This window comes from Lactuca serriola, chromosome 9 (assembly GCF_051521515.1).
Source record: "Lactuca serriola cultivar US96UC23 chromosome 9, Lser_US96UC23_V15, whole genome shotgun sequence".
NCBI lineage: Eukaryota > Viridiplantae > Streptophyta > Magnoliopsida > Asterales > Asteraceae > Lactuca > Lactuca serriola.
Window position 1 is genome coordinate 17,730,379 of NC_136416.1, and position 72,089 is coordinate 17,802,467.

General features: G+C 35.3%; 5 protein-coding genes and 1 long non-coding RNA gene across 9 annotated transcripts; 4 read left to right on the forward strand and 2 right to left on the reverse strand.

Annotated features, from left to right (window-relative positions):
* The first annotated feature begins 20,648 nt into the window (after positions 1-20,648).
* Positions 20,649-21,480, forward strand: LOC145075400 (uncharacterized). The gene is made up of 2 exons (XM_079021659.1): positions 20,649-21,067; positions 21,174-21,480. Exons 1-2 carry the CDS (start codon positions 20,649-20,651, stop codon positions 21,478-21,480), a joined length of 726 nt encoding a protein of 241 aa, XP_078877785.1.
* A 3,281-nt stretch (positions 21,481-24,761) lies between these two features.
* On the forward strand, positions 24,762-26,414 carry LOC145074390 (uncharacterized). 2 transcript variants are annotated; one of them, XR_013691825.1, is made up of 4 exons: positions 24,762-25,308; positions 25,597-25,679; positions 25,753-25,835; positions 25,913-26,414. It is a non-coding gene; the product is annotated as an uncharacterized LOC145074390 (long non-coding RNA). The 2 variants fall into 2 exon arrangements; XR_013691824.1 differs by having other exon boundaries at positions 25,916-26,408.
* A 5,404-nt stretch (positions 26,415-31,818) lies between these two features.
* LOC145074681 (mediator of RNA polymerase II transcription subunit 19a-like) lies at positions 31,819-35,055 on the reverse strand. 3 transcript variants are annotated; one of them, XM_079021012.1, is made up of 8 exons: positions 34,875-35,055; positions 33,928-33,994; positions 33,194-33,495; positions 32,936-33,103; positions 32,779-32,838; positions 32,542-32,683; positions 32,374-32,453; positions 31,819-32,038 (listed from the first exon to the last, which is right to left on the reverse strand). In XM_079021012.1, the coding sequence occupies exons 2-6, from the start codon at positions 33,956-33,958 to the stop codon at positions 32,642-32,644; spliced, it is 603 nt and encodes a 200-aa protein (XP_078877138.1). In that variant the 5' UTR covers positions 33,959-33,994; positions 34,875-35,055; the 3' UTR covers positions 31,819-32,038; positions 32,374-32,453; positions 32,542-32,641. The 3 variants fall into 3 exon arrangements, with proteins under 3 accessions (XP_078877138.1, XP_078877139.1, XP_078877137.1); XM_079021013.1 differs by lacking the exon at positions 31,819-32,038 and adding an exon at positions 32,142-32,252; XM_079021011.1 differs by lacking the exon at positions 31,819-32,038 and having other exon boundaries at positions 32,142-32,453.
* Positions 35,056-41,650: 6,595 nt separating this feature from the next.
* RNS2 (ribonuclease 2) lies at positions 41,651-44,279 on the forward strand. The gene is made up of 9 exons (XM_079020636.1): positions 41,651-42,013; positions 42,339-42,367; positions 42,633-42,706; positions 42,788-42,889; positions 43,011-43,014; positions 43,251-43,342; positions 43,426-43,587; positions 43,869-43,935; positions 44,031-44,279. Exons 1-9 carry the CDS (start codon positions 41,787-41,789, stop codon positions 44,087-44,089), a joined length of 816 nt encoding a protein of 271 aa, XP_078876762.1. The 5' UTR covers positions 41,651-41,786; the 3' UTR covers positions 44,090-44,279.
* A 1,915-nt stretch (positions 44,280-46,194) lies between these two features.
* LOC145076868 (P-loop containing nucleoside triphosphate hydrolases superfamily protein) lies at positions 46,195-48,900 on the forward strand. Its single transcript, XM_079022671.1, has 10 exons — positions 46,195-46,335; positions 47,162-47,248; positions 47,326-47,434; positions 47,515-47,596; positions 47,728-47,813; positions 47,909-48,012; positions 48,118-48,248; positions 48,337-48,430; positions 48,519-48,574; positions 48,668-48,900. Exons 2-10 carry the CDS (start codon positions 47,204-47,206, stop codon positions 48,765-48,767), a joined length of 807 nt encoding a protein of 268 aa, XP_078878797.1. The 5' UTR covers positions 46,195-46,335; positions 47,162-47,203; the 3' UTR covers positions 48,768-48,900.
* Positions 48,901-51,198: 2,298 nt separating this feature from the next.
* On the reverse strand, positions 51,199-53,317 carry LOC145072675 (large ribosomal subunit protein uL18-like). Its single transcript, XM_079019140.1, has 9 exons — positions 53,179-53,317; positions 52,823-52,889; positions 52,647-52,738; positions 52,423-52,549; positions 52,272-52,351; positions 52,066-52,182; positions 51,854-51,988; positions 51,621-51,790; positions 51,199-51,539 (listed from the first exon to the last, which is right to left on the reverse strand). The coding sequence occupies exons 1-9, from the start codon at positions 53,179-53,181 to the stop codon at positions 51,419-51,421; spliced, it is 912 nt and encodes a 303-aa protein (XP_078875266.1). The 5' UTR covers positions 53,182-53,317; the 3' UTR covers positions 51,199-51,418.
* Between the last annotated feature and the right edge of the window lie 18,772 nt (positions 53,318-72,089).

Sequence of the window (72,089 nt, forward strand, 5' to 3'; positions counted from 1 at the left end):
TTAGAGCTGCTTCAAGATCCTCCACGCAAAAATGGCTCATGTCTTGCATTAATAATTGCATTTTCTTGATGCGGTCCTTTTTACATGTCTTTCCTTGTGCGAACTTCATATGTTCTTTCAATTTTGTATTTAATTCTTCAAACTACACTATTATTTCTTATATTTCATTCAAAGACATGTCACCCGTTAAACTTGACGATGTGGCTTTTCATTTCTTTTGGAGTAGGTGGTTGAATTTCAAGTAGGGATGAGAATTTTGTCCGAAAACACGAACCGAACCAAACCGAATTAGGCCCGAATATGCAATTTGATTCGGTTTTCAGATATATCTATATTATGCTTATTCGATTATCGGGTTTTTTGGTCCGGATTACCAAAATAAGAGCTTATTCGATTCTAAATACTTGACCCGAAATTAAAAAGTCATTTAATTTTAATCATAATTACTTTCCCTTGTTAGTCGCTAGTAAGTAGTATTTCCGAATAGTTATTTCGTGTTTGACAAATGTTATTTTGGATATGGTTAAAAACTTAAGATTTATATTTTATTTCGGGTGTTGAATGTTTAATGTTTAACTTATATACTTATATATAGATTTTTAGATATTTTGGGTATTTAATGTTTAGTGTTTAGTATATAGTTTCATAACTGTATCCTAATATTTTGGTGTTTGGCTTTTACATTCTTATATCGCAAGAATAGTTCATTCATGTTTACAATCTTACCACAATAATTCTAACTTTTTTTGCACCTTTGAAACAATTATGTATACATTGTATTATTTTTAATTAAAAAATTTGTTTATTTAAAAGATTTGTTATGTAATCATAAGCTACAAAGGTCATAAAAAATACAATGTTTATAACCATATTGTAAATGTTATTCGGGTTATAGAATCCTAGTACGGTTTATTTTGTTCTTTTCAGTTATATTATGTCCTTAACCATCTTGTATATGTTATTCGGGTTATTCGAGTAATAATTGAACCGAACCGATTAATACATGTACCGAATCGAACCCGTATTGGTTAATCTGTCCGGTTTTCGGTTCATTCAATTACCCTTATTCAGTTTTCAGGTTATTCGGGTTCGGGGGATCGGTCCATTCCGGTTCCGACCTGTATAACATCCTAAATTTCAAGTATATCATTATTGTCGTTGAGGTCGAACCTGACATGAACATCTGATGTTGTTGTGTAGTTTGAGTGGGATGTTCAACTTTTTTTTGGTACCACCATATATATATATATATATATATATATATATATATATATATATATATATATATATATATATATTCATTGTTCCAACTAGTCTCTTTTTCAATATTGGTTATCTCACATTCCCCACCTTTCCATTAGTTGACCATGTTGTTATACAAGATTATGTGACAAATTTGTTTACATTGTCCCGCTTCGTGTGAATTTGGTCTTTGCTTCCATATTTGTTTCATTTCATTTCTTTGACGAAACAAGTCGTAACACGCATCAAAAAATGGTCTCCTTTTTTGTCATTGTTTGGGTCAATACAGTTTCTTATTACAACTTCAATGCTTTAGTTGCATCCACTCCTTATCTTGTTAGAGGTATTTCCCTCTCGTCATGTTCATTTGTAGTTATGGTTGGTGTTAGAGTTCGGAGGTTGGGTGAAGGGGTTGATGTTTTGAGATGAAAGTTGTAACATCCATATCATCGAGGTATGAATTTTAAAAGTAAAGTGTGAAGTTTGGTTGGCCAATATGTGGTGGAGGCAACACCACGATGTGGCGGGACTAGTATGAGATGCGCTGCTTAAATGAGCGCCATGACGTGGCGATATAATGCTTACGATGAGGTAACCATTTTATACCAAAACCTAATTCCAGGAATTATGTCCCTATTTAAGGGAAGTGATGGTTATGGTTTTCACACCCTCAGCCTCCATTACCTCCCTTTCACTCTCATAGAAGGCTTAGTCTCTATTGTTGAAGATCTTGAGCTTTTGTTTAGGATTGTTCATGTAACATTCGGATTTCCAGGTACATTATTTATTCATTTATTTTGGAGATTTTGGAGGGACTCGACGAGTTGATGCTTAGACTCGCCGAGTAGAGCCGCGATTTTCCATCCGAGTTAATGACCGGACTCGGCGAGTCGACTAGTGGACTCGGCGAGTCCGTGCTGTTTAATGAAACCCTAATCCTTGGGGTTTGAGGCCTATTTAAAGGGGCTTATATCCACCATTTGCGGCTACTAGACCCCTGAGTGAAACCCTAAGCGATCTAGAGTGTTTGTGAGGAAGGGGAGGCCATTTTTGATCCTTGTGTGGGTGTTTTTGCAAGAAGAAGGTGACCAAGGCAAGAGGGAGCTGAAGAAGGCGCTATTATGTGGATTTCAGAGCCTAAGAGCTTCATATTGAGGTATATATTCGATCCTTCTTCAGTTTTGGGTGTTAATCATTGAGAGTTAGGGTTTCTAGCCCATTTAGAGTGTGATTGTTGGTGCAATTGGTCCCTTCTTGTGTTGAGGTTGCGGATCTGGATCCAAAGAGGTCCCGAGACCTTAACTCCCTGATCTTTATGGGGTGTCATTGAGTAATATGAGCTTAGGGTGACATTTTAAGGCCATTTCTTCCTATAGAGCCATTGGATCTTTGCATGGGCATCAAGATCCAGACTTTACGTGTTTATATTGCTTAGGGAGGCCAGATCTATGGATTAGAGGAACGGGTCTGACCTCATGAGGTTATTTGAGCTTGTGCATGATGTAGACTCGCCGAGTCCCAAGAATAGACTCGGCGAGTAGGGCTAGGGTTTCCCATAGTTCACTCAGTGAGTACTTACCGAGTTGGGGGAATGACTCGGTGAGTCAAAGGGAATTAGAGGACTGGAGTTCAAGGCGGAACTCGCCGATTTCATAATGGGACTCAGCGAGTTGAGTCGGGGTGGCCCCGTGATTCATGCCAGGTGTAACCCGTCGAGCAAGGGAAAGACTCGACGTGTCATGTGAGACTAGAGGGATAGTGGACACGCGTAGACTCGTCGAGTCACCCAAGTTCACTCAGCGAGTCGGGTCAAAGTTTGACCGTTAACTTTGTTGACTTTAAGGGTTTGGTCAACAATGGGGTCTTTGTGTCAAGAGAGGGGTAAAATGGTCTTCTACACTTCTGAGGATGCCAAGATAGGTTTGAGTCTAGTATCGAGAGTTATATTTATGAGAGTATTTACTTTATGTGATTAGGCGGAGGCTAGACCATATTTCTACCCAGTCGGAGATTTACCGAGACATCTGAGGTGAGTCTTTTCACTATACTTTACCTAGAGTGGTAACAGAGTTATGTGTTAGTGTACTGTTGAGTTATGTGTCAGTGTATTTGTATGTTATCTATGTGTTATTGTGATATGTGATATGCATGATTCAGATTTTCCAAAGATAGGACCAGTGGGTCCATAGAGTTAGGGCTAGAGGGCCCACAAAGAGTTGGGACTGGAGGGTCCCACTGAAACACACTGACCAGAGGGTCAATAGAGTTATAGCCTTGAGTGGATAATATGTGTTAGAGTGGTATTTTGGGGAACTCACCAAGCTTCTTGCTTACAGTGTTTTGTGTTATGTGTCTCAGGTACTAGTGAGCAGCACGGGAAGGCGCCGGCATGATTCATACACACACGCATGGAGTTTTACGTAATTCGATTTTGGGAAATGTTTTGTGGAACCAAGTTATGATACAATGAGATTTTATTAATAAATGTGAATAAACAATGTGTTTTGAAAATGTGAAAAATTGCTTTAATTTTTACGGTATTACAGTTCATTATTTGGATAAAACCGAATTCTTCAATTGGACAAATTGGATTGGACTATTTGGTTCGAATATTCAGATTTTTTGATTGGTTTTCAACAAAACCGAATTACTATTTTGGATTTCGGATTTGTTTTGGTTTATAAAATATGAACCGAATAATCCAAAAAAACCGAATAACAATTTACTATTTATTTATTTTTAATATAACTATAACTATTTATTAATTTTATAATTTATTTTTTCAAATAAGTTCGAAAAGGTTCATCTAATAAAAAACATTAATCACCATTTTCTCTTAAAAGTTATTTATCTGTTAAATATTAAACTATAATATACATTCTTAGTAGTTTATAAATTTTAAATCACAATTAAATATTTTTTTGTTCTTCTATAAAAATTGGATAATATTATAATTATATGTCATTTTAAAATGCTTTAGTTTTTAAAAACCGAATTATAAAAACCGATCCAACCGAATTGTAATTGGATCGGATTTGAATTTAGTTTGGATTATTCGGATCCATGTTGTGAAAACCGAAATCAATTTGGATTTACTTGATTGGATCGGATCGAACCAATCCATCCAAACGAACACCCCTACTTTTGTTGGTGTTTTGAATGATAAGGAAACTCACTTGGTGTATAGATATAGCTTGCAAGCCTCATCATCGTCTTTAATCTTATATTTTGGACCTTTGTAAGTGTTCAAGGTCCAAGCTTTATTGTTTTATGTATTTAGATTTAGGTTTTTGTCATTTTTTCTTCAAAGATGAGCTAGTTGGAATCGTGGGACTCCATAAAGTTAACAAATTTATGGATCCTTGAGGTCCCTTTATGAACATAAGGTTATGATCTGAAGTATGTTGGTGTTTTGAGCTCCATGCATGAGACTTTGGTGTTATTCTCCATTTTTGACCAACCTTGAGTTCTAGACTTACATTGGACATGCATTACTGAAAAGCATCAATCTTTAGGTTTAAATGGACGTTAGTAAGCCTTCTGGAAGGAATGAATAGAAGATTTAATGAATTGAGAGTCGAATCCATTAAGTTAAGAAATTCAAGTTCCCACGACGTGGCAGCCTGCTCGGCACGACATGGCGACTAGGGATTTCATGACTGTTTTGGACGGACCTTTCCATGACATGGTTGTTTGATTTCCACGACGTGGAAATGTATTTGTTTGCGAATGAGATTTTGGATCGGGGTTGAGTTCATCAGCTACGGCGTGTTCATGGATTGGGCACAACGTGGAAGCCTGCTGAGGTTGACTTTGATCGTTAACTTTATGACTTGGTCGACTTTTGACCAATTGGCTAGTTTTAGAAGGTGGGCTAAGGGTTTACCTTGTATGGTTTATTTGGAGGTGTATACCATCCAAGTCATTGACTGAGAGAGTTATTAGTTGTTGACTACGTCTGCGAGGTGAGTATTCTCACTATACTATGTAGGTTGCTAGATTGTCTTTGTGACTCTTACATGAAAGATTGTGGTTGGATCCCAACACATGTATGAAAAATTGTGGTTGGATCACAGAAACTGTATGAAAGACTGTGGTTGGATCACAATATCTGTATGAAAGATTATGGTTGGATCACATCACTTGTTTGTCTTTGTGACTTCATGGAAGACCATGGTTGAATCATGGCAGAAAGGTTACAGTTGGGCTGCAATCTGGAAGTGATTGTAAGATTATGGTCGGATCATAGCATTCACATAGGATTGAAATAAACCCCTAGGGTTGGGTCCACTAATATTTATGGTATGTGGTATTTTGGGTAACTCACTAAGCTTTGTGCTTACGGTTTTGCGGTTTAAATATTTTCACATACTTTTAGTTCCAATGGGAAGGACCCATTTTGACTAAACAACATCCCCTGATGGCTTTTCCGCACTGATTTTTACCATTTTACTTTGATGTTTGAGAGATACATTTTGTTATGATTGGTTTTGAAGAAATGTTTGTATAGTTTTAATGATTTGAAAATGAAATTTTTTATTAATATTTTTAGGATGTTACAAGTTGGTATCAGATCCTTGGTTTGAGGGATTTGGGCACACTCTCGTGTATGTTTGGGCTCAAACTAAGGAATTGATATTCGTTTTTTTTTATGAAAAAATAAATTTTCAAAAAAGGTTTTTGTCAAAGAAAGGGGTGTGATGTGTGCAATCAGTCGAGCTCAAGTAAGTGATTCCCAAAACACGCATACATGAGTATTATGCTTATTATGATATTATGTGAGTTGCATGCTAGATTAGGGTTAAGGATATCCTCAGGAATTGCATGATAGAATTGTTTGATTTGTGTGATGCCTTGTAGCTTATAAAGACTTGGATGTTATGTATTACTTGGAGTCTATATTGACAAAGTTAATTGCTAAGTGTATGTTTAAAAATTATATATGATTAGGATCACATAGCCTTAGAATGATTGATTTAGCCTTATTTCTTGTTCCTTGTTTGGTTGTGGACTTAGGTGGAATCATCTATTCGACAGTCTATTTGATCATGTATTGTGTATAATTTGCATGCATAAGGCAACGAACGGTGTTGGCAGAGGTTCCTAGTATTGAAGAAGCAACTGAGATGAGGAATGGAGAGCCTAGCGAGTATTGTAGCAAGATATGTATTATGTTTATCATAGGGCTTATGATAGTTTCCATAGTGAAGTGACTTAAAGGATTTGGGATGATTCTTGCGGAATGTACGAATATGTATGGAGGGTAGTATTGGTCCCATACTACTAAAAGCACAGAATCCGTACTCGAATAAAGGAAAATCACAAAGATCCTAAGGAACTTGTAGTGTGAGAGTTCCCTCAAGTATGATGTGATCATTTATATGTTTACTTTTAAGTATGGTGATAAGTACTCAAGGAAGAGGCTCTGGTGTTGAACCGATTGATGAGAGGATACGTGAGTTCATTACGTCTGAGATCACTCGTGGTATTTTGGATGCGACTCATGTGATGTTTAGTTCCATCATGGAGGGAAATATGGAGCTATTGGATGATCTCTTAGGGTCCTTTCATGCAGAGATTGTAATTGGGCAGTTAGGGGCACGAACTCTCTCCTTTTGGGGGTTCAAGGCTTGCAGAGCCCTAGAGTTCTTCAGGAAAATGACCATATTGCCAGAAGACGATGGATCAATGATATGGAGGATGCTCAACAAATGAGTTTTTACCCCGATGGGTCGAAGGTTGGATTGTTATCTTGCCTTATGAGGGATGGAGCCCACGATTGGTGAGAGGAGGTTGGTCACGCTTTGGGAGTTGAGGCTATGGCCAGGACTTTGGATAATTTTGTGACGAGATTTAGAATTTAGTTCACACCTCTCTACAAGAAAAATACCCTTTTACGGCGTGCAAACCGTGACACTCGTTGATTTATGTTACACAAAAGAGATTGACATTAAAAAAGTGTCATATCTTCAAAAAAAATTACGGATTTAAGTCAAGAATTATTGTGTGCCCTTAAATTAGTGTCATAAGAAAAAAAAACACGGACGACGCTATATCTTAAATGCGCATCCTCTATAAGTGTCGCTATATAATTTTATGAAACGCGCGTTTAGTAGATACAAAGGAACATGAAATCCCCAAAATTTTGAAAACCCGCCTTGTTCTTTTCTACCTTCTTTCTATCTTTCATCTTCGCAATCGAATCTCCTCTCTCCATCCTCTCCAATCCACTTTTTCGTTACTCCTGACCTTACTTGTTAATTGTCTCATCGGATCTCTGCTCTAGGTAACTTTGACTGTATGAATCTGGATGTTGGAAGCGAATAAGGAAATGTCCTACAATAAGAGTGAGCATGTTCCATTGTTTCTTGATGCAATCATATTTTTCTACCCACATCGACTACCGTTGCTTCTTTCCCTCTTACTCCGACCGTCACTGCTTTCTATTTCCGGTTGTCAGCATCCATAAAGGAAACAACATGCGTGTCATCGCCGAATTTTTTCTTTGCTCTACCTGGTTTCCCCTCTCATCACACACTTTCTTTCCCGCTTCCAACCCACTTTCCTTGAGACAAACCCACCTCCTCTAGCTACTTTTATCCTAGAGTCATTGATTTATGGCATTACGACTTCTAATCCCTCACATCGTTTTTTAATCGTGATTTTTTTCATCCTTACAAGCCATAGGTCCGATATATATTTTCCATTCCTTTCATCGAATGAAGAAATCTTCTTGATAGAATTCCTTTCATCAAATCAAAATCTATGATATTAACGATTGTTTTGATGTTTCCTGTAACAGCTCAAATTTTCAAATAAATTTTTCATTTTAAAAATAAAGTATTTCCATTCAAAACAAGGCATAAATAATTTAGGTGTCATGTCAAATACAAATTGTCTAAATCCCAAGATCATAAAAACATCCTTCAGTGTGTATCGATCACGCCGGCACCTTCCCACGGTCCTCGCTAGTACCTGAAACACATACATAACAACTGTAAGCATAAATGCTTAGTGAGTTCCCCAATATACAACTTACGCACATACGCCTTTCCAGGCCTTGACCTTCCGGTCCATGTGTCTCAGGGGACTTCCGTCCCTGCTGGGTAAACCTTCCGGTCCTACCCACGCCGACCTTTCGGTCCATCACACAACATATTGTCTTCCGGCCCATAACATATCGCCTTCCGGCCCATAACATATTGCCTTCCGGCCCATAATATAATCGCCTTCCGGCCCATGACATACATAGCACAAATAACAAATAACTTACCACATATAGCATACATATCACATATCATATCTGACCTTCCGGTCACACAGTCAAACCCTTCCGGGTACAGTATAGTGAGAAGACTCACCTCGTGAATGCTGAAAGCTAGCAACTCCTGAAATCACTCGTGCACAATCCGACGAGCTACAACCTCCCTATAACATCACATATCTCTCATTAACACTTATATCTTCTAAGTGTGACTATCCCTAAGAAGTCAGACTTAGGTCAACTCTGGTCAACGGTCAACGGTCAACGGTCAACTCGACCGGACTCGGCGAGTGCCATGGCGACTCGGCGAGTCTAGACATCCTCCTACTCTCTGAGATTCCCTTTCTACTCGTCGAGTATCCTCCTTGACCCGACGAGTTACTCCTGGAAGAATCGCGGGGCCACCCCGACTCAACTCGCCGAGTCTGAAGAACAACTCGACGAGTCCCAGTTAATCTTCAAGCTACTCGCCGAGTCTGTTCATCGAACTCGGCGAGTCCATGCCATGCAACCGCTCAAACTGCATCCTAAGGTCAGAACTGCTTCGACCATTCCTAGGTCTGGCCTTCCTAGGCTGATCCATCACGTAAAGTCCTCATTTCAGTGCTCATGATACACCACATGATTCATAATTTGCATTTTGGCCTAAGGCATAAGGATTCCAATCCAAAACCTTCATCAATTCCCGAAATGCACAGACATGGGACATTCTGGACCTCCATAGGTCCCAATACAGGGTTACAATCGTTTAGGGGACTAGGGTAACATTCAATCTATTCACAAAAAGGGTTCCATAAACCCTAATTCCATAATCACATCAAAATAGCAGAGTATACTCGAATTCTTACCTGGATGATGTATTCTTTGTGTCCCCAATCCTCAGAATGTGACTCCCTTGCTGTTCCTTTAGCCAATCCCTTCTCTTCTTTGCACAACAATTCTTCTATAATCAACATTGGCCTATAATCCTTGCTCCAGATGCACACAATCGATCTAGGGTTCTTCTCAGAAGGCTAAAAATGAACAATGACGGCCAATGAGTCCTTTTTATACGTCCCAAACCTGAACGGTTAGGGTTTTCGCTAAACAGCGTAGACTCGCCGAGTCCATATCTGGACTCGTCGAGTCCAGTCGCGAACCCGCGACCAAGTCTGCGATCCTACTCGGCGAGTCTAGGCTCCAACTCGCCGAGTCCCCTCTTAAATCACCTCAAAAACATAATTTAATAATACCTGAGATTACGGGCTGTTACATTTCCACTCTTTATATCAGTGCCCCTCTTAAATCACCTCAAAAACATAATTTAATAATACCTGAGATTACGGGCTGTTACATTTCCACTCTTTATATCAGTGTTGTAACCCACTATAGGGATTAGTGTTATGATTCCCAAGTTCGATTATGTTGTTGCGTTTGTGATTTTAGGGAAAATTGGTGAAGGGTTTCGGGAGTTGTGAGTGGTAAAATGGCATGGAGTTCAAGTGAGGAGTCTGGGGTTAGCAGATCATTACAGTGATTATCAAATGGGCAGTAGCGTTCTGGTGAAGCATTGGTTGAATGGCGCTCTTCTGAGCAAGTTGAGACTGGAATCACTTCAACTTCACCTCCCTACTGGGATACAGATGATGATGATGATTGTGGTATGCTTCTTTGTTCTATCTTTTTTATCTCTAATTTCCAGTCTAGACTTTGCATATATAGAAAGTTTAATCAGCAGAAATCAATATCTTTTTGGTAACTCTTTCTTTGAAGCATGCCAATTGTTAGAACTCATACTTAAGTTATGAGAATACATTCTGAAAGATATGTGGATTCATGTCATTGGTTTGCAGTAAGGTGAACTTATGATAAATCATAAATCCACTTATGTTCATGTTCATTATAGGTAAACTATTAAATTACTTCTATTCCTTTTAATGTAACTCACTTGAAACATGATGCCTATTGCAAGATCAACATGTAACACAAAATTGTCTGTAACAAAGCTTCACAAATTTTCCATTAATAGGTTCTTGTGAAAGTACATGTTAATGTAACTTGTTTGGACAAAGATGCACCACATTATAAAATGTACTTTTTTATAATTTTTTACCTTTATTTATATCACTTGTGAAAGTATGTTGTTTTAATATTAGCTTAAAATTCATGTTTTAACTAAAAAGATCTATCTTTCCTTACTGTAGGGATGGATACAACGATTTCAATACTTTCTACATGCAAGTGAGCTTACTTTACTTATTAAGCTTAAATTTTGTGATTTTCTTCCAATCTTTCTTATTTTTATTTTTGTATTTGTATTTTTCCGCACACACACACCAGGCTACTTCAGGTACTAAAGGTGGTTCAAGTGGTTCCCTAGTGATTGATTGGCAAGGAATGGCAATTGCATTGAATGTTGGTAGCAAGACTTCTAGTGCTTCAACATTTTTCTTCCCTCTAGAACGCGTTAGTAAACAATTATAAAATTGTATTATTATTATTTTTATTTATAAAGAAAAAACAAAAAAAGTTACAACTTATATCAATAATATTGTTGCAGGTGGTGAGGGCTTTAAATTTCTTACAAAAAGAAAGAGATTGTGGTCAAGATAAGTGGGAGGTTGTCTCAATACCTCGTGGTACCCTCCAGGTTTGTTTGATTTAACTTTTAATTAAATCAATAAATGAGAGTTCTTGATTTTGATTTTGATTACCCTTTTCAAAAATGGTTTGTATTTACATTTATGCCACTGTGTAACATCCAAAAATACGACCCAAAATTTTTTGTTTTCAATAATTATAAAAATCATATTCCGATCGTCACATCATAAAACCACATGTCAATTATCTCAACCCATAATAAAATGTCACGAACATTTGTGCCAAATCAAACTATGAATCAAAACAAACTCCCAGGAAAAGACTGAAGTTGTGGTGTGTGTGATGTCATCATCCCGAGCTCTTCCATTTACTTACGAAAGTACCTGAAACCAAAACTGAAACTGTAAGCACGAAGCTTAGTGAGCTCCCCCAAACCACCACATACCATACAATAACATATAAAGCATCTACTGGGCCTTGCCCACTGCATCGGACCGAAGTCCGGAAACTAACCAGGGCCTTGCCCTCTGCATCGGATCGAAGTCCGGAAACTGCATCAGACCGGAGTCCGGAACTAACCAGGGCCTTGCCCTCTGCATCGGACCGAAGTCCGAAACTAACTGCATCGGACAGAAGTCCGGTACTGACTGCATCGGACCGAAGTCCGGAACTGTTTGAACATAACATAGCATAAACATATCAACTAGCATGAAAACATATACTGCATACTACATCGGAACAGAGTCCGGACACACATAACACAAAACATGCTTGAATCACAAAGACATCAAACACTCTAACTACTGCATCGGACCAAAGTCCGGAACTACTGCTAACTAAACGGGTCGGCATTGTGGCCGTAGACCCGTTCCTACTGGAAGGAAACTCACCTCGTGATGGCGACTGCTGAACTCATGAATAAGAAATCCCTGACTGCTGCTCCGGCTGCTTCCCAGCTATAATGGGAAATAAATACTAAATCAGAATAGGGATTCCTCTATGGGTAAAATGACCATTTTACCCCTACTATGGTGTGGGACACAACATGGCCCAAAACCTCAATTCCTTCTAAGTCCATCTATGGCCCCACTATAAGCCCACTAATGGCCCAATTTGCTATATTGGGCCTAGGAACCTTTTATTGGGCCTTACCCAAGCCCAATACTAAATCCTTGGTCCTTAGCAACTGAATTCTGATGGGCCATAAAGGCCCAAGGACCTTAAGCCTGAAACCTAGCCCACACCGAGGCCCAACACTCGAAGCCCAAACTGGTAGCATACGCGGGGCGTACACCAAGGTACGTTGAGCGTACTGGCTGCTTGCTTGTACGCGGCGCATACTTCCTTGTACGCCCAGCGTACAGCTCTGTTAAGCCAACATCCCATTAAGTGCTTAATAATTCGATCCAGAAGCTACAAATCCAGATCCTAAGCTTATTCCATGACTTAAGCCATAAAGTTGCTTACTTGATGGCTTATAAGTCTCATAAAGGCTCAAACTTCCACATATAACATTCTACTTCCATAAAACCATCTAGATCTCATGCATGGTTCCATATAAGCTACAAAGATCGAAACTTTACTACTATGGGGACACTTGAGCTTCAAGGATAGCAATCCCAAGCTCCAAAAACGAAGTTGCAAGATGAAGATCCTTCCTTTGGACCTAAAAGGTCCAAACTTCCAAAAACTCCTAGATCTAAACTTACAAGAGGAAAGTTGGAAGCTTTATACCTCCTTTGAATGCCAAAAGAAAGGATGATCCCAGATCTATGAGCTCAAGGTGCTCAAGTTCTTCTTCTTTCACTTCTCTTCTTCTCCTTCTTCACAAAAATAAGCTCAAAGATCAAACACACACAAACAAGGAGCAAAGGGGGAGGAACTAGGGTTTCTCTGGAGTGAATGATAAGTGAGGAGTCCAAATGGGAGGCTACAATGGGGTTTAAATACGCCTCATCCCCTAAAATTAGGGTTTGCCACCTGGTCGCGTACGCTGGGCATACCTTAAGGTACGCTGCGCGTACGCTCAGCCTCCCCGCATTTCATTTAAGCAGTACACCCAACATACAAGGGGGGGTTACGCCCCGCGTACGGCTTATGGGCTGCTTACACTTCGGCCCAAAATAAAGGTCCACTCACAGTATTTGTGTATTATTTATCAGCTTGTTCGTCGTGCATCTCCACTAACTAAAACGGGAATGATTGTTGTTGATTCTGTGGTATGTCATAACTCATAAAATATAAATATCGCCATATTTCATACCAAAAAATACTAATTTATAACAAGTGTATATACAAGTGACTACTCAATTTCTGAAAATTGAGACTTTACTTGATGATAGCGTGGGCCAAAATGTTGAGTTACAGTTTGAAAGGGATGGCACACCTTTAACTGTTCAGTTAAAGGTAAGTAACTATATTCTCTAATTCTCTTCATGAATCAAGCCAAAGGATGTAGTAAAAGTCAAAATCCTAGTCAACGATACTAATTCTCCATATGGTATTGTTATCTTTAGGTGGAGCATTTATACTCCATAACTCCAAATCATTTTCTTAAAGTTAGTGGCGTTGTTATACACCTTCTCTCCTATCAACAGACTAGGAATTTTCGTTTTCACTATGGTCTTGTATATGTATCAGAACCTAGGTAAGTTAAGTTATGTTGTCACAAACCCATGTGCTACTTTACACATAATCTCAGTTGATTCTTCACGTTATAAACAACATCTAGAAAATCTGTTATCAAAATTACCTATTTGCCCTTGCCCATCGTCATTATCATCATATAATTAACTACAAACAACTAGATGGAATTCTTTCATTTGTTTTTATGAAGAATATTTTAGGTATTTGATGAGTCATATTAATCTAACTACAATAAAATTCATTGTTCAGTCTTTACCTGTATTAAATCTAAGACCTCTCCGGTTGTCAATATGGAATCAACCTTTGTAGTCATTTCACGAGATTCATCATGAAAAACAAAGATCAGAATTGAAAATTGAAATGTTCATTGTTGGACTCTCCGGTTGTCAATATGGAATCAAGATGTATTAAATCTAGGAATTGTTTCCTTGATCCATTTTAATTAGGAAAATTGAAATATTCATTGTTGGACTCTGAAAAAAGACCATAATTGAAAAATGTTCCAATTTTGAAGTAAAAATCAGGAAGCACATGCACCATTTTTGTAATTTACTGATAAGAAAAATATGATGGGGTGATGGTTATTGTGTGTTTACATACTATGCATATGACATAGTTGATAAGTGGCTTTTGAAAGAGAATCTGCCAACAAGTGGTTGAGTTTATATTAAAAAATTCAAGACAAAAAGATTTCATTATTGATTCATTATTCCATGATCCTTACACTAGTTGTAAGTACACATACATATCCATCATCACAATCACATGACATGACATAGTGTGATTGTGATCCAATATTGATAATTATGTTGTTTTATTATTTATCCATTTTAGATTTTTGATTAATGGTTATAACTTATATGCTATGTATTATCTCATTTTCAACTAGTGCTTATGTATCAGGGCAGCCTTCCAGGTCTGGTGGTATGTTTTGTACTGATTAATTTTCACTCTCTAGATATGTGTATGTATATGTATCGAAATGAATTTTTTAATATGAACATGGATAAAAGTGTAATGGTTTGGTTGGTTTTCTTTTCGGATTTGAACTGCCGAAAACTATCCTGCAAATTCAAAAGGAATATGGCACATACAATGAGTATCTTTTGGGAGCCGCCTTTGAGGCCACCAAAAATACTTTGATTCAAGGCAGCACAAAACTCTTATTGGTAGATCATTTTGATTCCACTCTCATACATACATATATTCCATGTGTATTATTAATTAGTTGTTATTGATATTGTACAACTGACAAGATTATTGTGTAGGATTTCTGTGTTGTTCTTGATCAAGAGTTGGGATTGATATTGAAGCTAAGAGACATGATGATTGGTTGGATACATGAAGGGTTTCAGAGCTTCTTAAGACAGCTTAATGATGAGTTACTTAAACAAGAAGGTTCCCCTTTATAGCAATGTAGTATTAGATTATATAGTTAGGGAAAACCTCTTAATAACAATGTACAATCGAATCCCTTTAATATCAATGTATTACAATTTTTTGGCATGATGTTATTGGATGAAATTGATTGTTTTGGTATATATTTGTTTATATATTTTTGTATTATGCGTAAAAGAGTATCGTAAAGGCATGTCGTATATAAAAGAAGGTCATGAAGTGCTTATGTGTTACTTTTTAAGGCTAGAAGAAGTGGTAGCGTATACTAAACCATTGTCATATCATATATTTTTATGCACACCAAAGTATTTGATAATATGGAATAATGATGTATTTAAAAGGCAAAAACTATTTTTTTCTTAAATCAAATAAATTTTTATTTAAATATTAAATTAATATAAAGTTTAACAAGATACAAGTTATTAAGCTGAATTTACAACTATTTAAAGATGAAACAATGAAATGGTCAGAGGGGGCCACCTGTTATCCTTTCCGTCTTCTCTTTAATCTCGCCGAACACTTGGCGAGACAATCCTGACATTTGAGTTTAACAATTGTGAAGGAGTGGTAGCGAGTAAACTATGTAAGCATAGCGAAGGAGATGACGATGCCACTAGCCTTATGGTAGTCATCGCGAATGAGCAATAAAGTGCCACAACTAAAAAGGTAGCGAAATTGTCAACAATTGTATGAATAAGTTGACTTTTTTCATTTTGGTTATGTAAGTTAAAGTTCTTTCGTTTAATATGAAATTGTTTCTATCGAACTAGCTTCAAATGAGAACAAAAACATAAATTGAGAAAACAAGAACAATTGTCAGTAATCTTTTTCTAGAATGTTATTTTTTTTCAGAAAAATCCTAATATATCAAAATATATAACTTTTTATTCTCTTTAATTGGACATTTCTATCCATACAATATTTTATATAAAAAAATACATTTTTATGTTTTGTTTTGTATAAATTATTGTCATGAGTATTAATCACACTTGATTACAGTTTATTCACATCATACATACTTATAAAGCTAGTATTTTTTCTTGAATCTCATGCATTTAAAACCCCTTTTTTTAACTTCCTCAAACCACATTCATTTGAAACCCCATTTTTTTAACTAATGCAACTTAAAAGTTTTCTTAATTATGATTTAACACTCAAAAGTTTTATAACTTATATTATGTTTAATTAGCATTTAATGAAAACTTTACTATAAAAAGATCAATCTTTTGGGAAGACATGCATACAAATCATATACAAATTTTAGAAAGAAAACAAACTTAAAGGTTTTTGTATTGAGTTGAGGTCTTATGACCACTTTTGGAGATATGTTATTATATTAGAGCTTTTAATTTGGAAGTTTGTTATATATATATATATATATATATATATATATATATATATATATTATAAGAGAGGTCAAAACACTTCAACCAAAATTCATTTAAAATCTAATATTTCAAATGCTTCTTAATAACGATTGTAAAAATTTCAACATGTGTTACTTAATTGATTGATTAATAAAAATATTAATGTTTTGAAACTCATAACTCTTAAACTTATATTATTTAATTTGTTAATTAACTAAAATATTTTTCCTACATAAAGATAACATTTTTATGTTTAGTTACTCGTATTTGTTTATATAATTAGAAAACAATGTGTACATAGAATGACTACTTTAATTTCACATAAGAATCGATACCACTAGAGAGGTATGTTATCTTTAACCGGTAGTAGGAGATCCACATACCCTTTTTAATTATTTATATTAATGCTTAGTAATATCTATTTTATATTCCTATCCACCTTAATTTTTAGATACAAATTAAAAAAGAGGATTATTAGCGCACCGACATAAAGTCAAATGTACGCCTTGCAAATTTCGATAGAAAATTGCGCAAAAACATATGAACTAAATAAAATTCATTATAGCCTTCTTCCCTATCCTAATTCTCGAGAATGTGAACATAAAATAGATCCTAATTCTCCAGACTATGAACAGAAAATAGAAAAATTAGAAAAAATCCAAGCCGAAATTGATTTAAATAAAATATGTAATTAAAATTAAATATCATATTTACTAATCGACTTATGTTAAAACTATTGATGACATTTATGTATAATGATATATTTTGTATGACTTCATTCTTAATTTCAATGTTTAATATTTGAAAATTCATATATGATACCTTGGATGTTTTGGTGTAATATAAATAGTGTAATATAAAATTTATTACTTCAATATTGTTTATTAATAGCTTATTCAAAACAATTTATTTCTTATTTTATCCAAAAAAATATTATCAGACATAAGAAAAGTAAATTATATTAATGTTATACAAAAACTTATAATATATATTGAATATTATAAAAGTAAAAGTAAACTTTATAAGGTATGGACTATATTAGATAATATCAAAATATAAATTGATGAATTTTTATGTTATTTGATAATTCGGTTAATGCCAAAACATAACTAAAAACGTAAATTTCAACATATTTCTATTTTTTTCCATAATTATTTTGACCACATAAATGCATTCTTGTGCAACGCGCGAGGTTACGCCTAGTTATAATGTATAATGACACAGATAAATCATATGTGAATAATACGTATGATGAGAGTTTTTTTAAAAGTAAAAGAATTTGTATTTAAAAAGGAAATGTATTGTTGGAATGCATGTTAATTTATAGAGAATAAAATTAATAAATTTTGATCTATTTTGTTATTTTTTTATATAATTATATATTAAAATTTATATGCTCGAGATTTATTTTCACGTTTTCTTCTTATGTTTTTGTTTTTGTTTGAATCTTCCGGGCCACTTAAGAATTTTCTTTTTTCGTGTGATGAAAATGTGAAAATCAAAACTATTGATTAACACGGGATTCGAAGGGGAAGTCTAGAAAAGCAGTAACAAATTCAATTTATCAAGTAAGGATTAGGATCTTAATTTTTAATATCTGTATTTTTAAGACGTGAATATTTGAGATGCTCCAAAATTTAAGATTTAGAATTTTCAAAGATGTTGGAGAATTAGTGGGATGGAAAAAAACTGTGAAATAGAAAGAGAAGGAGGGAAATATTTCCTAGAAAATTAGGATATTTCCGAAACATGTTTTTATTTATTTAGATAAAACTGTTTTTCTTAAAAATTAAAAGGTTAACCAAGAAACAAAAATTAAGAGGCTATCAAATGCTTTGGGTCTGAAAAATTAAAAGGTTACCAAACAACCCATAATTCTTTTTTAATAGTAAGAGATAGCCATATTCATGATTGACATTTACGAAAGTCGAAATGTATACTTTCTGCTAAGTCGCTATAATAACATTAACATTGAAAGCTAAAAAAACGATTCTTAGTATTTAAGCCTTATCTCGAACATTTTAAAGTTTACTGCAACTCGTTTTCAAATTTAACAATCTTACAACTTTAACAAGTAAAGTTTTGTATAATTTGATTATATTTTTATTAATTACACCCTAGAATAAGAGATTAGTATATATCAAAATAAATATAAAATATATAACTTTAATAAACATTTAGTGTTAACAGGGTGAGGACATATATGCTCGAATTGAATCCAAAGTATAGAAGAAGTTTGCGACGAAGACCTTTTGTGAATATGTTGTCATATCGGTAAGCTAATGGAATATGAAAAGCTAGAACGTTGCTAAGGGCCACTATTTCCCATATAAAATGCATGTCCATTTTGATGTTTTCCATATGTTGACGTTGGACAGGGTTACCTAGAAGGTATACATCGATGCATATTGTTACAATGGATCGACCAAGCTGGCTAGACGAAGATGAGTGAGAAGTTGAAGCACGAGGTTACATAACCAACATGCTTCGGCGACTAGATTTGCTACACCGGCGTACTCCATGGATTTGACACTAGATCTAGTGTGTATAGCTTGTCGTTTTGCAATAATAGATGAGGTATCTCTGAAAAATATACAATTAATATCCCAAAGTAGATAGCCATGCGTCAAGACATCCGCTCGAGTTGGTGTCTGTATAGGAAACTAGTCGTGTGGTGACAAGCGGATATAAGCATAATCTGAGCTCCGGTTTGTCCCGGAGGTATTCAATGATGCTTTTAAATGTATTGAAGTTCAGGATGGGAAGCATGCATAGAGAGATATTTTTTGTAACGTATAGAGTCTATAGACAATGTTCGAGTGTGTAGACAAAACGTATTGAAATGCTCCAGCTAAACTTAAAAAAAAAAAAAAAAAGAGATGCGTTGTCGACAGGTTCTCACCGGTAATGTTGAACTTGGACTTAATGAAATATATTACTTTTATAATACAGTATTTATAGAAAATAGGTTGTTACATGATATGATGGCACCAATATAATTTATTTTAGCAAATAACTATAGTTATAAATCACTTTAATATTCTAAAACAAGAGTATGAGGACAAACGTGTTACTGATTGATGGCATAACTAATGATAAAAGTATTTTTACTGCATTTTCATATTAGTATTATACATTACCTTTTGTCCTTTTCAAATAATTAAAAATAATTGAAAAAAATAATAATTTAAGGGTGGTTTGTCTTATTAAAGATAGCATGACCAGCACTATATCAAACAAATATTGATTTAATATTATGTTTTGTAGTTTTGATTTATTTATTTATTTATTTAAACGACAAATATTGATTTAATATTATGTTTAGTCTGAATTGTTTAAATAGGCTTCTTGTCTTCGTGATGGAAATATAGATGAGGTTCGTAATTTTATATTAGAATATCCATGATTCAAACATTGACATATTTAAAATATCGCTAGAATTCTGTAATTGACCTTCCGCATAGTCTATACTATGTGTGATATTATATGTCATTTGTGTGGTGAGATGTCTACGTAATGTTATTATACGAATGTATGATTAGGGTATGCTTGACTGATTAGACACACAACAAATAAAATAACATTTAGTAGCATAGAAAAATGTCACAAAAAACAGAAAAATAAATGCAACATAAATGTACTCGTATAATTGTTATGACTATGTTTTTGAGACTTATGTTTGACTCTATGATATGTTTTTATGATATTTGAACCTAGTGGATGTTTATGTTTTTTTCTTGGAAAAATGATTTTTAATTGTTTAAATCATACATCAATTTGTTTTTAATTTAGTTGAAATTCTGAAACTTACGATCATCTTAGAATATAGATATTAACATTCATTTTAAATAAAGTTAATTATAGTTTTGGTCTCTATGGTGTGGTCATATTCGTATTTTTAATTCAACATTTGAAAAATTGATAAGATGCATCCATGTGGTTTAAAGAAATTGTACCGTACATCCTTAGTCAATTTAAAATGACCATTTTACCCTTGCTTATATATATATATATATATATATATATATATATATATATATATATATATATATATTTATTTGACATTTTTTCGAATATACTATTTGGCGGCTAAACTACGCTTCCTTAAAAACAAACTCAAGGCATGGAAAGCAAGGGATCACCCTAGAGAGATGGATGAACTGATGAAGCTCAAACGCAGGTTACATGAGCTAAACACAACCGTTGAATCTAATAGACTCTCAGATGCTGAAATGTTGGAAAGGATATTAGGAATGCAAAGGATAAGAGAGCTCGAAAAGTTGGCTATTCTTGACTTAAAACAAAAGGCCAGAATAAAGTGGACCATTGATGGAGACGAGAATACTCGTTTTTTTGATGGGTATGTCAACAACAAGAAGAGCAAGAATTTCATTCACAGATTGATTATTAATGGATCGTTGAATACAAATGTGGCAACAATTAAAAGCGAAGAGTTTCCGTTCTATTATAAGAAATTCCAGGAACGATGGTCTTCCAGACCAAAACTTATTAGCAATAGCTTTAATAGGCTTGATTCCTCCATTATCTCTAGAATTGAGGAACCTTTTACGTCTGAAGAAATCAAGAATGTTGTTTAGGCATGTGGAGGTGATAAGGCACGCGGTCCGGAAGGATTCACCTTTAATTTTATTAAAAAATATTGGGATGTATTAAAGGAGGGATATTATGGAATTCGTAAGACACTTTGAGAAGTACGGGAAGCTAGAGAGGGGGTGTAACTCGTCTTTTATCACTCTAGTCCTGAAGATGAAAGATCCATTACATCTGGGAGATTACAGACCAATTAGTTTAATTGGATGTTTATACAAGATAATTTCCAAGATTTTAGCCAACAGGCTCAGTGAGGTGATTGACAAGAATATTGGTGATGCCCAACCAACATATGTGAAAGGTCGTAACATTCTCAATGGACCTCTAATTGTTAATGAGTTGTGTGCATGGGCTAAGAAGGTGAAGAAATAGGTCATACTGGTCAAGGCAGACCTGGAGAATGCTTTTGACTCTGTAAACTGGGAATACCTTGAATCGATCCTAATTCAAATAGGGTATGGAGATAAATGGCGTATGTAGATTAGAGGGTGCCTTCAAACAGCCAGACTATCGGTACTCATCAACGGATCTCCAACGGCAAAATTCAAAATGGAAAAGGAAGTGAGACAAGGTGACCCGCTCTCATCATTCTTATTTATAATAACAATGGAGGGGCTCAACATTGTGATGAAGGTGGCTTGTCAGAAGGGTATTTTCCATGGAATAAAAATACCACATTCGGAAACATTGATCTCACACTTGTTCTACGCCAATGATGCTATATTTGTGGGCGAGTGGAGTCAAGACAACATTAAGAACTTATCAAGGGTGTTGAGATGCTTTCAGGTGGCTTCAGGTTTGAAGGTTAATTTCAACAAATCCAGGGTATTCGGTATCGAAGTTGATATGTCTGATGTTACTCGTTGGGTTGCGCCATTAGGTTGTCAACTAGCTTCGTTGCCTTTCACATACCTTGGGGTTCCTATGGGTGCGAACATGAAGTTAAAGAAGCACTGGAAGCCCATAATTGATCGATTATATGCGAAATTATCACCTTGGAAATCAAAAGCACTTTCCTTTCGAGGAATATTAACCCTAGCCAAAGCGGTTCTTGGCAGCCAAACATCTTACTTTTTCTCTTTATTTGTGGCACCCGTGGGAGTTATAGATGTTCTTGAAAAAAATTAGAAGACAGTTCTTATGGGGTGAGAGCGATAACAAGCATAAATTTTCTTGGGTAGCATGGGAAAAGGTCGTTGCACCAAAGGATAAAGGGGGACTAGGTTTAGGCTCTCTTAGGGCCTTTAACCTATCGTTGATAGTCAAATGGTGGTGGGTATTAAAAACGAACAAATCAGCTTTATGGAGTCGAGTGATTATGAGTATTCATAATCTACACAACAAACATGCAGATTGTTTATCAAAGAAAACTATTCCAGGTGTTTGGAACAATATGGCGGAGGTAATGAACGATCTAAAAAAGATTGGAATCAACTTTCAAGACATTTTCAAGAAACAGGTGAAGAATGGTAATGACAATCTCTTTTGGATGGATGGGTGGTGTGATGGTGAACCCTTTAAAAATAGATTCCCAGAACTATATATGCTGGAAAGACGAAAGACTTGTAAGGTTAACCAAAGGTTACAAGTGGCGGATCAAACGTGGGATTGGAGAACACCCCCTGTATCTGATGGACAAGTTCACAGTCGCCACAGGTTACTGGCTTCCATTGGAGATTTCCAACCATCCACAGAAACTGATACATGGAAATTTCCCATTTTGAATGATGGTATTTATCATGTAGATACTCTCAGAATAAAAATTGATAATATAGAACCGGAAAATAATGAAGTAATCATCCCTTGGATTCATGATGTTCCAATAAAGGTTAACACCTTTATTTAGAAAGCTAATTTGTGGCGTATCCCATCCAATATGGCGTTAAAGAGAAGATGAGTGTCAGTCGCAAACACAACATGTTCATAGTGCCTACTTAAGGACGAAGAGATTGAGCACATTCTGATTCGCTGCCCTATGGCGGTTACTGTATGGGAATGGGTATTTAAATGGTATGACATTCCGGCTCCACAATTTCAAACCATTGGGGATCTTATCAGTTTCTTAAAAACATGGGGGAGATGCCCGAGAAGGAGAAACAATCTAATTAGTGTATTTTATGGTGTAGCGTGACTATTATGGAAATCAAGGTGTGACTGGGTGTTTAGGAACATACGAACTCCTCACTAATAATGGATAGTGCAAAGTCCCAAGTGTTTACTTGGCTTAAACATAGAAGAGCTAATTGTCATTATAAGTGGGTTGAATGGTGTATTTGCCCACTGAAATGTTTGTAATATTTTCAGTACAAATGTAATCATCTTTACTGGCCTTGCCTAGTAACTTGCTAGGCAGTGGACCTTAATAATATTTGTCAGTTCTAAAAAAAAACTATTTATGTGAATACAAAATATTTTTGATAAGTAGTAGAAGTTAACCCACACACTGTGTCGGGAATTTCTTTGCAATTCGTGTGTGTGTGTGTATATATATATACACACACGATGACAATTATATCATATCAGGTGGACCGCAAAAGTATCAAAATAAAGTTTCGATCCAAACAATTATGTATAGAAGAGATAGAGGAAAATAAGGTTTGAAAATATATACCATAAAAATTTATAATGTTTAAATAAGCAGTAATATTAATAAAAACAAAAATTATAAAATAACTTTAAAATATATCAAGGACAAAAATCACAACTAATATAATACCAATAATTTAACCTCAAAATTATAAACAATGAAAATAAATGTAAATGTGAGAATATGTTATGCCTAAAAGGCAAATATATATATATATATATATATATATATATATATATATATATATATATATATATATATATATATATATATATATATATATATATACTTTCTTTTACATCTTATATAATATGTATAAAAGTTGTAATATGGCCTTGTTTTATTATTATTATTATTATGATTAAACACTAACTATGTAAGATTTAATGTGGTGCCCATATCCTCACAAAAGAGCTGAATCCTTAAATTATGGAAGTGCTTTTCCTTTTCTTCTTTAATCATTCACTAGTCTCAAACCCTAAATCATGGAAATTGCGTTGTATTTTATTTTTATATTTATTTCACATATTTAATCATATAAAATAATGGCGTAATGATTAACCAAAAATTTAAATATCCCAAAAGCAATCATACTATTTTGTTGATGTTGTAAAACATTCACATCATTTTCTAATTGCTATTATCATCTCTCGATCTCTCCCACAAAGACACACAGTCGAACTATCGATATTAGTTTTCTCACAATGCTCATATGTTATGATTGCTTAATAGATTTGTTATCTAATAATAATGTAAAATTGTAAAGTAGATTATAATATATTTACATTTTTTATATAAGCCATAGTTGCGTTTCCCCTCAGTTTAGCCATCGTGAATTGTTTTCGTGACCAAACAAGTTATACCGGACCGAAAAATATCCTAGACCTATAAAATGTTCAAATTACATCCTAATTTATATGTTTTTTAATTGTGAGGTGCCTTTGTGAACAATACCTCCATCTGATTGGCTGAAATTTGGTTTTTTTATCAACACTATCAATGGTTGATTTTTTTTAACTACTCTTATTAATGCCTTCCACCACTTGTTACACAACATGTCTTAATCTTCTTTCCTCTTCCATTAACGTGGCGTTTACCTGATGTCACCGACTTTGTAACTCAATCATATTAGGATTGGTGTCGCCATATCTAATAGCTAGCGAACATCATAAACGATGAAGGAAGCTCATCGCTTCAACCTCCCTTCACTCATTATGTAAGTCATGAGTATCAGAAACCTTACATTTATCGACACCTCCTTCCACTTTCTCCACTCCCGCTGTTTGTCGCCTGCCACCGCCTTTATCCTCTCAATTAGGTCAATTTTTGTATTGATTTTATTCAGATTCGGGAATATACCTTAAGGAACAGGGAAGGGTATGGGTGTAATAATCGACCGATTGGTGGATTAGTTTACCGAGGGTTAGTGTACTCTCCTTCTTCCACAAAGGATCCTCTCTATTGTCATTTCTTCTTTTCCTCCCATCAAAACCTCCACATCCTCTCATCATCGGCTTCTTATCCATCGTTGTCTACTCCTTTCGGTTTCCAATCGAAGCTTGTGGTAGAAGAAGACGGTGGGCCAGCAGTAGCACGCCCAATCATCTCTACAGGTAAACTCTAGCGCTCTCTCTATTTATGTTTTTTTTTTCAGTGAGAACCGATTAATTTGAGGTTAAATAGGGTTTTTCCCTTGCTCCTCAGTCCTTGACTCTTCCGAGTTTTGAGCGACTGGAAAAGAAATTCGTCAAATCGAGTATATCAGAAAAACGTAACTTTATGTGTTTTATTTTTCAGTACTCTCTCTCTCTCTCTCTCTCTCTCTCTCTCTCTCTCTCTCTCTCTGTTTGTTTTACATATCAATTCCATTTTTAATACTATTTGTTAACTTGCATGTGTAGCCGTGACTCTACTTGATTATGGTGCCAGGAATGTTCAAAGTATTTGAAACACAATCCGATATCTGGGTCTCGATATCAAAGATGTAGGTTCTTTTGATCTTATTTCTACAATGGTGAATATGAACAATTAACAACGCCATAATATATCTTGTTCAGGTTGAAACACCGGAAGACATTGTGAATGCAAAGAGTATTATTGTTCTTAGGGTTGGAGCACTTGCTGCAATGATAGACAACAGGTAAGTTTTACACATCATATTTACAATGTTTTTTCATCCATTAACAAACAAAATTAAGATTTATTTGAGAGATTCAGCAGCTAGAGATGAGTTTCCTCATTGTGTTTAGCGGGTCAAAGGCACCAATGTCGACCCATGGTGAGTTTCCCATGGAGATTCTTCGAACCAGCAAACCGAGATTTATTTGAGAGATTCAGTAGCTAGAGGTGAATTTCCTCACTGTGTTTAACGGGTCGAAGGCACCAACATCGACCCATGGTTTATTATGATTAGGATGTTAGTTGTCTGTGTGACTCTTGCATTTAAGATATTGATATGTATATTGGGCATGGCCCGATGACTATCATGTATGCTATTTATCTTTGTGATTATTGCATGTGTTTATATGATTATATGTTTATATGTATATCGGGCGGCGCCTGATGCCAGGCAGGGCCTGATGACTGCCGGATTTGTTCTGAGCGGGGCCTGGTGATGGGCAATGCCCATTATATGTTTGATATGTATGGTATGTGGTATTTGGGAACTCACTAATTTTTGTGCTTACTATTAGGAATAAATCTCTTATGTAAATTAGTTATTTTGTTTCCTTTTATTCATGTTGTAATTGTATATATATTTGTTTCAATACTTCAATAATATTGAAGGGAGATCATTCTCACATGGTATCAGCCAAAAATCGCTCCTAAACCTAATCGGCTACCCTTTAATTGGCGAAGTTTTTTCTTCTTCTAATGGCTTCTTCTCCCTCTGATAACACCTAAACGGGAACAACGTGGTCGCTCCTTAACGTGGTGTATATAAAAATCGAAGTTTTTGGTCTAAATTTTTGGGATGTTATAGGTTTGACCAAGTCAAATGCAAATCCCTACTTTATAGTCACCAGCCTTTGATAATTTTTTTCTATTACCGGTATAGTCAGTTAAGTTGATGGCTTTTGATTTTTTTTTCATTGATGTTTACATAAAAGCCATTATATTTTGGCCATTTTTCCGGTTTAACCACCATAAATTAGTTTATTCCACTAAATTCATCAAACTTTGTTTTTTTTATTGCAACATTTTGACATATATATGGTATCGCATAATATATTTTTTTCCGATATTACATGTTGTATGTTGGATGGCATTTCATTTGCAATGTTGTGTATGCCGAATCATTTTCGTGATATCTATTGGCAGGGTTAGACTCCCCTTCCGCTCTTGATCAATCTAGTGTAAAGAAACATATGATCGACATGCCTTCTTCGGCTTTTGGATCCAATTTTTGATTTTATAACTTCGGATTAGATCAAAATATGGAGTGTGAATTGCAATTCTATTTAGGATCACATAAATAAAGGAACAAACTTAATATGTAAATTTTTTAATAGTTATGTACTGGTTCTAAAAAAAATAGGGGGGGGGGGGGGGGGGGGGCGTACCCCTTAAGAAGATCTGTCCCTTGTCGTTGCAAAAAAAAAAGTCATCAACTTAATCAGATATACTGGAAAGAGAATTAAGACATGGTGATCCCTTGTCCACATTTTTGTTCATCCTTGGCTCCATGCTATGGAAGGTCTCCACATTGTTGTTGAGGATACGATCACGGTTGGTCTTTATCGTGGTCTAAAGGTTGGTAATACTAATCACATGGTCTCACACCTTTTTTAGACATATGATAGTATTGTTGTTAGGTGAGTGATAGATTCATAATATAGGCAATATGGTCATGATTTTAGGGTGTTTTTACCTAGCTTCATGATTAAAATTGAACTTGCAAAAATCTAATATGTATGGAGTTGGTTGGATCATAGAGTGGTTGTCTGGTTGAGTAGTGTGCGTTACTCATCGGGTGCAATGTTGATAAGTTTGGATCCATGTAGGTCTAAGAATGGATACAATTTCTGGGTGGAAGCCGATTACACAAAGACTTCAAGATAGGTTGTCTAGATGGAAAGTTGTTATCAATTGGAGTGGTTGTATGTTGTTGAGTTCAGTTTTTGGAAATATGGGAATTGTGTATCAATGATCTATACACATTTTATTCATTAGCTAGAATTATGTTTTATCTTAGACTATAAACTTCAAATTTTTGGGATTCTATATAAATTATAAAATTTTTGGAGGAACTATGTCTCCTAATTCCTACCTATACACATGTGAAAGGACCCATTTTAATTTTGTAGCCCTAAAAGTCAAACTAGCCTACCCTACAATTTTATTGTTCAACATTAGTGTGTACGTATAGGTGTACCCGAACATGGACCATGCATAAAATAAAATGCTTAAAACGACAGCATATCATACAAAAGTGAAACATGAAACCTGATATAAAACATTTGGATGGATACAAACCAAAAAGCCAATGAGGACAAAAGAAAAATGTGGCCACAAAACAAGAAAAAGTAAGTAGTGAAAGGAACCCCACCCAAATGGGTGAATGTTATTGAGGAAGCCAAGAAAGCAAGACCTAATTTTCTTTTTGTCTCCACTAATTTACAAAGAGTATTCAATTACTAATTATGTTTTTCTTTTTCTTTCTTTCTTGATAATTTTATTTTAAACATATAATGAACTAACTACTCTTATGTGAATGTTGTCGTTTGCTCATCAAAACTAAAAAGTACGAAAGATTAGATCGATAAATCTCCAGCTGGAACATACATACAACAAAATCAAGATTGATAACATTAAATTGGGTCTGGATTTTTTTTTTCTTTCTAATGAAACGATATGGTTTATATCAAACCCACTGAGGCCTCATAAAAATTTATTGTAAAATATTATTAAGTAAATTTGTTACCGTTAAATGCAAAATTGAAAGTTAATGACAAACATCTTGTAAATTCATTACCACAACATCATATATTTACTCATTAATAAATTGGAACTATTACAAGCAATTATATATATATATATATATATATATATATATATATATATATATATATATATATATATATATATAAGACAATGCATTATTATTTTCGAAACATCGACCATTTTCTAATAATTTTATAAGCAAATTCATCTACTACACTTTTGATTATCAATATTCTCAATAAACTTGTTTTCAATCAAAATCAAAGTCAAAGAGTTTAATCTATCTTGAGACATGGTCGATTGTAAATAAGATTTTAAAAGCTTTAGTTTTAAAATGTTTATTGCCGTTGATATAATTGTAATAGGAATAGTCAATAAAAATATATTCTAGACAAGAAACTTGATAAGTTTTTATCATTTTTAAGAAATTTAGTAGTTTGTTAGTTGTATTATTTTCAATTGGAAAATATTTTTGTAATAATTTCAGTTCATTGAATAAACCATCAACACTGATGTCTAAGATATGACCATTTTGCAACCTATTTTTAAGATTTTTTGCAACTTGCCTTGAACTCATTGATATTTAATGACTTCAACTTTTTTGTTGTAAATAAAAAGCCAAAAATATATTTGTTTGTATTGTTCAAACATTCACTCTAATAAACCAATAGATTGATCAAACTATATACACAAAATATTGATCCTAAATAACTCAGGTGAAAGTTCATTTACCCATTTTGATGACCCAACGTCATCAAAATGTTTTTTTTTAAGGGTTATTGTCACTGTAGCCCAACAATGTTTAGTATATTAGTTTAAATGGTCTCTCGTGGTTATTTTTTGCCTTTAAAGGGTACTAACTTGTGTTTTACCGGTTAATTTAGTACCTTTACCCATTTTTGAAGGTTACAGTGCCATGTCAACTGCCAACTAGGCAGGTGAGTCAACAATGATGTGGTGAGTCGACTCATCGTTGCCAGGTGTGTTTGTGTGGATTACCAGGTGTGTTTGTGTGGTATGTTATAGCAACAAAAACCACCATTGATTCACAACTCCAAAAATCACAGCATCACTACCCCTTATTTGGGTACACATAAATCGATGGGTTCTTGGCGATCATCTTCAACTCCACGAGATATGGGTTTTGACGATGATTACGATGGAGACGAAGATGAAACAAATTTAGATGATAAGATGATTAGAGATGATAATCATGTGATACCTTGGTCATCTTGGCCGCCTTCACTAACATCTAGTTCCTCAGGAAGAAAAGAGTACTTTAGGAGTTTAGAAACCGATTTCAAGAAAACAATTTGATTTTCAAATTGATTTCAAGCAAACATCTTAGAAAAAACGGTTTCAGAAACTGATTTCAAGCAAACATTTTGATTTAGAGAATTGATTTTATATGCCGATTTCAAACATACATGTTAATTCCAGAAACCAATTTCAAGAAACATTTCGACTTAGAAAATCGATTTTAGATACCGATTTCAAGCAACCATTTCAATTTTATAAACAAGTTCAGTTCTAATAGACAAAATTACTCACCACAATGGTTCGTGAACCTTTGAAGATGGAGATGGCGATGGTTAGTGAAGGAAAGGAGCGGCGAAATCGATTGGGGTTCGATTTCATCGAGGTAACATCAGTTTCATCTTCACTAGTCTTCATCTTCATTAGTTTTTCTCTCTAGATCTATTTAACAACTATTAAAGAAGGGATGAACTTGGTTTTTAACCAAAAGATCGGTATGGGTTTCTGTTTGAACAAAAAACAATGACGGGTTTTCCTTACCCTGGAAAAAGAAGGAATGCATCCCATCCACACTAAGCCTTCAATCGATCTTCACCATAACAGACTCTATGCTTGGTGTTCGATTCTACCAGAGTGAACATCAGGGCCACCGCTGGAGCCAAAGAAGACAGCAACGGAGCCGGAGAAGACAACATCAGAGCAGGTGAAGATGGAAGATGGTAAGGGATTTGATCGGATTCGGGTTCTAAAGAAAGCATTACATTCGGTGTTACACGTGGCAATTGAGTTGACATTTAAACCTGCTGATTAGGATGGGTGTCACGGGTGACCCCTTCAAATTTTCCAGAATGACCTTTTAAAACCTAAAAATACAAGTTTGTGCCCTTCAAATGCAAAAAATAGTCACGAAGGACCATTTAAACCAATATATTAAAGTTTGTTGGACAACAATGACAATAACCCTTTTTTAATTCTTCTTTTAATATTTTTCTCAACAAACAATAGATAAATTCCCAAATAGAAGCAATAACTTTCACACAATCAAAATCCTTCTCAAAACAATATACTTAAGTTGAATTTTACAATAATAGCAACACCGTAATTATATATTTATCACATAATTTTGAGGCCCCTTAAAATGAGAGGCCCCATTCAACCACACCTCTCTCACACATCCGTAGGGCCACCGCTGGTTTATATAAGGAATTAAGTTTGAGTTGTTAATCTGCAACTAAACGAAATTACAGGCCTTTTTATACGAATGAGAATCACCTTTCATATCATCTTATATAGATCACCTCATCCAAATCTAATTTTACTAAGGACTTTGATTAAAAAAAAACATTGTTGTCTTTTGTCCAACTTTTCAATTTGGTAAGCTTTTCAGTTATTTTTACTAAGCATCATAAAGTTGGACATAGCCTTGATGACTTACTATGAATGTGCATCCACAACAATGAAGATTTTTCCTTTTGGCTTTCAGGTTCATTTTTTTTTCATTTAAACAATCCAAAAAAAAAAAAAAAAAAAAAAAAACCTCATGGTATTAGAAACCGCATATACGTAACTTATTTTATTTATTTTTATTTTTATTTCTTTATTTATTTTTATTTCTTTATAAAACTATTAAATGTTATATATCTAAATGTTATGTAATTTCAAGCTTTTAATATAGTTTTATACATGTTCAATAAAAATAAAAATAGATGTAACAAAATAAAAGTGAAAAATATATTTCAATAAAAAAAATATAAATAAAAGAAGGTAAATAATATGGAGAGCTTTTTTTTTAAATGATGTTTCTAATTTGTACAAGTCAATGTGTATTAAATATAAAAACGGCTTATATTGAAAAAAAAAAACCAAACACATACATAAATCGATAAATAAATAAATACGAACGTCTTAAAAAGAGTGATTCGTTCCAAAAAAGTACTACTTTTTTTTATCAGAAACATCAGTGTTTTGACATCTTTCACACTCGGTTACAGCTAATAACGACATAAGTATTTCATGCGTTTATTTATAATTTTATACTATACCATTTTCTGGTTCAATTCCATTCTCTATTCGTGGCTTTCGTTTCTCAAGTCAAAAAGAAACCAGAATTTGTTAATCTCCACGCACTAGAAAACAAAGAATCTAAAAAATAAAACCAATAAGACCAAATTAATCTCAACATATCATTAATATGCAACATAATAGTAATACCATCTCTAGGACAGTAAAATGATCGGAACAAACATGAACAAGCACCTCTTTATAAAATAAAATAAAATAAGTAAAAACAAATACAAAACAACCTTTTGAAAGGTTTATGTTCTCCATTTGATTTACACACATCCTCGCATCTTTTCTAAAATGCAACAAAATTGATATCAATGTTCACTACCAGACTTTCATGCAAGAGGATGTATATAAACCTAATGACGTTCATTAAATATTCAATGATTAGGATAACTAATTCATTTATATACCTGTTCTATAATCAATTTGAACCTTGGATTAACAGGTTAATTCACCTTCTTAATGATATTCGGTTGCTCTTTGGATAGTTCTGCACAGTATAACAAACCAAATAATATGATATAAAGCTTGATTTATTATTTTATTTATAATCATATGACAAAAGCATGAGTATGTACCTTAATTAGTTTGACTATAGTAAGGACCTCATTGAAATTTCAAAATACAATATCTGAGGACAAAACAAAAGGTACATAGACCACATGTGATTTTCATTTTTCAAGCTGCTATCCTTATTGCACCAAATCTGTCCATCTTATGCTACAAAAATATCAAGATTGAGGTAAAGAGAATATAAAAAGATAAATGAAAAAAAAAAACGCAAATTTGAAGCGAAAAAAGTTGATCAAATTCACCTTACTGTTCTTGTGCCTGTGAATGCCATTGAGGTCCTCATCTCCATCATGCTTCCTTTTCTGAAACCATTAAAAAATGATAGTATTTTTACTAAAAAGTCTTGATATTTCTGAAAAAGAAAAAGAATTAGAAGATAATAACAGCATCTATTCTAACCTTGTCATTGGGTTTCTTCAAGTTTTCAGCACCAAAATCATGATGTTTACTTCGATGTTTGTGTTTTTTATGCTCTTTATTCTTGTCCTTGTGTTTTTTATGCTTCTTTTCTTTATCCTTAGATTCACTTTTAGATATTCCAACTTGGGTAGGAATCCCCTTTTCCGACTACAAAACAAAAAAAGATATGATATTATTGAAAATGAGAAGTTACATATACATTAATGATTAATCTAAATAAGTAACACTATTGCTTACAGGTGGCAAGTCAATAGGAAAAGTTTCCCTCAAGTAAAAGGCGTCCCTGAGGGCGTTTAGGTCAAATGGTTGAATGCGTGTATTTGTGACTCTTGATTTTGAGAAGGATGTATTTTCCTTTTCAATGAGCTGATTCAATTCCATTCCTTCACCTTTCCGAATCACTGTATCTCCAACAACATTACGAAGGTGATGTGCATCTGAAATGGATAAAGGAAGCGATTTCTTGCAGAAGAGCTCATAATGAGGGAATAATTTGTAGTAATTTATAAGATCCACACCACCCGTTAGTTCCTTTGGACCTAGATTGTGAATAGCATAAAACAGATGGTTATTTTTGGAATAAAAGATTAGAAAAAACAAGTCTTTTCGAACTAGCTATAGCATAGGCTAAAAGTGAAACCACTCAGAATCTTTTTGTAAAGAAAAAAGGATGTGCAAGATGATGAATAAGATCAGAAGAAATCTTAGCAAGATTCCCACTTTATGTATTAATGGAATGTAATAAATCTAAGAAACACAAATGAATGACAAAGCTTGTGTGATTTTTAGGTCATATAATAGTAGTAATTACTGTTTCTGTAATATAAGCAGGCAGTGACAGAAATAAGTTATGCAATCACAGGGCCTTAGGTATGAATATGTTAGATTGATAATTGAGCACGAATCTTATAAGATAAATCCCACAAAAAGAGTACATGTTTATTGCACAAAGTGCAAAAAATTTAACTTACCTCTTCCAAACCTCTTGCTTTCAGGATCCATCAGTCAGTATCTCATACAAGCATATACCATTATCACCTGAGATTTTATAGTAAGAATCATAAATTGTTCAAAGACACTTCTACATCTTCTCTTAAATATGCACACAATCATTGTTTTACGCATCAACGAATACCTAAGAAGTGCATGAACATATGAGCATACAGGGGGCTTGGATTTTGGCATTTTAAGAAATATAGCAATTTGAGTTCAGTTTGTATGCATTTGTTAAACCAAAACTGAAAGAAAATAACTAAACAAACAAAAGGAACAATGGGCATATAAAGTCCACTGCTCGGTTAAGGAAATAAAAATAACCATAACAAAAAATAAGCAAAACCCTTATCAAATCGATTCGGTTTCCTGAAACATCATTGTTTCACTACCTACAATACATCAATAAAAAAAATTCCTTTTAATTTGGGTTATCAATCAGATGAGTATGGGTTGCAAAATTTACAACTTAACTGATACTTGCTACAAGACTTATCAAACAAAAAATAACAACCAACATAAATACATGATGATAACTTGCTCTAAGCTATATACTGAATCCTAATTAAAACCCTATTATCTTGTGCATGTGAATCAACCTCCAAAGAATCAAATTCTTGAAAATCAAAAGTCAAAACTATCATTCGATTCAACTGTCATTCAAACCAGATAACGACAAAAACAAGTACTTTTCGAATGCCAACCAGATCTTCATTCGTATTCTACCCTAAATACCACACTAAACAGCACTACACTTGCTATATATTAAGCTCTATTGCCTTAGCTTAGCACAAGATCCAGCCTCAACTCTTCTGAACACTTTTTATAATCGAAAAGTCAATTACTCAATCTATAGCCCCAATAACTACATATGTTCTTAATTTTTTTTTTTGCATCGCCTTGCAATGCGTAGAGCTTACTATACCTGTTACAATAGATATTATCGGAACTCAAAGTCGACTAATTTATCAGCAAATTTAACAAAATCGAGTGGCTAATCACTACAATTGACGAAATCAAGAGGTGATTCTTCGGGTGTGTAGTCGGTTTCCTCTTCAACCCAAATAAACCCTAACACCGTTAAGGGAGGCTAGAAGAGTTGAAATTGGATTCTCGTATGAATTTATATAGTTGGACATAAGTGCCCTCGATCCAACACTAGTTCCAAGGGTAGTTCCAGTCATTTTTATAAGTCTAGGCTACGGATGAAAGTGAGTCCAAAACCCGACACATATGGACTTAGACTCAAAAAACCGAGAACCGGTTAACGAGATTTTGTAGAACCGAAAACCAGACTGATATATAAGAACTGATTACGGTTTGGTTCTAGATATGATATCGGGTAAATCAGGTCTAGAACTGAAAAATCTAGAAATATCAAAGTGGAGGGTGGAACCCGATAAAGTGGGTTTAGAACCAGGAAAACCGATTTTTTTTTGGTAATTACATACTACTTAGTGGGTTGAACTTTGAAAATTTACAGCTTTGATATCTCGACTTTAGGGGAATGTAAGTCATTGAATATAAACTTGAAATTGATAAAATTGTAGTTTAAAATCATGTACAAACTCTAAACTACACTCTGGAAAAAAATTGTATGTCAATCCGACTTTAACGAATGAGATATACATGTCTTAACATTTTTCACATAATATAAAGTATAAAAACAAATCGATGAAAATTTAAAAAATTTCAGCTTTGATATCCTAACTTTGGGGGATTGTAATTCATTGAATATTAAACTAAAAATGACAACATTATAGTCTAAACTCACCTAGAAACTCTAAACTACAAGTTAGGAAAAAATTTCATGTCAATCCAACTTCAAACGAATTAGATATTCATGTTTTACAGTTTTCACATAATGCAAAAAAACTAAAAAACTAAAAAATTTCAGCTTTGATATCTCGATTTTAGAGAATTGTAAGTCAATAAATATAAAACTAAAAATGACAAATTTATAGTCTAAAATCATGTACAAACTCTAAACTACATGTTGAAAAAAACCACATGTCAATCCGGTTTGAAACGGATGAGATATATATATTTTAAACTTTTCATAAAAATCGGTTTTGGCCCCTAAAAGTGGTTTCGGTTCCTAACACCGGTTCCGATTCTTAAACCTAGATTACCCGGAACCCAGATAAAATCATTATTTAAACCCGGAACCGAAAACCGATTCTATATATGTCGGTTCTAACGGTTCCGGTTTCGGTTCGATTCCGGTTCCGTTCCGGTTTTTCGGTTTTAAATCTCATCCCTAGTCTAAACCGCTAAAGAGCTGGCGCAAGTCTCTACATTTTAAGGTCGTCCTAATTTTTTGTAAAACAATTTTATCAAGAGAAATTAAAGGATATATTTAGCACGCCTAAACTGCTTTTTTTTTTATCATCAGACAAATCCATTAAATCCAGCTCCTAAACTACTATTTTGTTCATAAGGTTGGTAGGAATGATGTCATATTTGTCATAGTCCACGTAGGCGTCACATTATATTTGTCACACTGCAGTAAAAAGTTATCATTTACATGACATGAGTTATCGTGCTATTTTTTAATACTTTATTTATATAAAGAAATCAATATAAACAAATTATTTTAATAAAACTTAAATTTCATTAACTTGAAAGGAAATCACATACTTGAAAATAAAAACATAACACATTATTATATAATATTAAAGCCCATCGTTGTTACGAACAGTATCATTTACCAATTTCAGATTTTGAACACACTACTTCGTACATATTGATATTTTCCATCATTCTTTACCAATTAACGATTTCGAACACACTACTTTGTATATATTCACATTGTCGTCCTTCTATGTTTCCATCTTGCTTCTTGGTTAATCCAATATTCCCACCGTCATCGGTTTCATATGTTTTCAAATTATTTGCACTCCTCTGTTTCTTCCTTTCTGACTCTATGGTCTTGACGTTTCCTAAGCCTTCTTGATCAAGAATTTAGAATTTTGATTTATGGGTTTGACGTTTCCGATGCATTCTCGATCAAGAACTTAGTATTTCGATTTTTGTCGCCAACAATATTGTTGTGCTCTTGTAATTGATTTTGATTTCTATTCCATTTTTTATTTTTATTTTGCCTTCTTTCTACCTTTTTGACTCTATAAGATTGACATTTCGAAAGCCTTCTCGATCAAGAATTTAGGATTTTGATTTTTGGGCTTGACGTTTCCGATGCCTTCTTGATCAAGAATTTAATATTTCGAGATGTGGGTGCAAAGGTCGATGACTCAATCAACAAAGACCGTGTACCATATTAGTTCAAGGTCGGCGGACAAATTTCACATTGGATTGGATGTGTATTTGCAGAAGCTAGGACGAAGAAGAAAGATGAAACAGAAATCAAATGAACAAAATCCATGGAGGAAGATACATTCGCTTAACATAATGATTGCTAGGATCACATGCCAAGTCAAATAAGAAATATATAGATATTTCATTATTTCTTTATTGTTGGTGGTGTGCATCATTGAGGGCATTTAAGATCCATCAATAGATTTCAACGGAATTGGACTCATCTCCTTAAGAGAACATGCTCTTTTTTGCAAAACCATTCTCTGTATGTATGATTTCTAAAACATAAATGTAAAGTGTCATTTATAACATACTAGTTTGAAATTAAACTAGCACACAACACCACTAGAAATAGAAACACACAACCCACTAGAAATTAGAAAACAATAGCTTAAATTTGACACCATTTTGGCGACTATCTTACGATTTGTCAAAACTCAACATGTCGGAAAGATTTGGTTTTTTTTTTTTTTTTTTTTTTTTGAAAAATATGGTTTTTTTAAAATGAAAATTTGATTAAATGGTAAAAGAAAAAAAAATGGTGAATGTTTTTCTCTCTCATCGGCAGAAACTCACCAAGCTTCATCACCGAACCGAGATCGGCGAGGACCTGGCCCAGTGGTGCTGAGGACTGGACTGACGACCCCGACTCCGTCGAGTCTAATGAGACTTCACTTCCAAACACATTGTTACCACTAGATCAAATACACTTTGGTAAATTACATGATAAGCTAGTTTTTTTTTTTCGAGCCTTTTTTTCTTAAATTGCTGTGTTTAACAAGTCAAAAAGTAGCTGAAAACTGCATTCTAAGTTAGTTTTTTAAAAACCTACTTTGAGTAGGTTTTCAATAGATTTTTGAAAATTTCCCGAATATACATTTAATTAATTATAAAAAAACATATTTTTTTTAATGTCATTTTATGTCTTTTAGTTAGTTTTAACCAAATATCATTTTTTATCAACTAGTTATTTAGCTAGTCTACCATTCTATCAAGTATAGCTTTTCATTAGCTTATACTAGTTTTTCATTAGTTTTTTTTAATATTCTGAATATACCTTTAATTAATTATTGGAATCTTTATTATCCAAAATGTCTTTTTATATCATTTTTATATATTTCAATTAATTTATCAACTAATTTTTATCAAATGTCATTTTTTATCAACTAGCTTATAAACCTGCAACTAGCTTTTTAGATAGTATGTCAAGCATAACCAATATTTTCGATTTTTTTCTCCCTATCTTCTTATATATGTTATGAAGTTATGACAAATATCACAATTTAATAAGTTAATAGTATTTTAAGATATTTGTTATTATTTCATATAGATAAAAAGAAAAGTAAAATAAATAATTTCTCATCAGTCAATTTATATAGGATACTTTTAAATCTTAAGTACGTTTGCACTGTGTGGGATTTATAGAAATTTTGTGTATATACATTAGATAATACATAATTTACAGTAAAGTTATCTATAATTATATGTAAAAATACAATTATAGTTTGTAAAAGTGAATTTTTACGTGTTTGTAAAACCATACATGAAGTAAAACAAATATGTGAAAGAGTTAGAAAATTTGAAAAAATAAAATAAAATAAAAAATAGCGATTGTCGTAGACTTGATGAGTGAGGGTTTCACAATGTGATGGATTATTTTATAAAGTATTTCATACAAAAGGACAAAATACGAGAAAATATACTTAGATATTAACACGTGTTTGTTCATGTTCGTTACTTTTAGTTTTTTTTGCATTAGATGTTGTAGAGCTCGGAGTCAAATATTTAATGCATAGTAATATTATGATTATAAGAGTTATGGTTGTATGATTTAAAAAATTAGCTTTAATATCTAGTAAATGGTTAGCAACCCAGTTTGATCGTTTATTTATCATCCAATTTGATGTAAAATTATTTTATAGTTGTTTTTTCAATAAAAAGTCACAAATTTGTGAAAATAAAAAGTATCTTTATAAACATGTATACAAATAAATATATAAATAATTTTATAAACGAATTCGTAAAATAATTAAGGTGTAAACTAAAATGCTAAAAAGTAGTAAAACAAAGTTTATTATAAGGCAGATTTTGTGTTGGTGGGCTGGACATCTTTGTGTTGTGTGGGCCGGACTTTCAAAAGCATTCTACAAATTAAATATCTTATACGTTAAAATATGTAATTTTAGTCAACTTACAAGTTAAAATATGTAATTTCAGTTGAATAATATGGGAACGATAGATCTTAAGTTATGTTTTATTAATCAACTAGGCGAGTGTCATGTTGCGTAAGAAAGAATTAAATAATTAAAATATTTATATGTTATTAAAAATAACTTATAAATATTTAGTTCATGTGGGCGTGTTCAGCAAAACTAGCTGGTGGCGGATAGTTTTGTAGTGTTTTGTTAAACGCTACGTGAAATAACTTTTGGATTTGGAGTGTTTTGTTTAAACTAAAAGCTAGAAGCTTGTAGTGTCAAACAAAACTTTCTGTTTAAAATTTATCGTTTTGTCAAACACTAGAAGCTAGAAGCTCTCAAACACTCCGTGTCGAACACACCTGTCATATAATTTGAGAAATAAAGACTTTTTTTTTCCATCATAGACATCACTTGTGCTTTGACCTATATTAAAATTATAATTTAAAATGAAGACTATGATTCAAGTAAAAATGATTTATCTTCTTATTCTAATAAATGAATCAGTTTTTATCGCATTACATTTTATTATTGCGTTCATATAAAAATTAATTTACTAATATACCCTTTAGTCATTTAAAGTTAAGAGTAAATGTGCCATAGAATATTGAAAAAATTGAATTTTTCATCCCTAACTCTTTCTCCATTAATTTCACCTTATCATCTACTGATTCAAAATTTAAACACCAAAATCCCCTTAGAGGTTAATCCTAAGAGACGATACCTATAACGAAACCCACCATCTTCTTCTTTTTCTCTATACTATTACGCCAACAGTCGCTCAACGTCGCTAACTTTTGACCCTACTTCTTTATCTACTACAAGCCAAATATTCTAAGAGGTATCTCATCCAAAGCATATCTCCTAGTATTTCTACATTGAGTCACACTAACAATCAAGTTAAACTTTGTACTTACCTTGGTTTTCATTTTTCTTATGCTCATTTTGGGGTTATACAAAAGTTGATTCTTAAAATGCTTTCCGATCCATTTTGGGGTTCATTTCTAGTGCAGTAATATACATTATCGCAACTGCCTTCAATCAACTTTTCAACAAACAAAATAAACTCTTTGAGATCCATTGCACCAAAATCAACATCAAAGATTGAAACAACAACAACAACGTTTAAGTACACTAATGGTATTGGTGCGAAAAAACCACTATAATGTACATAAACTGTCAAATACTCACGTCGTTTGGAATTGGAGGCCATCTTCTTCACTATAACACTCGCATTCACCAGTTCTCTTCAATTTCGTAACCGTAATCTTCGATTGAACTGTTTCTTCAATTTCCCTGTGAACCCTAAGTGTAAGGAGAAAGGGGGTAAAAGAGAAACGAGTATGAAATGTGTTCTAAGTCCACCTAATACATGTCATCCGTAATTAAATGTTTTAAAATAAGGAAACTGACAAAACATGTGATAACCGGTCGCAGGGGTTTTTGTGAGCAAGAATAATAAGTTCAATGGTACAATAAGGATAAAAAAAAAGGTAAGGAACTAAATGAGAACAAGTTGAACATGCATTTTGTTGCCCTCACAAGTCATTTTCCCTAAATATAAATATAGATAAATAGTATACAGCTAAAAATATAGGTATGAATAAATAGATAAATATTTACCTCTTCTAATAAATAAAACATAAAAATGACATGCCAGTTTTTTAAAATGTCTATCTGACACATGACATTTTTCTATTATTTTTGTTATTTTTTTTTTGTAACAAATCAAATTCAATTCAAATTTTAAAAATATAAAATCATATCCTAATAACATTATTATATTTATTTTGCTTAACAAATTAATTCATAATTACTTACAATCGACAATATCTTAGTTTTTTTTTTACATTTTTTTTTATCTATATAGAAATTTTAAATATACGGACCGTTGGTTTCTACGGACTATAACCTAGTTGATAAGTAGATAAATAGTTTTAGAAATAGATAAATAAATTTTAAAAAATATGATATACATTTTAATTAAAAAAAATAAATAGAATAGATTAAATGTGTTCGCTAGGGAAATTGACTACATTGATAACGAGAAAAAGATTTTTCCAGTGATTAAAATATCAGATTTCGAATGCATCAACACTTGTACGTCAAATGCATCTACGCATCAGTCCTTGTACAAAAGATAGATAACCCAACTAAACCCAAAAAACCAGTTGAAGTAACGTGACGCATCAAAACGAATCTTTATTTGATTTCATCGGAATAAACTTTTTTTCGTACTGTGTACAATATAACTACCAACGACTGTCTTCATCCTCTTCAGCTAGAATAGATTACCACAAAAATTAGGTCAAACGACAACTATGGCTTCACTTTCGATCGCCATGGTTCTTCAATTACTTTTGTTCGTCGCAGCGCTCTACGCCGTCGAAGTCAACGGATATAGTGGTGGTAACGGAGGAGCAGTAGAATTAGTATCGACAGTAGCTGAACAAAGGGAGTTTGATTACTACGCGTTGGCTGTCCAATGGCCTCCAACTTACTGTTCGAAATCCACTAAATGCTGTACTCAAAGCGCTTGTTGCCGAGGGTAAGTAATTAATCAACTATTCTTTCATCTACTATCAGTCGATTGAAAAAGAAAAATTATAAAGAAAGAACAACGGTTTGACTTTCAAAAGAATGGTTATTTTTTAATGTTTGGTACTGTTGAAAATTCGAAAATTTTGGTTCTTTATAATGTATGAATATGATCTTATTTATACGGGTTCAATTGTTGTAGGAACCGGGAAACTTTTTCTGATTAAGATACATTTTTCCCTTTTCTATTGATTTTCACAAAAATCGCCTTCTGAATTTGAGAACCATGGAGATAAAAAAAACTTACTCCATACTACTTTCATATGTTTTTGCAGATCAAATTCTCCATCAGTATTCACAATCCGTAAGTTCTCTATACACTACTAAAGTCAGAATATAGCTTCACCCTCTTCCTTAATTGTTGTTGTTGGGTTGTAAGAGTCAAGCACATACATGTTGATTACTTGGGTTATGGCAGGATGTAGTAAAAGTTCTTTCCCATATCTCTTGAAAGTTGAACCCCCCCCCCCCCCCCCCCCCTTCCCCCCTCTTTTGTGCTAGACTCTATAATTTTCTATATACAATGAACAATGAGTAATCCTGTACCTGATTAATGTCTTATCCTGCAGATGGACTATGGCCAGATTACAATGATGGATCATGGCCATCATGCTGCTCAGGTCCTGCTTTTAATGAAACAGAGGTATTCTAACTGTTTACTTAAAGTATTAAAATAATACTATAACTTCATCTCACTATGTATTGTTGTTGTTCCTATCTGTAGATTTCAACGTTGCGTGGTGTTTTGGAGAGATATTGGCCAACACTAAGTTGCAGTAAATCATCAACATGCCATAACAAAAAAGGACTTTTTTGGGCTCATGAGGTGGATTTTAATTATCATCTTGTTCATTTTCACCAATTGATCATATTACAAAAACTAGAAACTAACTAAAATTCCCATGTTTTCCTGTCATGCTCATTCAATGGGGTCTTGTTGATTTCAGTGGGGTAAGCATCTTTCTTCCTGCTGCACTACTTTAAAAAATATACACTCAAAGACAAAAAAAATAATTTGCTAACTAGAAATCAATTAATCCAAGCTTAATCTATAAATCTAGTTTCATCCATATGTCAGCTTTTTGTGGCATGATTGTCATCGATTTAACTGTTCTAAAGTTGAGAAATGACATTATGTTACTCTTTTTCTTTTTCCTAATGGTTTACTGGATGAACTTTATTTGCAGAGAAACATGGTACCTGTTCCTCTCCAGTTACAGGACAGGAATATAACTATTTCTTGACAACCATTAATTTGTATTTTACATACAATGTCACAGTAAGTTTTTAAGGGAAATTAATGCATTGAAATTGGTAGATGTTAATATAATAAAACAAGTTTTGTTTTTTTGTGGTTTTCAGGAAGTTCTTTTTGAAGCTGGATATGTGCCTTCAAATTCAGAGAAGTATCCTGCAGGTGGCATCACTTCTGCCATTGAAAATGCTTTCCATACAACCCCACAATTGATCTGCACAAAAGGTGCTTTGGAGGAAGTCCGTTTATGTTTAACCAAGGATTTCAAGGTTTGTCGCTTTTTTCCATTTGATGCATTTTTTTTTTATATATAAAAGTTAACTTTCATCAATTTGCTTATTATAGCATCATACTTTTGTTTCTTCTTATTACAACAATATTCTAATTAGAACAAACAAATTTGGAAAGTATAATGCTAGAATTGGATGGATTTCTCAAAGTATATTGTGTCTTAATAAATAACTAAATAATATAATTACGATGTTGTAACTTGTAATAGAAAGAACTAAAAAAGTAGATTGTTGATTTTGATTTACTTGAATTGTTGCAGTTCCGAGACTGTGTAACAGGAAGTGATTGTCCTGAATATGTCAGCCTACCGGAATTCGCTTTCTCAGGTCTGCCTTTTGGTTATTTTGGTAATTTTACCTCCATTTTTATTATTTTCACTTTTTTTTTTATTTAATCCTGCCTTTTGGTTTTCAACTTGTAGATGATCTAAATGGCACCAAGATTGCAGATCAATCATTTACTGGCCATGAATCCTTCTGAATTATGTGCCCGATGATGATGTTTATTTTACAGTCGTAGAATACCATTTTTATTTATGAATAAGTCAAGACAAACGTGATACCATTTCCACTGTATCTTTAAAACATTATGACTTCGACATTTTAGGGTATTTACTTTTATTATAGTACCCCCATTAATGTACTGAACAGAAAATTTGATCGAAAATGAAGATACATTGATTCAAATAATTACCATATTATTGAGGGGTCGATAATGATTGATAGATACTGTTTGCAGTTTTTTAAAATAGACATAAAAGATTTAATGAAAATCATAATGTTCGATATCATTTTCATTTTACTATTTTATCTGGTTAGAATTTTGATGTGTCGTTTTGGTTATTGGCATGACCCCATGTCAGTATCACATGATCCCATGTGAGCACCTTAAAATGAAATAGCGTTTGGAAAGTGGTCTAGAGGGTGTTTGGGATTTGTTTATTTGAAGTGCTTATTAATTTGTTGCGTTATGACATCGGTAGTGAAGAGTTTTAAGTGTTTGGAAGGAAAATTTCATAAGCACTTATTGACTTATTTAAGGAGTCTTGGATGCTTTATTTCCTCATTACACATATAAGCATCATTTGCCTGGTGGCGGACACGTGACAAAATCTCATGGGTAGCACACATAATTTTAGGAGTGACATACTGGAAAATTTACATTACAACGGAAAATTTCTAAAAAATTTACACTGTGATGCAAATTTTGACACTTTTTGTTCGTCGATCTACATACCAATTCAACACTTTTTGTTTTGATGCTTGTTAAGCTTTATGATTGATGTAAACAAAATTTGTTTATGGCATATGGTTTTGATCATTTATTAAACTTGGTTTTTTTGTGTAAATTAAGTTTATTATGTTGAAACATTGAGGATGGTTGAGGATGGGCCAGGATGGGTTTGGGAAAAACTCAAAATACAAAGGAGAGGGGATTTGATTCCCCGCATCCGCCGGGGATGGGGATGGGGACAAGGATGGTCAACCCAGCCTCAAATCCGCCTCATTTACATCCATATTTACCACTCAACTAAGGATAATAGTATTAGGAACTTAATGCTAGCCAATTTCTTTAGGTAAGACCATCTTGAGTACCCTCAACGTAGGGCTCCGTTGAAACATTGATTAATTCAAAAAGAATATTGTCTCGGTTTACTCTCTCTTTTATCTATAATAAACGAAAGAGTAAATTATATTTTTGGTTTTTGAGTACAAATCATTTTCGCAATTTTAATATGAAATTGTTTTTCTTATAATTATGTCTTTATGAAAATTATATAACATTTTTAGTTTTTGTTCTATATAAAATGACTATTTCGGTCTCCTTCTCTATATGTAGCTTGTATTTTGTAATTTTGATCCATAAAATATAATCATTTAAGAAATCACGAAAAATAACTACCAAAATTACAAAACAAAAACTTTTGGAAACCAAAAATTAAAATATAAGTAGTTATAAGACCGAAAATGTAATTTACTCGGAATAAAACTTCATATAATAAATTGCGGGATGTATATTGCTTTGCTTCTGCCCAGAGGCTTTTGGCAAAGTTTATAAAAATAGTTTTTTAATTTATTATCGATTTACACCGATATAAATCAAAAAAAGTATTTGAGGGGTGTTTGGGAAAACTTTTTAAGCCTAAAAGATCTTTTTGTAAAAGTTCTTTTTATAAAAGTTCTTTTAAGGAAACAAAAGCCAAAATTGGGTTTTAAAAAATGTTTGGTTGTTATTTTTTGACTTTTGAGTGTGATTTAGATTTAAAGGTCCAAAAAATACACAACACCTTCAATAAGTCGTTGGAGTGTGATTTAGCTTTACAAAAAGTTATTTTGAAAAAAACTTTGCATCATCCAAACATCTTTATATCTTTTTAGAAAATTTAAATGATTGAAAAAATTTAAAAAGTTTTCCCAAACACCATCTTCGTATTTAAAAAAAAAATACACAACACCTTCGATAAGTAGTTTTTTTGATAAAATCGCTTGCTTATCAAAAGTCCTAATTTCACCATTATTAAAAGAATCGACAAATATGCCCCCTTAACCTAAACCTTCTAGTCTTCTACATCGACACAAAAACATACGGCTCCATTGCTGTTTTCTCCATCGTTGCCTCCTGAAGCCCTCCCCTGTGAAGCCACCGCCGGTAGCAATCTCCTCCCCACCGGCCGGATATCGTCACAGTCCACAGCAACACCGGAGACTTTCGACCCCACAGCTAAGGTTCGTGTTTGTTCCTGCTTCTGCATTCGTCTTTCGTTTTCCTGCTGTCTGCTTTCATTCGTCTTTTTTTCCCTTGCTGTTGTCGATCTTCCTTCTGTTCCCTTTGTTTTCTGGTCTATGTTAGAATTGGAACTCAAAAATTGTGGTTTTTTCTTTGTGCTGATGTCGATTTTTTTGTGCTACCATCTAGTATACTGATTTGAATTGGAACTAGAAAAAAACGTGGATTTTTTGGTAGCTGTTTTGCTGGTATCTGATCTGAATTTTGTGTTGCTGTCGATTTTTTTGATTTGAAGGTGTAGTTTACTTGACATGAGAAGTGATTTTGAATGAAATATCTTTAAATTTGTAGTTTACATTTGAATGTGAAATGAGAAGCGATTACAAAGGGCAATTGTGTATGTGTTTGTGCTTCAATTATCAAAAACTTAGATGTTAATTCTGTTTTTGTAATAGTAGCACCAATGGTTATATTCAAATCTGTTGTCTTTAAATCTGGCATATAATCATTTGTTATAAGTTATAAGAAATGATTGTAAGCTATCACAAAAGATGTCTCTGCAGGGCGATATCATTGTGTAATCCTAATCTCTGAAAGAGAAAGTGTGTTTTTATCTTTGTGAAAATTTAAAGGACTCTGTTATAAGAGGAAGAGTTCTTTATGATTAAAAGTAATTTCATCTAAAAGATTAAAACAACCGATATACTTTCATGATTTGAGTTCAGGGAAGATGGTGTAGTTAGGGTTTTAAGCTTTTACCCAGGAACTCGATGTAATTGTGATTCGGTATATTCAACTGACTGGCCAATTTTATTCTTAAATCAGTTTGAGAGGTGAAAACAGAAAGAGACAGAGATCAAAACAGTTATGGGTTACGCTCAACTAGTAATTGGTCCTGCTGGAAGTGGAAAGGTAAAACACATAATTTTATTTAATCATAATATTTATAAATATTTGTCCAACAACTAATTATCTATTGTCACTTTCAGTCTACTTATTGCTCAAGTTTGTTCCAACACTGTGAAACTACTGGAAGAACGATTCATATTGTGAACCTAGATCCTGCTGCAGAAAACTTTGATTATCCTGTGGCCATTGGTAAATTGCTTATTTTATTGAAACTTGTCACAATAACATATACTCTTTAATGATATGATTACTAATATGATTGATTGCAGATATTCGGGAACTTATATCTTTGGATGATGTAATGGAGGAATATGGACTTGGTCCAAATGGTGCTCTTATGTTCTGCATGGAGTATCCTTCCCTTGTCTTTTGTTGTGTTTCTTTACACTCTTTATCGCTCCACTTTCATAAACACACAAAATTCTTTCATGCACTAATTCCAGACACAAGGCTTAAAATTGTCCTTAAATCTCACTCACTAGACATCTTGAAGAAAATTTGGATGAGTGGTTATCTGAAGAGCTGGAGAATTACATGGAAGATGATTATCTAGTATTTGATTGCCCAGGTATGACTATAAGTCAATAACATGTTTGCTTTAACTTTAAGCATGTTATATCTGTAAAAGTAAAGTAATTTTCTTGAAAATGCTTCACTTGATAGGTCAAATTGAACTCTTTTCTCATGTTCCTGCTCTTAAGAACTTTGTGGAGCATTTGCAGCGTAAGAATTTCAATGTCTGTGCTGTTTACTTGCTCGACTCCCAGGTTTGTAATTTTGCTTCTTTCAATCTATGTCTGTGCAAAAAGACATGAATGCCCTCACTTGCTTTATTCAGTTTCCTGATTCTTTTTTTTTTCAACTTATATCAGTTCATCACGGATGTGACCAAGTTTATTAGTGGTTGTATGTCGTCACTCTCTGCAATGATTCAGCTTGAACTGCCTCATGTTAACATCCTCTCCAAAATGGACCTTGTTACTAGAAAAAGAGACATTGAAGAGTTAGTTAGCTTCTATTACTTACTTATGTATACATGTCCATTTTACATATTATGATTATGAATTTATGATTGTGTCTACTTCCAATAGTTATCTGACTCCAGAGCCTACGACTCTGCTATCCGAACTGAATCAGCGAATGGGCCCTCAATTCCAGAAGCTCAACAAGGCCTTAATTGATTTGGTTAGTTCTAAAACCAGATACATGATCAATTAAAAGCATTCATGTAAAACTGATAATTGTTATTAATGATATTAAACTTTTATATTAGGTTGATGAGTATAGCATGGTGAGCTTTGTGCCTCTTGATTTAAGGAAGGAGAGCAGGTAAAGTTTCGTGAATGTATATGTATGAAAAAGTGAGTCAGTTTTGGTTGTATTTTTATTATTGGAAATGGTAATTTGTATTTTTGTTTACAGCATACAGTATGTTCTTTCACAAATAGACAACTGCATTCAATATGGTGAAGATGCTGATGTGAAGATTAAGGATTTTGATGAAGATGAAGATCAAGACTGAAAGTCTTTATATGATGGTCTCATTTTCCGAAATTTGTCATTACTTTTTTGTCTTGTTTTGGCAATCATGGATGGGATTGTGAAAAATACATATATTTTTAATGAGTATTATGATGTCCCATAAGTGTTTATTATGATCCGGTTGTTTCTCAATTAATTTGTACTACTGAGCCATATTCTACTTTAGTAGTTGACATAAGGACATGTTACAAGTTTTAGAACAAATTACACGAATGGTCCTTAAGGTTTTGATTTTTTTCCCTAAATTAGTCCTTACGAAATTTTTTTCCCTTAGATGGTATCTACGGAGTAAACCTTGCACACAAATGATCCTTATGGCTAACCTTATTAACAGATTCTGTTAAGTGTGTGTGAAAAGACAAAAATGCCCATTGTTTTTATTTATTTATTCATTTTTAATATTTTGTTAATTTGAAATTAAAAAAAAGATGGGGCCCACCCTCTCTCTCTCTCTCTATCTATTCCTTTGCTCGCTGGAAAAACTAATCAGATTGAAGACGATTGTGTGTTGCCTCCGATCTAACCCCCTTCCTGCAGACGATTGTGTGTTGCCTCCGATCTAACCCCCTTCCTGCCACCTGTTTCACTTCCCACTCCGTTCAACGGTACCATCGGTGACCCTCAATGCTTTCCTTGACGATTAATGGGCTCTTCTTTTCCCATTTTTGTTTGTTGCCGATTGGACCAGAAAAAAGAAAGAAGATGCCAATGACAGCCTTCTATCGGCTTCCCTCCTCATGATTTGCTAAACCACCACCGTACCACCTCTTGTTATTGTTTTTGAAACCCTAACTATGATTTTTAGGGGTGAGCGCTTCTAGTAATCATGTGGACGATGTGTGTGGTTTTAGTGTGTGTTTTTAGTTGCAGATGGAAGAAGGTCGTTGCCTCCAATCCACATCGTCGCCCTGTTAATGCTCGTCGGACCACCTTGCAGAAACCCCATGAAACCTGCAACTTATTGCTTCATCCCTTGCTTCCCGAAGCCATCTTATTTGAGAGTTCTGTATCACCACTACCAGGGATTTATAGAGGCGGAGGCGCTGCAAACTCGAGCCATAGACGGAGATCAAAGTTTTACTCTAGCCACATACGCTACAAACTAGAACCTGAACTTTGGCGTTGTCAAACCCGAACAAGACTAACATTTTGGGGAAGATGGCGGAGGAGAGAGAGAGACGGCGGTTCGTCTTCTCCATGGCAGAAACCCGTGAGCTTGAAGGATGTTTGTTTTTTGTTCTCCGGTGGTTATTTCAAGTCAAGACGAGGGCTTTGTGTGGAGAGAGAGACAGAGAGGACCATCTATGTGCATCAAACAAACGGGTATTTTTGTCATTTAACAAAACTTAACAAATATGTTAACAAAGTTAGTCATAGGGGTCTTTTGTGTGCAATGTTTGCTCCGTAAGTACCATCTGAGGGAAAAAAGTTTTGTAGGGACTAATATAGGGAAAAAACAAAACCTTAAGGACCATTCGTGTAATTTGTTCCAAGTTTTATCCAGAAAACAATAGGCATAGTACCTTCCAAAAATTACAATGTTCCAAGTCGAGGTCATAAATACATCTAAAAAAGGGCCACAACATACATACCCTTTGCCATAAACTTTTATAAGTAAAACCTAAAATTTGTTATGTTAGAATTTATTTATTTATTATTATTATTTGGATTTAGGTCATTTTTGGTCACTTAACTTTTGGGTTTGCTTTCATTTGGTCACTTAACTCTTTTTAAGTTTTAAAAGATCATCAAACTTTTGACTTTGTGCTAATTTAGTCACTTAACTTTTGTTTTGGTCGCTTAACTTTTAGATTTGTGCTCATTTAGTCACCTAACTTTTAAAATTGTACTCATTTAGTCACTAAACTTTTGATTTTTTCAAAGTTTGGTGACTAAATATGACCAAACCAAAAGTTAAGTGACTAAATGAGTGCAAAACCAAAAGTTTGATGACCTTTTAAAACTTAAAAAGAGATAAATGACCAAATGAGTACAAAACCAAAAGTTAAACGACCAAAAATGACCTAAACCCTTATTATTTTGCTAAACATCAATTACGTAAGTTTTTTATTTTTATGAGAAATTTAACCATACACGCTATTATGGTAGACACACAAATATAGTGTTCGGTTGTTTCTAAATTGATTCAGTCATCTACATCGGAGGAAGAGTTGTTATTAGAATTATGCTAAACTGGTTATATTCTAATCAAAAAAGTTTTGATCAAAGCTCAGCAAAAGATTTTAAGATGTAATTTTCAGACATGATGAACTTATTTTTGCACAGAAAACAATCAACTTGGTATGTCGTTTGCAATTTAATTTAACATAGAAAAAGACAATAGCTTTCATACTCTGCCTACTTGAGAGCTAGACATACCCTCTAAATCCAACAATGAGAAAGAAAATACATTAGAAAAACACCTACGACATTCATAATGTAAAAAATAAAATTCCGACTTCAACAACATAAACTAAGAAAAAAAACACAAAATTAAACAAGTCGAACAATCAACCAGTAGTATCCTTTCTGTCTTTGGGAGAGATATTCAACAAAAAGCAACAAAACTGAAAGCTGATAAAATCTTGTATTTTTTTGAAGAATCCAACAAGCAAAAACTGATGAAAATCTTCACTCGTCATCTTCATCATCGTCATCCTCATCATCAGCCCCAGCAGCAGCATTCAAAGCATTCAACCTCTCGATAAGCTTTTGCTTCCTTTCATCATATGTCAACTTCTTGAGATTGTATCTGAAACAACCAATCAAATATTTTTTTCAACTGTCTAAACCCTAAATCTTTAATACAAAAAAAAAAAAATTGTGTTACTACCTCTTGTGCTCCTTGGCAGGCTGCTTATCAGATTTCTTAGGGGTTGGATCAGCACGAATAGCTGCATGCACCTTCTTGTAGACCTCTTCAATGCTGTCTGCTTCAACTCCAGCCTTTATGTATTCAGAAAAGTGTGTCTGATATTTCTCTGGTTCATCTTCTGTCAAAGTCTGCATTCATTCATTCAAATGATTCACCTCATTTCATATCACAATAAATAAAGACATACATACCCTCATGTAATCAGCAACATGTCCCCCATAAATGTACTTGCGGTGAACATCAGCATCAAGTTGCTTCCCATCCTTGTTGAATCCAGCAAACCTCTTTTCACTGTGAGGGATGTCAATTCCACCATCCAGTGCTCCCTGAAACCATTCTACTTTCAGTTTTGCTTTTTTTTTTAAAAACAAAAATCAATGGAAGTAGGTTGCTATTTATTTACCTTGAGGGCACCAAAAACACGGTTGCCAGTAGTGGTTCTGATAAGACCAACATCTAAAAGAGCACGGAAAGGCCTTCTGCTTTCTGCAGGTTCCACAGAGTAATCTTCACCAGTGGCCTATAAAAATGCAATCACTTGATTAAAATAAAATACATCCATCAGTGATTTAATAATAAATCATCCATGCCACATAACATATGACATACCTCAACATTTCCCTCATACTCCTCATCCATCTCAAGTGTTTTCAAAACTCGACGAGCCAACAGAAGCCCAGTACAATAAGCTAAAGTCAAAAAAAAAAAAAAATGAAAAAAGTCACATTAAATATATTTTTTAAATGAAAGACAACAATACCTGCAGCATAGTTTGTAAGTCCAACTTTGAGGCCATAACTAGGTAGTTCATGAGCATAAGCAGATGCAAGAACCATGTCCCCAGCAATGCTAGCGGATACAATTTGTGCAACTATATCTTTGTTGGTCTAATAGCATACTGTTAAGAAAACTCTTAAAAGATACAAACACCCATCTCAAATGGGTCAAAAGATAATTCATCAAAAAAGGGAAATAAAAGGATACAAATCGCACAACATAACGATATTTAGGAGTGTTGTACTTGTTTTTGTCCTGATTAATCAAACGTATCCTTGCACGATAATCAGTTTTGCCCTCTGCAACAATAAATGGGAGTAAATAAAACAGTGCAGCAACGAAATATGAGATATAACAAAAAAAAATAACAGAGATATCCATACCTCTCCTTCGCTTGAATTTGACTTGAAACCTCTTGAAGTAAGATCTTGACTTCTGTGCGACGAAAACCTTCACAAATAAAACCACAAGCAATGAAATAACATGATTTGTTTACACAATTGATCTATAAACAGATCAACAATGAAATAGCATAAGAAAACACATTTTTCATACGTAAAATATTGAAAATATAAACAATAACTTAGGCATCAAAACAACACAGTCTATGAAAGAGCTATGTGTTTAAATGAGTTCAGGTAAGTTAACAAAAGACCCTAACAACAACAAAACATCACAACAACGATTCGATTGTCGACATGCGTGATTTGACTCAGAAATGGGAACTGAGAGGCTTTACCATGGCCGATTTTTGGTGTGTCTGCGGGTTGCGCAGAGAGGGAGGGAGGGAGAGAATTACAGGCTCAGTGGAGGAGAATTAAGGCGTCCAGATATCAAAAACCCTAAAGACGAAAGAGAACTGAAATCGACGGCTGGGATTGCTTTTTGTATCGCATTTCATCTTAGGGCTTTTGTTAATATGAAGAGAGTGTCAAATGTATGCCTTGGATTGTTGTTGAGTGTCATATACAGTCCTTGAACTTTAATTCTTTTATAAGTAAGGTTATTTGCAAATAACCCGATAGCCTTGCATCATTTTATCAACTCCCTCGGCTAGTTCCATAGAAATCAATCGATATTTAATTAAACCGACCGAATCGTGTTCTTAATTTGGATAGATCGTGTTAGAAAAATCAAATTAAAAAACTCATGTATTCGGTTAACCTAATATTTAATTGGTTCGGATATCGGGTATGTGTCAAAAAAAAATAGACAAAATTACAAGAACGATCTCTATGATATGTCGAAAATTGTCACTTTGGTCCAAACAAGTTTGGACTAGCACCAATGGCCCAAAAGATTTCATTTTGTTGCGAGTTTGGTCCATTCTGGTTTATTTTTTATAAAATGATGATTTTACCCTTTGTATTTTCTTTTTTTCAAATTTTTATTACATAAATAAAAAAATTATGTCGCTTGAATCTTGGTAAGTTTCTCTTTTAACCATGCATATTTAAATTGTCTCATTTTAACCATTGAGTTGTACGCGGGGCATACAACGAAGTATGATTAGCGTACAAGTGATAAAGCGAGTACATAGGGCATACCTAATGGGTTTTTATGACCAACTCGACGAGTCGGAAGGACCAACTCGCCGAGTTGGCGTTGTGAGAGGAAACCCTAAATATTCGGGGTTAGGTCCTATTTAAAGGACCTTAAGCCCTCATTTTTGCCCCACCAGCCACCTTACCCCCCTGTGTGAAACCCTAATCGCCTATATTGAGCTAAGAGAGAAAGAGAACTAATCTTTGGGCATTTTAGTGCACCTTTTGAAGAGAAGAGAAGAGTATCAGGGCAAGGAAGGAGAAGATGTTGTTGGATCTGGTGTTATTTCATCTATAGCTTCGGTTGAAGATAAAAAGTTTTCACCTTGCTCATTATTGTGATTAGATCTCGTTTTCATGGAGTTTTAGGGGTTTTTTCCATCTTTCCTTGAGACTTTGAGTGTGTTGAACTCACTAAGAGAGTGAGACTTTAGATCTGGACCTTGTGAGGTCCCTAAAGTCCAAAGGTCCCAACTTTATACAGCTATAGAGGAGCTTTTATGCTTAAGACCCTAATTGGAACTTGTTTTGGCATTTCAAGCCCTAAGTGTCATGCATGGACGTAAAGATTATAGCTTTACGTGGTATTTCAGCCTTGGGAGGCTAGATCTGGAGTTTGGGGTTGTGAATCTGCCTTAAAACGTCTGAATGAGAAAAGAGACTTAAGGGAATTGCCGAGTTAATGAGCCAACTCGACGAGTCGGCTAGGGTTTTCCTTGACGAGTCTGGACATTAGTAACTCGGTGAGTTGATGAGACAACTCGACGAGTTAAGTTGACTTTTTGCAACTTTTCTGAAGGAACGTGCGGACTCGACAAGTCGGGTTAACATGGACTATTGACTCAAGTGTTGACTTCAATTGACTTTAGGGTTTGGTCAAGACAAGGATTATGGAGACCATGGATGGGTGAATGGTCTTTTACCCATTCCAAGAGTTAGAGGGAGAGAATAGCCTTTGGTTTATATAGAGTTGTGATTGGAGTGTTAATTAGAGATAATTGCCATATGTGTTAGGCGGAGGCTAGATCGGTGATTCGTGTACGAGGTTTATTTGCTTGCTTACGAGGTGAATCTTCTCATTGTACTTACCTTGAGTGGTAATTTTGTGTGACCGGAGGGTCTTATGTGTTTATATTGAGTATTGTGATATCCTGCATTATGTATTTGTGATTTATGATGTGTATTATGCTGAGTTTTACTGAGTAGGACCGGCGGGTCCACCCGAGTTGTGGGACCGGAGGGTTCCACTGAGACACATCGACCAAAGGGTCTTATTTGAGATATAGCCATCAGTGGCTAATGAGTTATGTGTTGTATTTTGGGGAACTCACTAAGCTTTGTGCTTACCGTGTCATGTGTTATGTGTTTCAGGTACTTCTCAGGATCACGGGAAGTCGTCGGCTTTATTTTACACACTAGTTGAAGTTTACATTTTGAGGATCCTGGATTGTGTTTAACAATTTATAAGCATGTGCTTTTGATAAATTATCACTTGGAGATTTGTGAACTGTGTTTTATGAGAAATATGTGATTTTAAAAACGAAAAAAAAAAATTTGTTTGAAAATTTACGGTGTTACAATGTTGGTTCTCCAAGATAGACCTGAGGTCCGGGTACCATCAGGTCAGGGTTAGGGAAGAGGACGTGGAGAAGATCGCATTTCGGACTCGTTATGGACATTACGAGTTCGTGGTGAAGCCGTTTGGGCTCACTAACGTGTCGGCGGTATTTATGGACCTGATGAATCGGGTTTGCAGACTGATGCTCGATCACTCGGTCATTGTGTTCATAGACGATATCTTGGTGTACTCCAAAACCCGAGAGCAACATAAGGATCATCTTCGGGAGCTATTGGGACTTTTGAGGCGAGAGCGGCTATATGCCAAATTCTCGAAGTGCGAGGTTTGGTTATGAGAGGTTCAGTTCCTTGGACACCTTGTTAACCAGGAGGGGATTTTGGTCGATCCGGCCAAAATCGAGGCGGTTATGCAGTGGGATGTTTCCGAAATCTCCCTTGAATATCAAGAGCTTCTTGGGATTGGAAGGGTACTACCGGAGATTCATACAGGATTTCTCCAATATTGCATTACCCATCACTCGTCTGACGAGGAAGGGGATGGATTTTCGGTGGGGCCATGAGCAACAGAGGGCATTTGAGACCCTCAGGCAACGACTTTGCGAGGTTCCAGTCTTGACTTTCTCGGAGGGAGTTGAGGATTTTGTAGTGTTTTGTGATGCATCCATCACGAGACTGGGAGCGGTCCTGATGCAGAGATGACGGGTGATAACCTATGCGTTGCTACAGTTGAAACCGCATTAGACGAGATACCTTACTCAAGATCTGGAGTTGGGAGTGGTGGTATTCGCTCTCAAGATTTGGAGACATTACCTCTATGGGGTCCGCTGTAACATACACACGGACCACAAGAGTTTGAGACACATCATGAATCAGTCGAACCTGAACATGAGACAGCACAGATGGTTGGATGTAGTCAAGGACTACGAATGTGAGATCCTTTACCACCCAGGTAAAGCGAACGTGGTTGCGGACGCTCTAAGCCGCAATACAATTGGATCTTCTACTCCAGTGACATGTATGAGGATATCAGTGGATTCTCCACGGGTGATGTAACGATTTTCATTTTTAATTATCCAAAACACGGTTCCATCATCCACAAAAAACAGTTACAATTGTTTTCAAAACCATATCAATAACTTTATTTCAAAATATCAGAGTGTCCCATAAAACGCCCGAGTGAGAGTGCACGTTGCGCCATCAAGCCTTGCCCTTGCCCATGGGCTCATATGTACTTAAAACAAATGCACAAACTTTAAGTTAATGCTTAGTGAGTTCCCCAGAGCATACTGCACATACAATCCACATATCACATATCATATTATCCATAAAGCTACATATACCACATAAGTCATGCATACAACATATATGGATGTTCTGGAAACCCTCCAAGGTCTTACTTTGGGTGCCTCGGGAACCCCCTGAGGTCTTAGCCCAAGGATGCCCTGGAAACCCTCTAGAGTCTTACTCTGGGTGCCTCGGGAATCTCCCCGAGGTCTTAGCCCACGTGCCTCGGGAACCCCCTGGGGTCTTTACCGAGGATGCCTCGGAAACCCTCCAAGGTCTTACACCTAGGTGCCTCGAGAACCCCTCGAGGTCTTTCATGCAAGTGTCACAAATAACTAACATATCACATATTCCATAACCCACTAGCACATCACATAATAATTAATGGGTCGGCCTTTGTGTCTCAAACCCATTGTATGGTGGGGAGACTCACGTCTGTCTGTAAAATCCAAAGGTTGCTTTCCTAATAGTCCGTAGACACTCGTGCCGAACAATAATAATATTACTAAATGTTAGGATCAAACACCATCTAAGTGGAGAACCCAAATCTCCAAGTCCTTTCACAATGGCCCAGAAAGTCTTCCTTAGTTAATGGGCCCAAAGTCCATATCCAAAATCATTAATGGGCCTCATGGTCCAATAAGGCCCAATCATAACATCCATGGTCCAAAACATATAAACTTGTCCACTAACCCCCAAACATGACCAGGTTCAATGACTAATTGAGGCCCAAAATAAATCCAAGTGCATCTACTATGCGTACGCTTAGCGTACCACCCTGATACGCGTAACGTACTGAGTCCCTGGGCCGTACGCGCTGCGTACGCTAAGTTACGCCCAACGTATTAACAAATTAAGCACTCTCTTCCATTAAGTGCTTAATACTCGATTTTATCACGTCCAATAGCTCATTAAGATGACCTAGGGCAACTTTATGCCTTTGCATGTCTCATATGTTCCCAACAACCCATTAAGACCTTTCGAAGGGTCTTAATCCATGCATAAGGTCAGAACACCCATCAAGACTTCATTTTTATGTTATTAATGGACCAAAGGACCTTAGATCTAACATTTCCATCCTTTGGAGTTGCTCAACTCATAAGAGGAGATCCAAAACCAACAAAAAGGACAAAACTAGAAAACCCTAGTTAGATCTAATGAATAAGATGGAAAGATCAAAGCTTTATACCTCCAGAAGCTCCTCAATGTGAACTAGATGCAGATTCTTGAAGCCCAATGCCACTCCAAGCTTGCTTGACAACTCCCTCTTCTTGAATGGACACTAAAATGGCCACAAATGCACTCCTTACGCTCAAAATTAGGGGTGAGCATCAAAACCGGGTACCCGCTTTCAGAACCGGAACCGACCTAAGTGGTTTCGGTTCCGGTTCCTAAAGTCTTGGGACCGCCTTAAGCGGTTCCGGTTCTGGATCTCAAATTTAGGAACCGCTATTCACTGGGTACTTGTCGGAACCGGTTTGTATACATATGTTTTTTTTATTTCTTTGATTTTAGGCTCTTGTCTATTACTACCTAGCACTTTTTCCATGAAAAACAACTCATCATATATAGTATTTATATTCACTACGAATGAATTTTGAATTATTCATAAACAAACTTTTAGTGTATTAATATATATTTCTTCGCACAGATTAGTTCTAGTTCATGTGAGTGTGCAAAGAAGCAAATAATTAATTATTTTTTCCTTATCAAAATATTCATATTATTTTGTGTGATTTATATATGCAGATTAGTTCTAGCTCATGCCCTTCGAAGTGTTAATGGTGTTAAGATATGTTTTTCGTTTCTTTTATTTTGTGTGATTTATATATGTTTGTTCAGGTGAATCCAATCGGAATTATGCATTGTGATCAAGTTCTTGTTTTTAATCCATCATTTTCCTTGTAAAATATTAAAAACTAACCACATGTGTGAGTTTAGGAAAACAATTAACTATAAAAACATGGTGGATTTTCATTTTTTTTAATTAAAACTACCTTAGCTTTTTATGAGTATGAAAACAATTAATATGTTTTAAACAATTAAAGTAATGAGGACATGTGATATGTTTAATTTTATCTATAATCAACTAGAAAAATAGAAGGTAAAATGTAAGGCTAGCTATCCCACATCGACAATGTATAAGAAATGAGAGGGTGAGTCCTCTCTATATAAAGGGATCTCACCAATTTCTACTAACATGATCTTAATATTCGAAGTTTGAAACATAGAGGATAATAAGCTTAATCAGCTGTCTATTAAACGACTCCTCTAGTTTTACTTAAAAAAGTTATAATTTAAAAATTATAGTTAAAATTTTGATTTTAAGGGTTGAAAATGGGTACTCGAAATTGGAATCAGAACTGGCGGTTCCGGTTCCGGTTCCAAAATACGATTCCAGTTCCGGTTCCAACATCTTAAGAACCGCCGGTTCCAGTTCCGGTTTCGTAAAATTTAGCCGGGTACCTGCCTATGCTCACCCCTACTCAAAACACACTCTCAAATGGTATCAGGGTTTTTCAAAGATGGTTGAAGGTGAAAGAGGCTGATTAGGGTTAGGCTCAAATAAGATAAGGATGATTATATAGGTCTCAAGTCCGAAAATTAGGGTTTGGACATCCGTCACGCACGACTGGCGTACTTTTGAACGAAGTATGATTGACTTCTTGATTTAACCATTTCTTCAATTCTTGATTCCTCTTCTTAGACATACAATTGTGTTAAGACTCACTTAGAGGATCAATTGAGATATGGTTCTTAATCATTAAGACCTATCATAAAGCATAAAAGCTACTCTCCCTTCTTCTTAGAATGGAGAAACTTTTATCTTTCTGCCTACTTGATTATTCTTATTCGTTCTACTATTGATTTAAACTTTTTCAATCAATTCATAATTACACTTAATCTTGTAAGTATAATCATATTTACTAAACCTTTAGTAAATCATGACGAATATCATTGTTACTCTTATGGTGGACTTGATCAACACGCAACTTTGTGTGCTCGATCTCCTAGTCCTTCACTTGACACTTTGTCAATGAATTAGTCTAATTTCCAAATATGAAATTTCTCATTCATCGTGCAACCAAGTTGCATGATTCCAAGTTTCTGTCCAATTGAAACTTGGGCAATGAGAAACTCTCCCTATTTGGTAAACTCTCGACTTTCCATAAATAACATAATAAGAACCAAATCCATTATTGCTAACAATAGAAACATTCAAACATCTATTTTTCATATACGCCATTGCAAGGATAAATAAATAATATAAAATCAAAATTTATTTTATTGCGGAAAAATTTTGTCCTTACAATGCAATTCATTGAAAAACTATGCTAATACATCTTTCTTAGCAATCTAATTCTAACTCTAAGTAGTAGCTCAAGAATCTAATCTTCAAGAAATGCGATCGAAATCCATTCATTCACGGTTAGATTCTGCTCACTTCTTCCTTTAAGCTTTCTTTCTTTTCTTCGATCCTTCAAAACATCAATTGTAATCTTATCACATTATGTATTAAGAATATAGAATAGAAGCTTAAAAGAGTTAGTTAATGGATTTTACCTATATTAGAGCCATATGTTTTGACTCTCCCATCTCTTAGATCTCTTAGGTAAATGGGGCAGTTTCGTCTCCAATGCCCTTTCTCTTGGAAATAAAAGCAAATTGACTCCTTTGGAACTTGACATGGAACTACTTCAGACATTGTCTTTCTCTTATGATCAAACTTTTCGATCATAGCATGTCTTTCGTTGCCATTGTCTATATCCATAGAGGTCTTGAAGACAGATTCACCAATCAACTTTGCTTTTCTATTGCGCCAAACCATTGCTGATTCAGCAGCAATAAGCATATAGGTGTGATCTATAAGGGTCACGTCGCGGTTCATCATATAGTACTCTCTTACGAACTCACTATATGAGTTAGGAAGTGACTGAAGAACCCAATCAACAGCCATTTCCTCACAGACAACGGATCCCAACATTCTTAACCTATCAATGTGTGACTACATCCCTAGGACGTGTGCACACACCGACTTTCCTTCTTTATGTTTGCTTGCCAAAAGGGCTTGAGTGATCTTGAACTTTTCAAGCCTTTGAACTTGTGGGGTAGGGAGAATAATTGGAGGAGGTGGAGGGAGTGAAGCATGATTTCTTGTTCCTTGATCGAATCGTAGAATATCATCTTCATGTGGAATGCTTGTTCCACGGGATTTGGGAAGACCATAGTTGTCGAACCTTGACATCTACAATATGGGAGAAAATGAATTCAAGTTAGTTGATTGATTGAGTCCTTGGTAAATCACCCAAATGAGATACCAAGGCTAGGACCCAACACAATATTCTACAACTCGGGAGAGGGATGCCGTAACCCAAATTGCAGAACATTTGAAGGTAAGTGAATGACGATTCACTAATTTCCACCACGAAAAACGAAAAAGAAATTTAAGTTTTAAATCTATGAAAACTCCTAGATCCTTTGAGATTCATTGAACTTTCAATGGCATGTTTAAATCTCGATATGCCCCTCTTGTTTGTGACTGGGATGCCGAGGATCACAAAGCGGGTGTGAATAACCATGCAAACTTACATGGTGCCCTCACATGTTACAGTCACCTATTCGATGTGCCGGTAAACCACACACGCTCCACCGAACTATGACAAACATTGAGTCACCCTTTGCTACCTTTGCTTAGAACCATTTAGTGTGCCGGTAAACCACACACGCTCCACTAACATCTTTGCAAGGGCACAAAGTGTAATTTCATGGGATTGCATCAATTCACTTTTGCCTAAGTAACTAAGATTGGGGATTTTTTAAAACACTGATGGGTTTTAGTCATAAGACATCCTATGTGCTCATACAAACCCTAATGCTTGGATCTAGGTTTCTCTATTGTACATGCAAGTTATCCAAGACTATAAACCCTAATTCTAGCATACAAGTAATCATATTAATATAAGAATAGGTTTATAATGTTACCTTGATTGTTATGTAGCAATAACAATCCCAAATCTCCTTGTGTCGACTTTGGAAGGCTTAGAGTCACAAGTGTCACTCCTCTAATGGCTTACAAACACCAAGAGCAAATGGAGAAGGTATAAAGAGAGAGGGGAGGTATTAGAATTCGTCTCTAGGACCTCTTGGGAAGGCATGGACGAATTCATGAGCCTTGGGGTCTTTATATAGGTGTAGAGATTAGGGTTTTAGTCCTTATGCTTATCTAGTTGCTTGCTCATCAAGTAACCATAAGATAAGCCTTGAAAACCCTTATCCTAGTCGAATTCTAAGGCCTTATCACCTTAAATTCGTCCAACCTATTCATAAGATAATCCTTACCTTATTTTGTAACTATCACATAATTACAATTCAACCCCTCTAGTTTAATTAATTACACTTGATCACAAAATTAATTCTTAATTAATTATTGACCAATATTAATTAAACAAATATGATTTCTCCTTTAATATATTATTCTTATAACATATTAATAAACCATAATAACCTCTCTCTTTATTTATTTATCCAATCAAGTTGCTTTGGTGAAGGCAACCCAAAAGGACCATGCACCATCGGGTCAAATACATACCAAAATAGTTATGGACTTAGACACTAATCCAACATGAACTTCTTCCTAAACATAGATGTAAACTGAACATCCCTATCAGAGACTACCGATACTGGCACCCCTTGTCTAGCCACCATTTCCCGCATATAAATATCCGCCAACTTCTCGGCGGATATACTCTCAGAGATCAGAATAAAATAGGCACTCTTCGTTAGTCTGTCTACGATCACCCATATGACGTCCACACCCATCGCCGTCCTTGGTAACTTCGTGATGAAGTCCATTGTGATCTCTTCTTATTTCCACATGGGAATGGGTAGCAGCTGAATCTTGTCGTGAGGTCGCTGATGCTCGACCTTGACCTTCCTGCAGGTCAAGCACCGCTCCCCAAACCAGGCAATCTTCCGCTTCATGCAGGGCCACCAATAACTCAGCCTCAAGTCTCTATACATTTCCGTAGCCCATGGATGTACAGAGTATTGGATTATGTGTCTAAGCTCATAACTATTTGATATGTACTTGACTCGATTATGAGCATGGTCATTTTAGGTTGCCTTCACTCGTGCAACTTGATAGGATGACAAGAGGAGAGAGAGTAGAATTTATTATATGAATAATAAATTCATACTCAAAATGGTTTTATTAATATATTACAAGCTTAATTTATTATTTGAAAATCATTTTATTTAATTAGTATTGATCAGAAATTAATTTGGAATTAATTTGGTGATCAAAAGAAACTGATTAAATAAAGGGGGCTGATATTGTAATTATCTGATAATTGCTAGGGCTATGGATTCCTAGTAGAAAGGTATTAGACGGAATTTATGGAGATTCTAAGAAGATTCCGTCCAAGGGTTTTCTAGATGTGCTCCATGGATTGTTTAAGCCCTAAGCAAGTAAATTAGGGTTTCCACCATAAAACCCTAATAGCCTCAACTATAAATAGATCCCTTAGCATATGGAAATCGCCTTTATGCTTCTTGGAGTTGGCCTAGCCGATTTCCTCCTCTCTCCTAAGTCATCTTGTAGCACCTGGTTCCTGGTACGTAAATCTTATTTGAGTATTTTCCATTTTTAGCCTTGGACTCGACGAGTCATAGGTCCGACTCGTCGAGTAGAGACGGGACCCCGGGACACGTTTAAGTTGGTGACTCGGCGAGTCCATATTCCGGACTCGACGAGTCACCGCTGTTGGATGAAACCCTAAGTTTCAGGGGTTTGCACCATATTTAAACTCTCATTCCACCCCAATCTCGCCCCCATTCACCCTCAGAGCCCTATATCTCTCTCTAGCATTGTTTCCTTGTGAGTTTGAAGTGTTTTTGTGGTGTTCTTGAAGTTTTTGAGGAGAAAGAAGAGTGAATCAAGAAGAGGAGAAGGAGGCCAAGCATCTATGTGTCATTCCAACATTTCCCCTGAGGTATAACTCGTTTCTCCTATGTTTGTAAGCTTATTGTCCCTTATAGCTCCATTAAAGTCCTCTTTGAACCATTTCCAAGCTTGTGTATGTTTGAGGGTTTGTAATAAGCTGATTGACCTTTAGATCTAGGCATGGTTGAGCTCCAGGAGCTCAGATCTACTGTCTTTTTGGAACCATATTGCATGAAAGCCCTAGATCTACCCCTTTTGGTGCATTTTGGACCTTAAAACCCTCATGGCTGTCTATTTACACGTAAAGTTGGAAACTTTACGTGATAATCAAGCCCCAGGATCACGGATCTATGTATGGCATGAGTTGGATTCAAGCAGAATCGACCATATAGTAATTGCATGGTAACGACTCGGCGAGTCGTTCATCTGACTCGACGAGTCGGTTCGCGAGTCTCCGAGTTTGTCCCCTTTTCGTAGTGTCGAGTGTGAGCAGTGAGTCACGGTGTGTGACTTAGTGAGTCGGAAGCTGAACTCATCCATGGAGGAACTCGGCGAGTCAATGCCCTGACTCGGCGAGTTCAAGGCAATCTCCTTAGATTAAGAACAGACTCGGCGAGTTGTTCATACAACTCGACGAGTCGTAGCATAAGTGTTCTTCGGATGAAGATGAAATCGATGAGCTGTTCATACAACTCGGCGAGTCTTAGCATAAGTGTTCATCGGATGAAGATGAACTCGACGAGTTGTTCATACAACTCGGCGAGTAGGATGAAGGACTTGAATATCAGTTTAGAAGGAGAACTCGTCGAGTCATCGCCTAACTCGACGAGTAGAAACGTGACTCAGGACAATCGTTTGGGTAAGGACGCGGCGAGTTGGAGAGCCAACTCGGCGAGTCGGGTCAACTGAAAGTTGACCCTGACTTCGACTTAGGGCATGATCAGGGGTAAAATGGTCATTTTACCCAAAAGACAGTTAGCAGTGTTTGATTGAGTATGTTGTGGGAATTACAGCCGGAGGATTTCTGGAGCAGCAGTAGCAGCAGTAGACAGTCAGTTCCCGATCAGATCAGCAGCTACTTTGAGGTGAGTTACCTTCCAGTAGCGGTGGGTATAAGGCCACAATGTCGGCCCACCAGTAGGAGACGTATGATAGATGATTGTCTCTGTGATATCATCTAGGTTTGCTACTACCTGTTATGTTTATATGCCAGCATGATCTGTTATATGAGTTAGAGGTAGTAGGAGGGGAGCAGTCCCCGAGTTCGGTTGTTAGGACCGAAGGGTAGTTCAGACACCCCAAATATGTCTGATAATATGTTATGTTATGATATGTGATAGTAGTAGCAGTAGGGGGTGAGATAGTCCCCGAGGATCGGTTGTCAGGACCGACGGGTTGTCAGCACCCCATAATGGCTTGACATGGGTAGTGAGCACCCCATAATGGCTTGACACGGGTAGGACGGCACCCCAGAATCGCCGCACAGGTAGTCGGCACCCCAAAATGGCCGTACCATGTAGTCAGGCACCCCATAATAGCCTGGCAGTATGTATGATATGTGTTGTATGGTATGTGGTACGATGGGGGAACTCACTAAGCTTTGTGCTTACGTTTTTCAGTTTTGGTTTCAGGTATCTCCTCAGCTAGGGGAAAGGAGCCGGCGCGGTAGCAGCATGTCACACACACACACTCTCTTGTTTCCGCAGTTATGAGTTTACCCTGGGATTGATACTCTGATATTTCGATTGGTTGTATGATTTGGCTTTAGACAAGGTTTACGTTGTGATGTGGTTTGATCAAACAATGTTTTTAATTGTTAATGTTTTCTAAAGTAATGTTTTAAAAACGAAATTTTTGGATGTGAAAATTGGGTCGTTACACATCTTGTTGCATTGGGTGTTTTTGATTCCATTAGAGGTGCAACATTTAAGGCACTAAGCTTTCAAATGTCACACCCCGAAACCAAGGATAACAGAAACGTCCGGGAGTGGAGGACTTCATGTATAGTATCACAACAACGAGTATAATAGTGCTCCAAGTAAAAACAACAAACATAAATATAATTGAAAAAGTTACACCATAGTACGAGGTTACATGTTTTCTAAATCGATTACATTATGTTAACAAAAGTAAAATGTTTAACGCCTTAGCGTTCCATCCTCAAAAGCTGCTGATTTTCCGTTTTACTGATTCCCTGAGAATACGAGTAGTTTTGAAAAAGTGTCAACAATTAAGTTGGTAAGTTCATAAGAGTTTATTTGAACAAGATGTCATTTTCCTTGAAAAAACGAATGAGTATGATTCCAGAAAATCCAATATTTTCTTTATAAAATGTGTAAGGAAAGCTCCTATGTTATGCAATAATGTACCCTAGAAAGACACATGTATTTCCTCTATAATCACCTAATGTATATGAGTTATATAAAATTTAAGTTAAATAAACTATCGGATATAATGGGTCTGCCCCAGGTCCACAACCAAACAAGGAACAGGAAGTAAGGCGGGCCCACCAATTCTAAGTCGATCGCAACTAAATTCTTATATAACTCTGACATATACACTTAGCAATTATAACCGGAGACTAACAAATTCTAGATGGATTGTAGTTCTAAAATCATAAAACCATTTTGTGTAAACCCGGTACTTTGTAATGTACCTCTTTAGTTTATGAAAACCCGGTACTTTGTATTTGTACCCCTTCTATATGAAAACCCGGTACTTTGTATTTGTACCCCATGTATAGACCTGATACTTTGTATTTGTACCCCTTTGTATAGACCTGATACTTTGTATTTGTACCCATTCTATATGAAAACCCGGTACTTTGTATTTGTACCCCGTTGTATAAACCCGGTACTTTGTATTTGTACCCCCTTGTATAGACCCGATACTTTGTATTTGTACCCCTTTTATATGAAATGAAAACCTTTCTTAATGAGTTTGAAATGTAATTGTAACATAAACTATACCTATTATAGTCTATCATAATGTTTGTAATGCATATGCAACCTAACTATACTTATTATAGTTTAGCATATTTGTTTGTGGTGTAATATTATTTGTAGAGGTAGTAACCCCTTGTATATGATTCATACCTTTAGACTAGGGTAAATAATATGTACTATCAACAACATGTATATATATATATATATATATATATATATATATATATATATATATATATATATATATATATAATAACACACACCTTGCTCAACAAGCTACAAGGTGCAAATGAAATTGTTAACCATTTTTCTAGTTTTAACCTTGTTGTTCCTATTCTTACAAAAATCATAGAAAAATCATTTGAAGTCAAAATCAGAATCTGTAAATTATGAGAGCTTAGAAAATGTGTCTATTTTATTCATAATTTTTATCATGATTTTTAGTGACATTTAACTTTTGTAAAAATGTCCAACTTCACAGACTGGTCCGAAGTGGTTTTTGAAATGATAGGCTGTTTGTAAAAATCGCCATAAATTGTAGAAAAATTGTGTGGAGATGTGCGAGTAGTCATTTTAAATGTATAAACCTGAAATATTTTCACCTAATACAGTTTTGAAAACTAAAATGTTTAAGTTGACCAAAACAGTCCGTGAATGGAGTTAAACTTTTCTGATGAATGAGTTTAGTTGTGTTCTTGGTGTTTTAACTTGTACCCCCCTAAAACTTAAGAAAAACATGAAAAGATAGGGGTATGAACTCACATTGTGTGTTCTTAGTGGATGGATGTTGAAGAAAAGAAGTGTTCAACTCAAGAACACTTAGAAGATGCCTTGAAGGTCCGAAGATCTAACACAAATGTGATGGAATTTGTGTAAGTATTCTATGATTTTGGGTAGAAGGAAGTGAAATAATAATAAGGAGGATAATATCACTTACCAAAAGTGGAAGAAAACTTGATGACCAGCCCTTGAATCTCAAATTTGAGAGAGAGAGAAGTGAGAGAGAAAGGTGTTTGTTCTTTGGTGGAGAATGAGAGAAGAGTGAGGAGAGATAAGAGTTTTCTAGACCTTGACCAAGATTATGGATGGAATTATGGTAGGAAGAGGACAATGATTGACTAGGTATGGTGGAATAGTGTCTGGGGATGGTCAAGGAGTGGGTATGGGAGGTTGTTTATGTTACACACTAAGGTAAAGTCAACACTCCACCTCAAATATTCACCCACTAAATTTTATTCTTAAATAAAGATTTCCATAAAAATGTGCTTAGATTATGGAAATATGGGGCCTTATATGTCAAAATATAAGTTCAGGTGAAAATCTCGCGTTAAAATCACGAAAAACGGGCTTAAGACGCTAAAAATATTGAAAACTGGGCAAAAATTGCCAAATTCCGAAATTCAGGGCCGGAGGTTCGGTTCCAGATCATAGAACCGAAAGTGGATGAGAACTGAGAGGAGGGTTCGGTCCTTGAGAAGTCTCGCATGCGAAGGGAAAGGAGCGAAGGCGAGGCTCGGTCCTAGGTGAGGTTCGGTTCAGGCGAGGTTCGGTTCAGAAGGGCTAAGTTCGGTTCTCACAGGGTAGCTTCAGTCCTCTTACCTTCGGTTCTTCTTAGTCTTGGTTCTAATAGAAGGGTTCGGTTCCTTAAGAGGGTTCGGTTCCTTAAGGCTGTTTTTCGCGTAAACTTCCGTTTTCGAGCGGTTTTTGTCTAAATTAAGGATCGGGATGCCCCGAGTGATTATAAGAAGCTGAGAGAGATTTTGAGAGAGATTTGGGAGAGATTTCACATTCTTGGAGCGATTTCTCATTCAGAGAGAGATTTGGGAGAGATTTCACATATTTGGAGAGATTTCTTATTCAGAGAGAGATTTGGGAGAGATTTCACATACTTGGAGAGATTTCTCATTCAGAGCGAGATTTGGGAGAGATTTTACATTCTTGGAGAGATTTCTCATACAGAGAGAGATTTGGGAAAGATTTTTTAATATAGAGAGATAGAGTGAAAGAGATTGGGAGAGGCTTCTTTTGTGACCTTTTTGGGTGTCCGGCTTCGCAACGCAAGGTCCGTAAACCCTGTTAAGCCATGTGTAAGGATCTTACCCACTCCCGATGAGTATGCAATAGTGTTTTATCGCTTTGGTTCATTACTTACCACTGTTTTAGGTTAAAGAAATCTAGATATACGAACTTTTCAATTAATGATTTCTCATTAGAATAACGACCTGTACATAAATCTCATAACGTAAACCATAGTATACAAGGGTTAGTTGAGTTGACCGGTTTGACTTGTTGACTTTGTTTGACTTTGACTTGACCAGAATTTAATGGTTGTCACATAAAAGGTCAAGGAGTTCTTGTTATTACTACATAACAAGTTGAGGTAATCATTATAACTTGTTTATTATGTATTTTTCGAAATAAGCATGGTAGATTAGGGTTTATTGCTTTGGTATTCAATGTTGTATGTTCAAATTAGAAAAACCTAGATCAAAGTTGTAACACCTAGTTCAAGTGTTGGTTGGAAACTTTCCAAATTAGGAAGGTTTTATGCATGGACTCGGCGAGTTGGGGGATCAAATTGTCGAGTAGAGTCGAGACATTTTGGACGCGGGTCGGAACCGACTCGGTGAGTCGAAAGGCCCGACTCGGCGAGTCAAAGTTGTTTAGAGAAAACCCTAGTTTAGGGGTTTCCCCCCTATATAAACATCATTATACACATTTGTAGCCTTCTTTAATATCATAAGAGAGCGTTTACGACCGCAAACCCGCTAGTGTGTGAAGTAAGAACATTTGGGAGCTTATTTTTGGGATTGAGGAAGAGATTCCAAGCTCGAATAAGAGGTATCAGGGGGGAAAACGCTAGATCTAGCATATATTTCGTCTTGGGCATCGAATTAAGGTATGAATCTGTTATCTTAAGCCTAGATTGTATTTGAGAGTGTAGGACTAACTTTGAGGAAATGGAAGCAAGCATAGATCTGGACCTATCACAAGGATATGGTTCCAGGTCTGGACCTCCTTAGGTCCCAAATATCATAAAGTTGCACCTTTTATTAAGCTCATTCCCTCTCCATGCATGAAAACGGTAACATCCCAAACTTCGCAGGTATATTTCAAATCCCTCCTCTTTTATAAGTTGCCAATTGTAGTCCCTGGAGTGGCTGAGTTGGGCCATGAGAAGTATAAGGACTAAAATTGCCACTTTGAGTCAGGAAGGAGTATGTTGAGCATACATAAGGGTACGTTGAGTGTACTAGGCACGCCCTAGTATGCTGGGCGTACACTCATGTACGTTGGGCGTCCTCATGTCAGGTGCAAACCCTAATATCTAAGGTTGGGGACTATACAAACACCCTTATATCTCATTTACCCTGATTATCCTCAGCCTCGATATCACAGAAAACGTTCCAAACCCTAGTTTTATGTGTGAGTGTGAGTTAGTGTGCATTTTGAACCTTTGAAGGTGAAGTAATTGCACCAAGGAGTTGGATAAGAAGATCAAGGCTATAGATCTGAAGTTGTGTTGTGCCCTAGAAGCTCCAGATGGTAAAAATCTTGGAACTTTATGCTTGTGTGTTATAGATCTAGTAATTTTAGCTTTATGGAAGCTTTCTTGTCCCAAAAGTCCCAAAATGGTGCATGTGATGACTTGGACGAAATGGGTTATCCTTTAAGACCTTAGAAGAGGCCCTAAGTGATAAAAATGAGGTCCCAATAGCTATATTTGTCTCATGCATGAAGTAGGAAGGTCTTAATGGATTAAGACCATGTGTTAAGAACTTTCTGTATGTCCAAAGTGATAAAGTTTGAAACTTTACGGTTCAATGGCACATTTGGTTGATGGATCTGGAATTTGGGCTTAAGTGCTTAAGCCATTAAGCATTTATTAGGGTTTTGGTGAAACCCCGCGTACGCCCGGCGTAATTCCTGTATGCCTAGCGTACGGGGTCACACCCCGATGGTGGTCAACATGGGACAGCGTACGCCCAGCGTACCGGAGGAGTATGCCCCGCGTACGTCCTCTTATTGGACTTTAGACATTGGGCTTCGGGATTGGGTCGCTGTTAGACTATTTGGACTTGGGCCTTGTTGGGCCCTGAATAATTGAAAGTGGGTCCATTCCGATAAGGGGTCCTTTGGTAAGGCCTAATTAGAAAGTTAGGCCCAATCAGAAATTGGGCCATTGTTAGGCTGTGTTTTCAGACATGGAGTAGTGGATGGATATTGGGCATTGGGCCCAATTTAGTGAAATGGACAATATGGACCCTTTGGCAACTTTGAGATTTCCACTTATTAATTTAGTATTTTTCATTTTCTTAGGCAGTTGAGGTGATCAGTGAGACAACGGTTGGAGACTCCCAGTTCAGTTATGCACTACTAGCTAGGTGAGTTATCCTCACTATAAATAGGGTCTAAGGCACCAAGGCCGACCCTTATGGATTGTATCTGGTTATGGCATGTTATGCTTATTGATTAGCACTCTGGTAGTTAGATTTATGGTATGCTTAGTGGCCTGTTATGTTGGTATCCTGGTTATAGGATGTTGTTATGCTAATTGATTTATTAGAATGGTTGTTTGAGATATTATATGCTAGCATATGTTATTTATGTGCACATGATTGTTTGTTTGGGGGTTGGGTTGAGGCGGTCCTGCTTCGTGCTGTAGGTCAACATACATGGGGCGGTTTGTATAGGTTGTAGGCCCTGAGGATGCAGTCCAGTCAGGCCGAAGGCCCGACGAGCGGTCCGGATAGGCTGTAGGCCCTACGAGGCGATCCAGCCATGCTGAAGGCTCGGGAGCGGTCCATATAGGCTGTAGGCCCTGAGGAGGTGGTCCAGTCATGTTGAAGGCTCATTATGCGTGATGTTTGTTATATCTTGCTGGGTAGTATATGTTGGTATTTTTGGGGTAACTCACTAAGCCTTCGAGCTTACATTTATTGATTTTTGTTTCAAGTACTTCAGGTGACCGTGGCAAGGCGAAGGCGTGACTCACACACCCTCGCATTTTATGAATTGGGATTTTCTGGGAACTTTGATATAAAATCATTTTAAACAATTTGTGAGCTATGTTGATGTTGGGTAATTTTTGATTACTCGGATTGGTTTTGAAAAGTTTAAATTTTTAGTAAAATTTTTGGGTTGTTACAAAAACCTTGATTGAAGATTAATTTTGATGTTATGGCCATGTGAGGCCTTGCATGCACGTAAAGTTTGCAACTTTACGTGTAATCCACACTACTAGAGTATAAATCTGAAGTTTGGGGCCTTGAGTCCCACTGGAAAGGGTCGTAAACATAAAGGACTAAGGGAACTCGGCGAGTCTAGAGGGTTCACGGTCAAGGGTTCACGGCTA

What these genes read in the sequence shown, in the direction of transcription:
- LOC145075400 (XM_079021659.1), top strand. Translation starts at nt 20,649, where the DNA reads ATGGATGAACTGATGAAGCTCAAACGCAGGTTACATGAGCTAAACACA. An exon ending in AGAATTGAGGAACCTTTTAC is followed by an intron (nt 21,068 to 21,173) that starts GTCTGAAGAAAT and finishes GATGTATTAAAG; the next exon opens with GAGGGATATTATGGAATTCG.
- LOC145074681 (XM_079021012.1), bottom strand. Translation starts at nt 33,958, where the DNA reads ATGGATCCTGAAAGCAAGAGGTTTGGAAGAG. An exon ending in TTCCTATTGACTTGCCACCT is followed by an intron (nt 33,104 to 33,193) that starts GTAAGCAATAGT and finishes TTTGTTTTGTAG; the next exon opens with TCGGAAAAGGGGATTCCTAC. An exon ending in ACAGGCACAAGAACAGTAAG is followed by an intron (nt 32,684 to 32,778) that starts GTGAATTTGATC and finishes ATATTTTTGTAG; the next exon opens with CATAAGATGGACAGATTTGG.
- RNS2 (XM_079020636.1), top strand. Translation starts at nt 41,787, where the DNA reads ATGGCTTCACTTTCGATCGCCATGGTTCTTCAATTACTTTTGTTCGTC. An exon ending in CAAAGCGCTTGTTGCCGAGG is followed by an intron (nt 42,014 to 42,338) that starts GTAAGTAATTAA and finishes ATGTTTTTGCAG; the next exon opens with ATCAAATTCTCCATCAGTAT. An exon ending in ACCGGAATTCGCTTTCTCAG is followed by an intron (nt 43,936 to 44,030) that starts GTCTGCCTTTTG and finishes TTCAACTTGTAG; the next exon opens with ATGATCTAAATGGCACCAAG.
- LOC145076868 (XM_079022671.1), top strand. Translation starts at nt 47,204, where the DNA reads ATGGGTTACGCTCAACTAGTAATTGGTCCTGCTGGAAGTGGAAAG. An exon ending in GTCCTGCTGGAAGTGGAAAG is followed by an intron (nt 47,249 to 47,325) that starts GTAAAACACATA and finishes TGTCACTTTCAG; the next exon opens with TCTACTTATTGCTCAAGTTT. An exon ending in TGATTATCCTGTGGCCATTG is followed by an intron (nt 47,435 to 47,514) that starts GTAAATTGCTTA and finishes GATTGATTGCAG; the next exon opens with ATATTCGGGAACTTATATCT.
- LOC145072675 (XM_079019140.1), bottom strand. An exon ending in ATCGTTATGTTGTGCGATTT is followed by an intron (nt 52,550 to 52,646) that starts GTATCCTTTTAT and finishes GTATGCTATTAG; the next exon opens with ACCAACAAAGATATAGTTGC. An exon ending in CCTGCCAAGGAGCACAAGAG is followed by an intron (nt 51,540 to 51,620) that starts GTAGTAACACAA and finishes TGGTTGTTTCAG; the next exon opens with ATACAATCTCAAGAAGTTGA.